Raw genomic sequence first — 72,089 nt, 5'->3', positions numbered from 1 at the left:
AGCATACAGCAAGTAAATAAGCCTTCCTGTGAGCAGTGCATTGAACCTAGAGATGATACCTGGCTTAATCGTATACAAGGCCTGTGTAAGAATGCTCCAATTTCAATACTTATCTGGAATGAAATATCTAGTCTGGAGCAGGCAAACAGAGATTTGAAACCGCACTTCTAAGTCAGTGTCCAAGGGGTGTAAACATAAGACTGCTCTGGACACACTTTTGAGTCCAAGTTTTTCCTCAAAACATTTTCTCAGTCTCTGGCAGATGTCTTGGCACAGAGTGGAAAGAGATCTGAAACCTCAGAATTGCAAAGAATAAATATGGTCTCACTCAGGAAAAGCACACAATGAATTTAGCATTTTGACATTCTGGTGCTTGTGTTATGCACAACATGACACCCATCACATCCTCATTCATCAGTCACCTGCAGCAAGACAAACATCCTTCAGCAGACAGGGCAGGAACTGGGATGTAGCAGCAGGCTGCAGCCATCCTGTCCCAGTTAACCAGTAACTGAGTAAATGGTGGGTATTTGCAATGGCTGCCTCAGATAAGATTCTGTTGAGATCCAGGTGTGCTGTCCCCCAGACAGCACCCTGTACACAGAAAGACCTGGATCGCCTGGAAGTGAAGCCTGGGAAGTTGTGAGGAGCGCAGAGATGATTCAGGTAGCAAAAGAAATGTTGACTCTCCTTGCCGAATCGCAAAGCATCCTCTGCATGGGTGCTTGTGGCAGGAAAGAGGTTCTTCCATTTCCTCATTTCTTAGACTAAACTAAGTAGGAAAGTATTCTTAATAGCGAAGACGACCATTTGCACATGGGAAAATTCAAACTAGCTATTGTGATTTATATCTGTGTCTTCATCAGTCAAATTAGCTTTCATGGATAGACAAGCCTGTGATGGAGCCACGGATAGTATCACATCAAATAGTTTTACGAAGTCATTAATTACTAAAGGTCAGAACAATATTACATAAATCTTAAAGTGTCCTTTAATGGAACACCCTCTGTTTTGCCTATTACAGGCAGACTATGAGCAGCTTTCTATGGATTTCTTGCCTTTCCCTACTCCACTCTTGCTACGTATTCAGGGATCTTCCAACACAATAGTTAACACACATTAAAAAAAGAATTTAAAAAAAAAGGCAACAGTAACTTGGTGGCTATTTTATTATCTAAATGAATAGTCTCAGATGACCATCTTGTTAATGCATGCTATAAAATATATTGTCCCTGCTTGGTGGATGTAAAACAAACACAGAGATTTGTGGGTTCTGGCAGTTGCTGCTTGCTCAGTAATGCTTGTGCATCTTGTCACAAATATAAAATGTAGATTTTTTAACATATAAATATTTCCAGCTTGGCAAAGTGATTAAAGACAGAAGATATCCATCTTCAACTATCCAAAGGTATAAAAATGAAAAAAGGAAACTATTAGCAATAATTCACAAGGGGATGGGTCAGAAGACCCAGACATGATTATGGTTTTTAGCCTTTGAAAAAAAAAAGGGGTTAACTTGACAAGAACTGTTCACCCATTCAGGAACATGTATTAAGGACCCTGTCCTCTTCTGGCAGTGAACCCCCCTGCTTTAAGGGCACTCGCAGCGACCCGTGGAACAGGCTGTGCCACAGCACAGCCAGGTCCCACCGACCAAGGAGGTCCATACTGAGGTCCAGCAAACCAGTGCTCTCAAGACCACTACTGTCTGCATAGACATCCAGACTCAGAGAGCTCGTAAAAAGCCCAAAGAGCAGCAGAAGTGCTAGGGCCAGAGACGGCTCCCCAGTGCCCTCCAGGATGCTGTATTGCAGAACTTACCAAGCCACTGGCGCCTGATGGAGGAGAGTGAGCAACCCATGGAAGCTGGGGGGAAACAACACGCACATCCAGGAGCTGGCTGCTGCTCCAGGCTGGGTGAAAGTGTTGCTGCAAGGTGTGTACCACAGTATACTCCCTTAAATTAGTCCTAGAGAGAGAGCGAAGATAATTAGACAAAGCATTAATAAGTTTTGAAGTCCTTTTGGTAATAACCAGCGAAGTCAACACAACGACAGCTGACACAAGCATCAGTGCAGAGTTGCTGAGCAAAAGTTCAGGGCATGAAGCATGGATCCTCAGACACAAAATGAGCCACTGAAAACTGACTCACTGACACTACCCAGCCTGCTGCGTGCATTTATTGCAACACATGTGCTTGCAGCAGGCGACACTGGCGTTAGCGGTGGGTGGGAAATAGTATCCACGAACAACTCCTTGTAGAGTCACTGTTAAATGCCTGCGATCCCTGCTTGTCCTATTGCTTCCCTTTCAGTGAATGAGTGTAACTGCGCTGTCATTCCGTGCTCTCCAGGGATGTTTATTAGACAATGGCCAGCAAATCACCTTCATTATAGCAACCGAATGCAAGCCTCGATGCAAGGATCTTTCAAATTTGCCAGCAGTGCTTCCAGAGAAAGAGAAAGCGAGTGTGAATTTAGTTTTGTTCTTTGCATCTTGTCATCGCTCAACATCCAAGGGCTTCAGCGTGCTGCAGCCGGACTGTTGAGGAATCCTACAGATTAACACGAAGCCAGAAGACGGTAAGAGATGATCAGACGGCAATCACAGAAGCAGACACTTAAAGGATCTTTTCATTTCACCAGGTGATGGACTTGATATGCTAATTGAAACAATATCTGTGTCTGCTCGTGCGATTTCAAGCCACTAAAGCTCTGTTTTTGACACAGGCACGATAAAAATAAAGTCCGCTTCAAAAAAGTAGTACTGACCTCATTCAGACATGTTCGTTTTCATGAAAGGTAAATATGGCAGACAAAGTAGTGATGTTAGCAGTTTGTTCCTGGGAAGTAAAGCTGGGGCTGGGTGGAGGGGGGGGGCGAAGAACAATCGTCACATAGTTTGTCTTTCCACCAGGCTGATTTCCTTTAGCAGCCTGAATAAGTAACTGGCTACTAGCCAGCTGCGGTGAATTTGTCCCATGTTTGCAAGATCAGTCAGTGAGCAAAGCTGTTTTCAGTTAATAAATATTTGATTTACAAGGTACAGTAAGCAATAAAAAGGAAAGGGAGTTTAGCTGCTGGGAGATTTGTTTAGCACTTTAGTGGGGATAACTAACAAACAGCTTTGGTTGTTTTTTCTCCTTCACATGGCCAATGGGCAACCAACTTTGTCAGTCTTGTTGCATTACACCTCGTAGTGAGCAGAACTAACACACTGAGCAAAACAGAGGTGGACTGGGACATACACTGTGCCTTGACAGAAACACAGCTGAAGGGAACACTCTTAGATTCTCCTTTCTTCTTCTCTGTGAGTAACCTGTGATAAATATTGCATTTCTCAGTATCATTGGGAAAAATCAAAACTGTTTGATCCTTTCCATATGATATAGGTAGCTATATATGAGAGGGGGAAGGATATAAAGTAGCAGGTACAGAACAGCCAGCAGCATTTTATCAAAGCAGAAAAGACCCCAGAAGACACTAATCAGCCAACTACATAGTCCTGGGTATTTTGGATAGAGCCGGAAAACAAAGTGAGCGCACACACAAAAAAAAAGAAAAAAAAAAGAAAAGAAAGAAAAAAGAAAAAAGAAAGAAAGAAGAAAGAAAAAGACAAAAAAGAAAACAGAAAAAAAAGAAAAAGAAAAAAAAAGGCCTGTGTTTCAAAAACGCCAAACTAGCTATGATATAAAAGGTAGCATTTTTTTTTACATTTTAATTTCTTCCTAGAGTACTGAGCCTCTAGGTGGGGATGTGGTAATGTGGGCAAGGCAGAGAACAGAGCATCAGGAGACCCGAAGTGCAATGCTAGCACAGGTGAGCACGCTCTGCATGCTGAAGGAGCCGACAATTCTGTTCTCAGTCTCTGGTGCACAACAGACCTCCCGTGTGACCATGGGCACATCACCTAGTCTTTCAGATCTCCGGTTCCCCTGCTTGTAAAAAGACTGACTATCCTACCCACTGCTCAGGCACATCAGGTTGTTTCATGCAGGCTCTGTAAAGAAGAGTTTTGAGTTGGCACTAAAAAAAGCTCAGAATATTATTGTTGGAGTTGTGGCTGTTCATTGCAGATCAAGGACTCCACCAGAAGAGTAACAGGCTCTTTCTAGAGGCTCAGAACAGCAGTAAGGATGTCCATACAGCCTCACCAGAAATACTGTGCGTACACAGAGTTACTGATTTCTAGGACGCTGTCAGTAGTTGCTTCCCAGTAACTACCAGCAGAACAGAACAAAGTACTCTGTCAAGTACAAACTAATTCTTCTGAGTTCTAGCTCTTCAGTCTGTGCAGCTTTACAGTGTTTTATACTGCTTTGCGTTTGTCCCCAAAGTCATTCCAGGTATTCACTTAGCGAGAGCACAAAGCAAGCCCTGGACTGCCTGCAGGTGAGGGACAGACGCCAGGTCTTACAAAGCAGACTCTGGAGAATTGGCCCCTTCCCCACTCCCTGCAGCACAGAGAGGTCTCAAACCACAGCACCTGGAGAGGACAGCAAAAGGCAGCCCCGGATAACACCACACCTACAGCTGCTGAGGCTGGTTTCCCTGCTGGAGTGAGCAGCGAACCCTTGTAAGGGCGGCTGTTGCATCGCTGGTGTCTGCAGCCAGGAGCCAGCCTCGCTCAGCACTGCTGCTCGAGCAGGAGACAAACGGCCCAGCCGGGTGACCCAGGCCCCCACACAGCAATGGAGGAAGGTCCACGTTCACTTTTCTACCAGCGCAGAAATTCTGTCTTTAAATTCTCTTCCAGACTTCAGGAAAACTTCATGCCAGGAGTTTCATCAAAGCATATGCTTCTGCAAAAGGGCTTTAATGAACCAGTGTTTCCTGACAAAAAATAGTTTTTGCCAGAAATCCTGTCCAGCTCCCCTATTCAGTTATCTATCTCTATAGACTGCAGTCCTCCAGCCGCAAAACAAGGATAAGAATTTTACCTTAATTTTATGAAGCGCATTAGGATCCACGAGTGAACAGCTCGCAAAATAAAGAGCTGTTAAAAACTGGTGCTTTCACAAATGGATCTGACAGCTGCCACACTAATATTAGTCAATAGTATTCAAATAGGCCAGACAAAGTACTAATTTTGGCTTGAATGATCCTGCATTATATTATTTTAAGATATCCAGTCATTCCCCTGGAACTGGAGTCCAAGGGTGATGTCAAGTGCTTTGGGGAAAGGAAGGAGCAGGAGGAGGGTGTATTTCTTTCATATATGCTTTACTTTTTAATAGCTATTGGGATATCTGTTAAACTAAACTGCAGTAGTTGGACCACAAATATTTATTGTAATAGCAGCAACATTATAAAACTGATCAGCCTCATCCTTCAGAAACAGGCTGTGCCTCTGTTTGTTTTTCTGTTAAGGGGACGTGTCCCAGAGGATCTCCCTTCGGGAACCCTTGTCTCGGCATGAAATGAGTAACACGATTTATGTAGACACTGCCAGCTTCTTTCCCTTCTCAGACAGAAAATGGCTTTATCTAGTCAGGTAATGTCACAATAAAGTAGTACAGTAGAAATTTCATCACTGAATGGTCTAAAAGAGACAGATCGCCCAATCTATATTTTCACAGGCTTTTTAAACAATGTCCTGTGCTCAAATGGCAGCAAGCCATAAAGAGAGGGGAGGAAAAACACGGACAACCACAAAACCAAACAACTGGTGCTACACTACAGATATTAAGCCAAATATTTTCATGAGGGACTGATGACAGCATTATCAAAGCTGGATAAACAGGGAGAGGACAATGCAATGCGCTGATCAGATTTAGTGAACCTATTAGACTTGTTTTTGGTGAGCTTTTCAAAACAACTCTTGATTTATCATCTGTTTAACTAGGCTGGATTTGAGAGCAGAGGACGGGCTCTGACAGGGCTGACAACCCCTTGCTAACCATGTTCGATACGATGCTCACACCTCCCCAGCACACCTGCACCCGTCCCCTGCCTTTCCTCTCCTGCCCTCGCCCCTGCTCCTGGGTCAGACTGGGGCTGTGTCTGGCTGTGTTTGCACATGTATAGATGGGGATTATTGATAGCTAATTTTTAAAGAAAGGGGGAAATGCAGTAAATGTTTCTTTTGCTACACTATTTCAAGCTTCTTGCTGTAATCACATTTGTCTCAAATCAGAGCCTGGTGGTGGCTACAAAGTGCTCTGCCCAGGTAATCCAGTACATTACAGCAGGGCTAGCAACAGTTAACGCTTAACTGTGTGGCTTGCATGGTTGTCTGAACACAGGCAAATCTGTATTTCCTGTACTCCCTTCATTCTTCCATTTTCAAAAAAAAAAAAAAAAAGAAATAAATGAAATAAAAAGAATGGGGGGGAAAAATGGAAAAAAAAAAAAAAAAAGGAGGCAGCCATAGGGAATACCACAGGAAGTTTCATAGGAAAATTTGGGATACAAACAAGAGGGATTTTGAACCTAAAACGTTCAGCAGTGTCACTAATACTCACCACTTGCATCTAACTTGGCATACCTCTGTCAGCTGCATGATTAAATAAAATACTACTGTGTCATTTTGATGTTTTCTTGTTTTCAAGTACCTGAATACAAAGCCTTAAAAAACAACCAACAGCCACATTAAGTACATAACACTACTGTCACATTAATGTCCAGAAGCTCCACTCATGGTTTCAGCATAACAAGGTTTGTCAGTCTATGAAAAGCCTTGGTGGATGTTGCTTGGTTTTAAGGAAAAGAACACCATGTACAATGGAGTTGGTTTGAGCCACTTTTGCTCTGTCAAGGCAAGACCAATTAGTGTCTCAGAATTAGTTCCTTCCAAAAAAATCCAGACTTCTCTTGCAGCTTATATTGGTAACTCCATATCACACCATCAGTGCCAAAGAGGGATGGGAACACGGGAATTGGTGATGGGATTTAGTAAGCGAAGAGAAAGGAGGTGTGTCACCACCTACAGAGATTTTTACTTATTTTCAAAGGTGTGAGTGTTTACAAGCTCCCTTCCCTCAAAAGTAAAAGCAGATCTAAAACAAAACTATGTAAGTCACTGCTGTCTCAACTGATTTAGGCAGCTGTTGTTGCTGATGGTATCTTTGCATCTCAACATTCATGAATAAATTCCTTCATTTTAAACCTTATAAACATATAAGTTCATGAAAGGACCCACATGACTCCTTTTATTTTTAGGAGACTGAATAAAATATTTATATGCCTCTGTGTCCCAAATATCAATTACTTCCTTCACCAAAAAAGTACATATGCAATGTGATTAAAAATTTACCCTACTACAAAACAATATACAATTAACTTGTACATTTCCAACTGTCCTTGTCAGTCATATACTGTATGCATCCACATCCATCCCTTTTAAACCATGCACACCATCAATACATCCTTTCAAATTTGACAGGTAAGTAAAAAATACAGCTATTATCAGACAACTCATCCACATGATCTCCTGACAGCTACAAGCACACACAGCAGTTACCACTGGAAGAAGTCAGCATTTACTAATGTGTGTTGGATGCTCATCTAATTTTCCTAGATTATAAGATTCCTAAAGTACTTTGGCTTCAGAATGGATTTTTAGAGAAATTTAGACAAACACATATTCTGATCATTTTCAGCATAACCTACAAAGTTCTATTTTAACATTTTTTTTATTTTATACAATTATATCTGCATCTATTTTCTTCTTTCTCATGACAACTTCCCCCTCCCAAAAAAGAATATCCAGTAAATACCCTTAAAACTTTATTCCAGTAAAGCTTTCATTTTTTTCTCTTCTTCTGGAATAGAGAACATGAAATTCAATAGCAACATTTGCTTTCATCACTGCATTTTACATGGGAGATAAGAAGAATTTAAAATTTTACTTAGATTTAAGCAATAGTTTTTAAATGCCTAGAGAAATACATCCTCTGAAATAGTCTTACAATAACATAGCATGAAAATCAGTGGTATTAAAAAAATTGCACAATTAATTATCTAGTTTTTTAAAAAAAAAAATCAAATCAAGAAATCCAACCAGGAAATCAATGCTCACAAAGCAGAAGCAGCACCGCAAAGCTGCATTGGTTTTTTTGATCTCTACATCATCCTCAAAATGTTTGATTTTAGAAAGTCTTCTGAATCTCTCTAAAAACTAACTTTAGTGATATGTTAATATTCAGACCGCAGGAGTAGAGAAAGACTGAGAAAATAATACGTGAAATATGTAGTGTAATGCTGTTTATGAATACCAGACCCTATGCTAAAATAAAACAGCCAAAATTTGTTCTCTAATACAGAAAGTTAAGGGGTGTTTTTAATTTTTTTTTTAAATGAAGTAGCTACAATACAATCAAACATCAACTGTTCACAATTAAATTGGCATAAATTGATGTAGATTTTCTTCCAATCTTGCAAGAGTTTCTTGCAAAACTCTCTATACCAGCAGAAGTTATCTTTATACCTATGAGGAAAGGGATCCTGCTGCTTTAATATCAGTCATGTTGAAAGAGCTACACAGTTTGTGTCCTTTTATGAACTTGGAGGGTTTTTTGAAAAGTTTTTTTTCAGATACTTAGTGACATCACCTCGCTAAGCAGTGCCTTGAGGAAAGCCCCCATATTGCTTCTGTTGCTTCTGCTGCCCCCTCAGATGTAATTTTTGCAGTTAGTAAGGGCTGAGACCAACCCTATAGGAACCACATGGTTCTCAAGCAGAGGGAAGCAGAAAGAACGAGGGGAAAGGAGGAAAGCACTTTTGAGAAAAAAAACTCCTCCAAATCTGTCTATCTGCATTTCTACAACCACACACACAAACCATGTGTCATTTCTCAGTTGTGGATCTGAAGTGGCCACCATTTCCAAGGTGAGAGGAAGGTAACTGCCTGACCTGTTTTATACTCCCCGCTACAACAGAGAAGATAAGCATCAAGGAGTTGTGTGGATCAGGGACAAGGCTTGCAGTAGTATGACTATACAGATACCTGAGCTCCTACTGAAGTCAGACAGAAGTAAAACTCCTCAAGTGCTCATGTGAGGTTGATCACATGCCTCTTGTATTCAATTTTGGAAGCTTGCAGAGTTGTCTCCACTTCCCTATTTCTGGCTTCCTACAGCCTCTGCTAACATAAAATAGAAGGACTTCCCATCTGGATGGGTCTTCTGACAAGCAGTAACAACATACGACTCGATGATTTCCAGCAGGAGTACAGAAGAATGCACAGTGGGAAAATGTATCTTCGAATTCATAATTTTTGAACTTATTTTCATTCTCATTCTATGAAAAATTCATTTGTGCTATTAAAAACTGCTGTGGCGGAAACCCAAAAATCCAAGCCAATTTCATAATGGAAGGCAATTAAGCTGATTGCTGAATGATAAACACCACATCTTTCTTCAATGGGGATACTGTTCTTGAGTAAGCAAACTGTTTTTCTGTTCATGAATATAGAAGAATGTATCACAAACCTCTCTCAAAAGTTCAATGGAAAGCAAATATTCATTACCGAGTTCTTCTTGAAAGTCTCAGCCATTTAAACAGCTTATATACTAATAATGGGGTCAGAAAAAAGCAAACTGACTCTTACACAAAAATATTAGGATTAGAAAAAATACCTCTACAAATCCTGACCTACATTTTTGCTTTGCAGCTGTCTATTCATTTTCAGGAATGAACATCTTCCTCTGGAATCTGTAGGTTGATTTAAGTCTGGGATGAGAGAGTTATTGCCCTGCATGTAGTTAAATGGCAAAGTTTATTTCTTAAGTAGGACAAGCAAAGAATGTGCAACAAATTTATTGATTTATTCCCTTGGTCCAGGCTATATGAACTATATAGGTTAAGATCCTTCATTCTGTAAGCCAAACCAAACCAAATCTACCCCATCAAGAATTGACTATCCCAGTCTAGGAACACATACTGAACACAGATAAAGAAAATTAGTGCTAGGCAGACCTTGAAAAGGCTTTAAGTAGTAGAAAAATACATCGTTAAATCTGCAGTAGAGATCAGTTTTGAAAGTAAAATCAGGTAAGGGTCTGGGGCAATAATTATAATTTGCAGATTCCTGGACTTTAGTATTTTTCTGCAGCACTAAAGTAATGAATGACAAAATGCCACACCTTACTATGGTATGATCATCAAAATCTAAATGTAGTTTTAGCTTCGGTAAACCATATAGATTACAGATAAAATGTAGGAAGTGTCAACTAACCCAATAAAAATAAATGAAACCCTTATGGCAATTTTAGGACTTTATGGCTGAAAAATCCCATAGATCACACCAGACATTCATGCAAACAATACCGGGCACACTCAGACCCTCACAAAAGACTTCAAGTCAAGCCAGGCAGCAAAATGAAACCAGGTATTAAACTCTGAACAAGAGTCCACTGCAGTCATGATTCTCATGATCTAGAACTGATACTATTCACCAACAGCTGAGATGAAACCCAAATCACATGAAATAAAGTTATCAGAAGACATTAGCTGAAAAATTTAATTGCTTGGAATATGTGATATTTCTCTCATTTCTCAGTATTCTTTTCTTCATTGTTTCAAAAGGCACCAACAAGTTCCTGGGGTTAGAGACACTCCATCTGTTGTATTTGAACAATACACAGAGAAGTGAACCCCAAACATAATCTGAATCTTTGGACACACTAAGGAAGTTAACAGCAACACTAAAAAAAAGTGAATATTTTCAGCAAGCTGCTCCTCCCTTCAAGTCTCTTCTGTACAGGTCAGGCTAAGATTTGACTAAAGATAATACAGTATTTAACAAAAAAAAAAAAGGATTTTATTTTTTCAGTGGGAAAACTCAATGTTTTTGATGCTTCATAGTGTCAACAGGCAGGAGAAGGTCTTTGACATATCTTTAGAAACAGATTAAATAAGAAATATTTTGTAAAGCCGTAAATGTGAAATGGAATGGTTATGTGGGAAGTAGTGAACAGTGCAAGCTACAGTAGCCACTATCAGAAAGGCTATAATGTGCAGAAATACTGGATGATTAAGCACAGCAGATTACTAGGAAGGTACTCCAACTCAGGAGCCCCAAAGCTAACGTGATGATATGATCATTTTTCATGCCAAACAATCTCAAAATGTTTTGTGGGAAATACTTGCTTGTAGATTGCTGACAAACAGGATCTGGGTGCTCAAGATGATGTTTCACCCAAACTCTATTTTCACAGGGTGCTCATGACTCTTGTAGATCACACCTCTCAAAGGGCAGCCAAAATGGGCATTTTAACTGGCAGGTACTGCCAGAGTCGTAGAAGTGACCCTTGGCCTGTCCCCCTCCTTCCTTCCTTCCTTGGTTAACTGGCTGCAGTGCACTTGAGGGAGATCAGCACCTTCAGCAGTTCTGCACAGAACTCAGTCTTTGAGATCTCCCATTCAAGAGACATGCTTCAATTATATTTATTATAACCAGCTACAATCCCCTGCAAGCTGCAGTTCCCTCACCAGGTTTCTATTTGAGCAGAGACTAGGTTAAGCGATTTGGGAGGCTCTTAAGACAGGTACACTGCCAGATAATTAAAAAAAAAATTAATGTGGCTGCCTGGCATGACTCAGCAGTCAAATATTTTCATTCAGAGATATTTAGCATTAAAATTCAAACAGACTCAGGTGTCATTAACTATTTATGAGGCAAAGAATCTCAATTAAGTATTCTTGATTTGTTAACAATTCAAGTTACAATGGAGCTTTTATTTCTTTTTAATTGTAAGCAAACAATGTTGTTAGTACTCAAGGCAGACAAAACAGCGGTATTATCATTATTCATTTACCATTATTACTAAAAAATACAAGAAAAAGCAACAAAAACCTCCAACCTCAATCTCTTCCTCCACCTCTCAAGATATCCTTTCTAATCCTATAAAATCATCTGTCTTTGATTTCAAGTGCAGTACCTGCTGTGCAGCATGCAATGCCAATACAATTTGTGTGCAACAAAACCAAATGGGTTGAAATGAACTCTGCATTTTAAAGATGTTTTTGTTTAATCATTACCGTCACTCCTCTCTAATGAATGCATTAATCAAGAAAAACTTCAGGCAAAAACGGAAAGGCTCATCTCAAGAAATGAAAAAACAAACAAAAAAAGCCCCTATCTTCACAATATCCGCTACTGTCAAACACTGTTACGCTTTCCTCTGGCAGAACTTCAAATGCATATTACTGTAGGTTGTTTGGAGACATTAAGCAGAAGCAGCAACTCCCTCCAGAAAGAAGTGGAGGAGGAAACAGGTGAGCTGCCGTGTAGTCTCAGCTCCACTACTGAGCTGATTAATGACCTGCTACACAGGATGTGCAGCCCTGAGTTTTCCTGAGTACCCCCTCAAATGTCCTAGAATTCCATTTTATTTTGAGGAAATAACAAGAACGGTCAATACTGTATTATCAGCAACACGTAAAAACCATGTACATAACATCTTTTCAGCCCTTCAAAATTAGATTGTTTCAAAGCTTGGTATCAGTAAGAACAATTCAATATTTGGAAGATTTCCACCAGACAATAAAAGGCACACTGCTGGCCTAAAAAGAAACTTGTTTTTAGAAATGAGGGTGTGTAAATTCTCACTTCTGACATAATTTCAGTCACACACAGTATTTACTTATGATGTTTATCCAAATTTTTGAAGCATGGATTGAAGATGAATTTGCATGGGAAAATACCAGCAAAGAAGAACAGAAAATGAGAGAACACCACAGCTTTTCCAGTCTGGAATTCCCACCATCTCCATCATCCAGGCAAACTTAGTGATTTCTTGAAAAGTAACCATCATGATACACTGGAACAAGCCAGTTATATTGAATTATTTCCACTTTATTTATGAAATGATAACTTGCTCAGATGACAAATGCATTTTATATAAATGTTTTTCCTTTATAAGCATTTTTCTTGTTGAAATTGTCATACTCTTTCATCAATGTAATGTTTAAAATCCATTACTTCTCTCTTGCTTCATTTGTGCATCATACTTTTTCCAAATGTTTAAGGCATTTCTACTGGTCACTGCCACCAAGGTACCACATGCAAACCTGGGGAAAAGAGTTGCTGAAAGCTGTACCAGAGTTGCAATGTTCCTTCAAAAGGCTTTATTACAGAGCTAGATCCTTTCCAGGAGGAATTATCCAATAGCACTCCATTAAAGGATCATAAAAATTTTAAAGACATTTTATGATTAGGCCAGTGACCTTTACTAGAATTTCTCCCATGGCTTCCACAAATTTTCTCTCAATGTGGAAACAAAAAACAGCAGAGGAACAATCATATTGTTTAAATTAATTTCTAGGTTGAGAACAAAAAGAGTCAGTGTTTCCAGTATCAGATGGACTAAGAGGAATATAGTAATATTACATAAAATTATCATACATTAATTTTTTTCTAAAAAAAAAAAAAGAAATTAAGTTAGATTTTTATGTGCTCCCTCGATCCCTGAAGGGTTCTTATTCTTTTTTTTTATATTATTTTTTCATATTTCTGAACAAAACTAGGGAGCAAAGTTGGCTATACTGATGCACAGCAGATGATAGACATTTTGCTGTTCTGATGTTACTAACTGGAAGATCAGCTACTGCCAATTCTGGAATTACTAAGTGGACAAAGGAGAGCTGACTCCTCTGCACCATCATACAACAAGCAGTCTTTAGGGCAGGGCAAGAAACATCTTCCATCCTCTGATGTAAAGGTCTGGAATTCACTGATGTTGTTATTCTATATTATGACAACCACAGAACATGTCTTCTTTTATTCATTCACTTTAAAATCTGTCCCATTCAGAATTATTCCAGAAAAGCCGATTCAGTCACAAAAATGGGAGACACTGCTCCCCTGATGAGCAGTGACTGAACCTGATCACCACCAGATTCAGAAAAGGGAAGGAGACGGCTCCTCGGTCTCATTACAGACCCCAGATGAGCCAAGGTACACGTGAGTTATGCATGAGGTAATTTGAAAAAGTTGTATAAAAAGTTTAGGTCGTGATTATTTGTCATCAATTAAAAAAAAAATCGGTCACCTCTAGCAATAACATTTATTTACCAGTTATTCCAGTGTTATGGATTCAAAATAATAGCTAATATTTTCCTTACACTCTTCCAAATTCTCCATTTGAAAAGCAATTAAAAGATATCCCCAGATATTCTTCTGAGAGAGACTCAATTTCCTGATTTCAGTTGTTGATAGATATGAAGCAACATCACATAGGGGGGAAGAAAAAAGAAGTCATCCCAACCTTCTGTCAGGCACTTTACAGCATAATGAGCTATGATGAAAAACAAGTCAAACGCTGAGAAAACAGGAAAGCTTGAAAATTTGATCTTACTGACAGGATTGGGAGTAATTAATTATAACCCATGTGACCACTGGATGTCCCCACTGTTCCTCAAATGCAGCACAGACACCATCTACCCGGCACTTACAAAACCAGCAGATTTGACAAAGAGTGGAGGGTGTTCGAGAGGACAAGTAGCGATGATTCCCACCGTAATCAAATCCCCAACGCACGCAGACACACATGCTGAGAGAGAAACGCTCTTTGAATACAGTTTCATGGCGGCGGGGGGGTTGGAAATAGATGATCTTTAAGGTCCCTTCCAACCCAAACTCTTCTATGGTTCTATGATTCTAAGTTCACGTGGTGTCTACTTGATGCTTAATAATGCAACACCGAGCGAGGCTGGGTGACAGATCCTCAGAGGGAGCCGGGAAAGCAGAGTTACTTCTGAGGAGATGTGCAGGAAGCCTGAATTAGAGCGTGGCATGCAGTGGGGAAAATGGAAAAGACCCTCATGCCATAACAGGCAAGAGGAAAGGTGAGCAGGAGCAGGGATGCCAGCATAAAACCAATGAGCAGCTGCCAGTCAAAAGCATCCAAAAGAGCCCAAATAACAAGCGAACATCTATAACGCCGTGGGGTGCTCTTCATATCAAAGCTTTGAGGGCACTGGTGGGATGAAATCTGGACAAGGCAAAGGAAAACAAAAACAAACCCCAAAGTACACCGGGAACACTACTCCTACACATCCTTCTTTTGAGCTCAGGTCATAGGAGAGGTTTAAGTTCACATTAAGGTGTATGAAGCTGAGGTGTTAGCATCAACTCATTTTTATTTATTTAGTCACGTGACAAAAAGCCAGACCCAATTCTGCCATCAAGGAAGGACCAAGTGCCTTGCTTACTATGATGAAAAGGAAAGAGATCATCCTATTTTGTAATGGAAGTAATCTCTTACTAATAGATTCAAAAGCAAATTTCAAATCAACGTGTCTGTTTTGCAGACTAAGAAAGCTCAAGTTCTGATAGCTCATGACTTATTTCATGCTTGTAATGAGAGGTTACACCACAAAAAACACAAGATCCCTCCTCCACCCCCACGTCCTTTTATTAGCACAGCTCACTGATGTTAGATGTTGAGCTACAAAACTATAGGAAGGGTAGCAGTTGCTCATACAAAATAATATTTGAAGAGTTTGCACTCCGTGAAGGTGATTTGTGAGTTTATTCTCTCTCCTCCACCCTTTCTCCCCTTCCTACCACTTGTAGACGCCTGATCAGTGAAGGGTCTGGGCCACAGGTAACTTTACCTTGGACTTCAAAAAGCAAGCCATAAAAAAACCTGCAAGAGCACAAGCACTAGCAGAGGGATATTTAAAACAAATATAAACTGAAAACAAGTACCTAAATCGCACATTTCACTAGAACATGCTAAACTGGCAGTTAGTATTACATTTAGTTATTATTAGTATTCCGATTAGTTACAGAAGCTATTGGGACGAGCAGAAACACAGAACTAAGGATAACTCCTTCAGCCTGGATGCCTGGAAGGGTTTATCAGAAGGATTTCATGTTTTGCTCTGTTTCCCCCCCCCTCACACACTGTTAGAAGGATGACTGGTCTGACACACTGTGGATATTCTTTTGTTCGGATTTCAGATGTTCACAAAACAGAGCTGCACTGAAAAGTCAGGGTTATTTTCGGGGGAGAGTCCTGGGGGAGGGAAGTGCATGAATATATTTGAATAATAAATTAACTTGAGAATTTCATCGTTTGCAATTAAATTAATTAGGTACTCTGAATTACTGGCCAGTGACTCTTCAAGCTTGTTCTACTCGATTTGAAGTGATGTATACACATAAATGTGCCAGAAAACCTAGATAGCTTTTGTTCCCTCTCCTGGATCTCATCTATACTTTCAGATCAGCAACTGACCGTAACACATATGCTTTGTATGAAGAAAAAAGTGGATAAAGTGATTTGCTGAGATTTCACAATAATAATAAAAAATTGTTACCTGTTAGGCTGACTTCTCGTAGTCAACACTCTATTTTGCAGCATGTTGTCTGACAGAGAGAATTCATTGTGTATGTTTCAGCCTTCCAAAAATAAGAGTTACTATCATGACTCTTAATCCAAAGATCTGAGATTGCTTAAAAATGTCAGGGATGCTTTATGACAGCTGTTCAAATTCTCAGCAGTTTCTTTATAGCGTTTGGCTTTAAAGGACGATAAGTAACATATCTAATCCCAAGACCTGATTACTTTCCCAGGTTTAAAATGGAGACTGTGCACTCTCATTTTCAGACTCATCGTTGGAAAGCTAGTTCTCTGGCACCTCCTCCTCTCTCAAGATGTTACATCTCCACTTGACTGCAAGCTGAAGTCAAGTACGGGTGCTCTGTACTCTCCAGCACTCAGTTTTTTGCATCTTAATCAGGTGCTACAATTAGAAGTTAGCCATAATTAAGGCCTATGTAAGTTCAGGAAAAAATAATAGAAAAAAATATCAAGAAACAGTTAAAATCCATTGAGCCAAACATTTTGGGGCCCAAAAGTTCAAGATCCCATTCACTCTCTTTGCCCTAGAACCCAGAGAAGGAAGAGTTTAACCTATAGTCTTATGGCTGTGATAGTAAGATAGACCCTTCAGAATCACTCTGATTCCTCTAATTTTAATGTTATCACGGTTTGAAAGTTGTAAGGCCCACTACAGAGTAATTTAAGTTAAATCTTTAGCTACTAGAGATACAACTAAGCCCCATTAGTGTTTACAAAGAATTACCAGACTCATAGGAATTATACTTAGGTAAACGAAACAAAAACCATTGAGCCAGTGCTAGGGTCCTCCCCAATGCCTCCACAGAAAAGGTTTTGCCCATACAAGCTGGAAGACAATTGAATGGAGAAGTATTAAAAGCTGTCCACAAAAGGGGGGGAAAAAAAAAAAAAAAAAAAAAGGCTTCGGCCAAGTTTACTCATACCTTTATTCTATGGCATTTGTTCCTTATCAGCCATTAACTTAGCAGAGGAGAATTTGGCCCAGAGTTGCTACAGTTATCACTGATTAAGTTTTAGCTAATCTTGTGTGATAGAAAATGCATGCATGAAATCGCTGTGTAGTCCAGCCTGAAACACTCATAATGCCGTGATAGAGCCCTTTAAGCATGATAAACTAGAACAAGACAGCATAGTAAATCCTGTCTTGCACTAAGGACTCTCACAAATTCAGCTTTCATTTTTATAAACAGATTGCTTCTTGGGTTGTTATTATTAGTGTGAGCTGGACAGCTTGAATTAGAGAATAATTTATTCCCTGTGCATTTCTAATTACAGAAAAGAGGTTCACTCACTGACACACTTGTCCGTCTTGTTCTTTCCTGTCTTTCAGGCATGGCTGATTGCAGTTAAATAGACAGACCAGCACAAACTGCATAAGAAACACAACTCTGTCAAAAAAGGACTGAAGTGTTACCATTAATTATTCTGGACCATGTGCTCATTTACAACAGATCTAACATGAGAAATATTCTCAGAGGTGTCAAACAGGCTCAGTTTCATAGGTGCATGGGGGTAGCACTGACTAAATGTTTGAGTGACTGGTAGGATGTGACCTGCCAGAGACCCCTGAAGCTTGGGGATTTCATGTGCAATTTGTGTTTCAGCATTCAATAGATAATTTAAATTGGGCCACTCTCTCTGAGCATTTCTGAAGGATCTACATGCCTGAGCCTGTGTCGGAACTGCACAAGTATCTAAAAAAAAGGCATTTATGAGCATCTGTGCAAGTGATTATTTGGAACTCACTGCATCTTAAAAAGGCTCGAAGAAAGTGAAAATGTTGCTTTCTAAAGAATGTCAAAAGGTAGGCGTAACAATCACTGAATGATTGTTTGAAGAAGATAGCTTGAAAATGCTAACTGGGGCAAAGAACAAAAACAAAATCACCGTGATTTAGTTAACCCTTGCTACAACAAGGGCTGTTATTTTAAGTAACTGAACAGAGAACAATCCACTTCAGCCATTAATCAGATGAACAAACTTTGCAAAGGCAAGAATCGATTGACTGGTAAGTCACACTGGAACTGAAAAGAAGCACTGGATTTACTAAGTAAGTTATACCCTTCAACTATTTCAGCCAGAACTACAAGTGCACCCTCTTTTTGGTCAATTTTTTAAAAATACAAGAAATATGTACTTTAGGTATGCCCTCACTGCCACTGTATTTAGTCTTTTTAACATCTATGCAACCTAACAGATGAGACCTTCATCCACTCTCGCGTATTCTCATAAAACATGAATTTCCTACCCTAAGCAAGGAGCAGCAAACGAAAGCTCCTCCATAATGAAGCAACACCATTTTCAAATAGGTAATAATCACCTTCCTCCCCTCTTGGTACAGTTTGCTGCTCTCTCTGTTGTTGAAACTATTTTCTTATTTCTGCAAGACCTGCATAATTTCTGTACTTGGATCTCTGCAATGAAGTTTCTCCCTTAAAGTCACAGACGTTCCCCAGCTCTTTTTCACAGAATACATAAGGCAGAACTTTTTCCTGCTTAAGGTTTTACACAATATTCTCACCATTAAAGTTTAGTTTACAAACAGCTTAAGCTTAAAGAGCGTTTCCACTAAATGACAGTTCTTTACAGTGACAAAGCTTGTTGAGGGGGTTATCATCTGTCAGCATGATATTAAAATCTCTCAGGTTTTTCACCTGAATATTTTTAAAAGGAACAATTTCAAGACAATAGGAACACTCTATGAGCCAAGGTAAAGAAATTCAGAATTGCATGTAATGCTGGATTTATTTTCAAGCAGCATCCTCTTGCAACCTTTGGTTTACTATTTAATATTTGTTTTGAATTTATGATTTTGCTTGGTATCAAAGATTGCCTCTTTCTGCCAGCTAAATAGACAGTATCTTCATATCATATTCATTGACCATCTGAAAAACAAAGCTGAGATAACTTGCTGTGCCTTTTTTTCTAAGTGCTACTATAACTACTATCCCCAACCTCATCAGCGATCTTGCTTCTGAAGTTCACATGATGTGACAATGAAAGCATTCAGGATCTGGTTTCAAAAGATGCTTTTTACCAGGCTACAAAGCAGGTAGGACAAACGTTGACTGCTTTAAGGTTTTTTTTTTTTTGTTGGTTGCCCACCCTCCCCGCCCCAGTTGTTGGGTTTTTTAGTTTGTTAAGTGTTTCAGATTTCAAAACATTTCTTATGATCTGAAGATAAACAGAAAAAATATACATATATTTAAATAATAAAAGGACCATCCATAAAATATGCACACCCACATTCAGTCTCCATCCAGTCAGCATGCTCTGCTGGGTATACAAGACTCAGTTTCAAAACCTCTGTTCTAAGCTAAGCTGTTCCAGATGTGATGGAGCAAGCACTTTAACAGGAATTTCTCATATTAACAGGAAAGAAGCCTAACCCTTAAAACATAAAGTTAATATCTGCAATATTGTCTAGACATGTGCTTTTTCTCAGAAATTAACTAGATAATTGGAATGAGCATATTTTGGCTCTACACAAAATCCTGGTGTTTGGAAAGGTGGTGGATTAACCCCACAGCCAAACTATAGATATACCTACTCCACAATTTTTATTTAATCTGTGAAAAAAAAATAAAAAAAAGGAAAACCAACCTCAAAACAAAACAAACCAACCAACCCTCACCACCAGAAAAACCCTCCAAAACAAAAAGAAAAAAAACAAACAAACCCCACCAAAGTAGGAAAAGATGCTGTTCATACAATATTTTTTAAAAAGTTTCTGCTAATTTTCTTTTTGAAAGCATGTATCCCCCAACAAAACGTGTAGACTGTATCTACAATTTGGTAGTCTTAGGGTGCATTATTCAGTACTCTGCAGAGATGAAGTATCTTCAAAACACTGAAAGATCATTGTCAGTTCATTTCAGTCTTACTACTACTGAGTATTAGAACTGATTAACTAACTTTAAAGAGTCAGCACCAGTACTAGTAGATTGCATAAGATTCATACATCAGCCTTCTCTGAATCAAGGAAATCCATATCTACGGTTACAGACAGAGACTGAAACTATAATAATTTAAAGTCCTACACCAACAGAATATTACTTCTATGGTGAAACTTCCTAGAGACCAGGTAGACAGAAAGGAAAAGGTCATTTTTATTCTATTCAGAACAGAGACATGACGAGGAGACTTGTGAATTTTTGATATTTTTTTTTTTTAAGATTAAATAAAAGCAGACTTTTAAAACATCCTCTGGAAGGTAGCTGTATTTGCCCTTGCCAAACAAATCTAGTACGTTATAGCAAACAGACACCAAGCTGAAGTCTAAAAGCTTTATTTCTGCTCTGCAGCTCTGCTGTAGGGTCACAAGGAAGGTGTTCTACTTCATCTTTCCAACTCATCATTCCCACAAAAGCTGAACAAGACTGATTTTCATATCAAGTGGGTCATGCACCTCTTTCTTCCATGACTGGCAGAAAGCAAGTGATTCTAGAAAACTTGCAAGGACTTTCAAAATGCAATAGTAGCTCCAACTAAAAGAAGGGAAAAGAAATCCAGCACAGACCCAGGCAGCTCATTTTAATGCTGTAAAATTACCTCCAAGGTATTTTAATCAGACACACTCAGGGTTCTTTACCAAAAAAAGACTTCTGAATGTTATTCTTCCATTCATACCTAGGGAACCGGACTGAAACAGATTAAAAGGCTTGCACAAGGACACTCAAAGCCTATGTAATGTCTGATCTGGGTTCTACTTTCTGACTACTACTGCTGAGTCTTAACAACTCCCTCTTCCCTCTGCAAAGCTGCAGGCTTCAGCAAACAAAGCATTCCTTATAGCTAATTGGTATTACATTGAAACTCAACTGCTCTTATTTACAAAACTACAGATTTATGTCAAGTAAAGCCAATTATGCTTAATGTTTAAACTATTGCAGGTGCTCAATGACATTGTTGCTAGGCAGTAGAAGTGAAATTGCTCTTTTAATGCATCTTGTTCCAACTGGGAGCATGTGTTTTATCATCAGTGCAAACTTAACAGATGGAGATCTTAATCCTCTCCAGCGAGGTTTCTTCACCCTCCCTCACTCAAAACGGTGTCCCATGCATTGAGACTTAACTGAGGTGCTCAATGAACTGTCTGGGACATAACTTGTATTTTTTGCATGCACTTACATGAATACAGTATAAAACACACATTTAACCCTTAAAAAAACCTCAAAATTGTAACAGCAGTAATCAGCAATACATATGGCTATTCAAGGTTAGTAATGACCTCCACTGAGCACAGCACCTACTCAAACAGTTATAACCAGAGCTGGTAGACAGCACAAAAGCAGCTTCTTTCAAAGGCAAGACTGAATCTACAGAGTCCTTTACACTAATTTCACTATGTCCTGGGACAAGATTTAGAAAATTTAGGCAGTACTCAAACTACAAAACTGAACTGGGATGTTTCCAGTCACTCCTAACCTCACTTAGGAGGCAACTTTTTCCACAATCAATTTCAAAACTATGATCGTTTATGGTGAGGATTAAAACATGCATATCTTAAGATCTACTTTGTGCAAAGCAACATCAACAGGTGACCTCAAATACAGGCAAACAGATCTGAATGTTTTATCTCCTATGAAAACTGCTATAGACCAACAAAATGCTGAACAAAAGAAGGCTATTCTAGCATTTTCCAGCTGCTTATTGCATTACTTCATATGCACACACATGTCCTTATTTTTTTCTGTCCTCTCATTTTTTCTAGTGTATTAAACCAGATATGAAAAGCAGCTTCTTTCGAAGTTAAGACCAAACCTATAGAGTCCTTTATACTAATTTCACTGTGTGCTGGTACAAGATTTATAAAATTTAGGTAGTGCTCTGAAAGTACAAAGGATTCCATCAGCTTTGTATGGAGTCCCAGATGCTGCAGTTCAAGAAGCATCCCCATCTGTTGAGTATAACTGCTAAATTGCTCTGTCATAACAGTGAGCATGATTGATAGACTTTTGCATATAGCTTCCTCTGCACCACCAGCTGAAATATGTCAAAATCCAGCAATCAGTACCCCTTTTCTTTTGCCATCCATCTAAAAGGCCAAATTCTTAACCAAATCTGATAGAAAAAGCCTTTCTCTAGTCCATGTAAAGAGGGTAGAGAGTTTTCAGTAGTCAGCTATTCATCCCAAAGCCCATTCTAATCCATATCTTCCAGAGTACTTCTTTATGAAGGCTGCCCAACTGCTTCCTTCTCCATTGCTGAAAGCCTTTCTTGCATGATTGCATGACAGAGAGGTCCTGTCCAGGGAGTTAACTAATCCTCTTTTTCTTGCAGAACGATCTTCAACAGACAATTAAACTGCAATAGCTGCAGTCTGTTCTCTGCTGTCATCTATTCTCACATTTTGATTTCTGAGGGGAAAAAAAAAAAAGTGTCTTAGGAAGTTTGAGGTCATTCAGTCTGAGCATGCATGAGAGGAAACACTTTATCTTAAAAGAAAGTTAAGTTTCTTGTTCTCCTGTTCCTGATGTAAATGGTTCCAAACCGCTGTTATTTTTTCAGCTTAAAAAAAAAATTACATAATTATCATTAGGTGTTAAAAGCATCTCCAGCCCAATTATATTCACTAGCTCAAATCTTAGATTTTGCCCTTTTATTACATAGTTGTTCTTCTTTTGTGTATAACTCTCAAATGCATCGACAGCAACCACATACCTCTTGTCAGCAGACTCCATCCTTGCAGCTTTTCTGTGCCAAGGGTCAAGTCAAGTATCCAGGAATTTCTCGCTTTTCTTTACGAAAAGAAACTAGGAGTTTCCATGGCTTAAAGCTGGGTTTATTGCAATACAAATACCATTTAGAAAACAATAACTTACACACAAATAAGTGTCAGATGAGATAGACAGATTTACTCAAATATGCAAAATTAGTCTGCTCCCACTCTAGTGCCCTTGGTGAATGGTCCTTCAGCCTTTTGCTGCCTCTCCCTCTCACAGCCCCAGCACCAGCCCAGCTTATGTAGTCACTTTTGGAGAAAGAGGCTGTGTCTTGCTGGCAGGGCAAGAGCTAGGGCAAGGCAAGCAGGCAGCCTTTTTGACCCCCACACCACTTCTTACAGGGCAAACAGGGAGTAGTACACTCAGCTCCACCATCAAGGCATGACATCCCATGCACATCTAAAGCACATCCCATCCAAAGCACATCTTTGACAGGGATGACCATTTCAGATAAACTTGCATGAAGATATACTTACTTCTTCCATCTCCACCAGTGCATCCTAGGATCACATTCTCTTTTACCATGAAGGAAGATACTAAAAAGTTCCACAAAAACCTCTCTTCCAGATGGGTACCTCCCCTTTCTACCATACCTGTTGCCATCTGGGCTTTAACAGGTCCCTCAGCCACCTTGTAGCTCTTCCGCTGACCCTCATCTCCATCTTCACAAGTTATTTCCCATGGGACATATGTCAAATGCTCTACTGAAATCAAGGCAGATCATCTCTACTACGTTTTGTTTAGAAAATGATTTCTCATTACACACAGACATTAAGGTAGTCTGGCAAACCTACCTTTGATACATCTGTGTTGGATTTTATTAAATTTTCCTTTTATCTTATGACTTTAAATATTCTCTTTTAATTTTAAAAATAAAAACCTTAAACACAAGTGAGATCAAACTAACAGCTCCTGACTGCCTTCCTTTATACCTCTTAGATTTATTTACTACGTTTTGCTCCCCCTCCTGCATTGCCTAACCCAAAGTTACAGCATTAAATATGGTTAACAGTGTAGACATGATTTCCTTTAGCAGCTCTTTCATAGTTTCAGCTCACAAACTACTCTCTGTGTCACCTCAGTGCATTATATTCCTTCAATGTAGTTGCTCCTGTGCTAGAGCATTCCTCATATCTAGCAAGCATTCTGGCTTGACTACCACTTCCGATATGAACATCTTGATATCAAAGTGCTCCTTTAGTTTTTGGGTTCAATATGTTTCCTTATCACATAAAGACCCCACTTCTATCCTCACTCTTTTTAGTAATATGACTTTACAAAAAGAAAAAGTTAAGTGCTAGATTAGCATAGCTCATAATACCCAAGTCAGCCAGTCTGGGGAGTGTTTAACACTGTTTAGATCTTTAAAGTGGAATGCATTTTACCAATAGTTTTTTCCCCCATTTCCAACTGCATCTACCCTTTCCCAGTCTTCTTTTCCCAATCCCCTTCACCCCCTTCAACCAGGCTACAATTACTAATTTTGATGTAAATGAATTTTAGTCTCCAGTTCTCCTACCATCAATTTTCTGTATATCATTCTTTAGGAATGACAAATCTCACAGTGCTTTTGCCAAATAAAAGACTAGATGCCTCAGCATCAATGTTTCATGACATACTTTATGGACTTATTACTGGTATATACTTTCTAGCATGTTTTTGGTTGATCTCAAAGCAATTTGCAAAGAAGGTTAGTACAATTGTGTCCATTTTACTGACGGGAAAACTAAGGTAAAGAAGCAACTTGCTGAAGGTTGGGTAGCAGATAAGTAGCAGAGCCAAGAATAGCACACAAGTCTCCCCCCTTTACAAGTATCAACCAGCCAATACCAGACTCCAAAATTATTTGTAAATGATACTGTCACAAAGTAATTTGCTAAACAAATGTATACATGATTTTATTAATTTTGAACCATTACTAAGTACAAATACATGTGGATACCTATCTATTTCCCTGTAGAGATTAAAAGTCTGTCTCCATCAACGGTGCCAAGCAGTGAGCTCTCATTGTCCTTGACGTGCATTACGACAGTGCAGCATCCTACAAGGCCAAATCCTATGACGACTATTTTGTGAACTTATAAATAACATTATTATTCCTAAGATAATTCATAAATACATTGGCAGTTCCACTTAGGTACTCTAGGTAATTTATCATTAGAAAGCTGGTTGGTAACACAATCAAAATTTAGTCAAACAAGGGTGAAATTTTATCATGTTTTCTCCATAGGAGACAAAATGGGAGAACTTTCCAGGACACTATCATAATGCTTGATGGCTTTTTCATGCTTCAAAAGTTTTTCTTCAGGAAGACTTCCTCTGAATTCATTGGTGTATTCCTGAATCAGATTGTTGTATCTGGGAGGGAGGACATGAAAGGAAAATACTTAAATAAACATCCTTTCTCAGATTAGCTTCACTTATTTTTTTATTAGGTAATATTTTGAAAGTTACAGTGCCTTCTGAGTCCTGGACTTCTAAGCAGCCACAAAAAAAAGGAGAGTGATATGTATTTTCCTAGAACCTTTCAGAACTTCAGGATGAGAAGTGCCAATGGGATGCAGGTGTTAATAATAGCTGTACTGTGTCATTTTAACAAGAAACACTTTTTTTTTTCTCAGAGAAATTTTAGTATATTTTTTCTAATTCAGAGTTTTAAAGCCTGATTTCCCCCCACCCCTAAATCAGTGTTTATCTGAATAGTGCTCAACCTTTTTTCTCCTCTCTGAGAGAATCCTTATTCAGCACAAAATGAAAAAATTACATTTGACCTCAAAAAAATATATATCATGTAGGTTTTGGTTGTCTTATTGAAAAATGAGGTACCTTGATTTTGAAGTGAAATACCAATTTGAAATTAAATTTAAAAACCTCCCTCCATCTCCCCGTCACCCCCCCCAAGAAGACTGGAGGTCAACAGATTTCCTCATAAAAAGATGTTAATTTGTGGCAAAATTATTTGTTGAGTTCCTCACAATTTTACTGGCACTTTTGACAATGAAAACCTTTTAGTTTTCAGCAGTAAATGTCACAAATGAAAATTTCATTTTACAGAATAAAAAAAATCCCATTTTATAAAAGGAAGACAAAGTATATGCAGGAGAAACATTTCTAATCATGACTCAGGTCACATTTAAAAGAACAGAATCAAGAACTAGTCACTGGAAAAAATGGACACTTGTGTCTCAGGTTGCATTGAAATGATTGACAAGATGCTATGGTAATCTTTGGTGCTGCAAATTTAGCGCTATATGTAACAGGAAAAGCAGTATTTTTCTCAAGTTCTAGAATTACACCGCCTTTGGAAGTTTTCTGTTATTGTCATTATCAAACCACTACTTCATCAAGGTTTCTGAAGGATTTCCACAGAACTGCTGCTCAATGTCTAAGGTAGAATGCCACTCGCACATGACCCTTCCCACTCATGGCGACACAGGTTGCTTCCATCCCTGTTCTTGACTACGAGTATTTCATATAACACTGACAACAGAAAGTTAACTGTGATTAAATGTTCCAGAATACAGGAGGCGGGCCAACTTTCAAACCGCTCTGGATGTAAAAAGGGATTGCAGTTGTGAGTTCCTTGCATTTCACAGGCAATATACTGGCATTAAACCTAGGCTCTATAGGTGGCATAAAATTGCTTCCTGTGTGGGGGCTAATTGAGCAATCCTATTGTCTCCAGCAGAAAGTTGCTTTTATCTCGCTGCCCAGTAGAGTATCAGAAAATATTTCAGGGTTATTCTGTTGAAACCACTGCATACAGCATTAACCAGTAGTGGTCTGCTGTTTTCCTGCAACCCCTTCGACTACTGTCCTATACTAAAGATGTAAGCTCATTGAGACAACAGCGAACTTTTCTACATGTTGGTACAAAGTCAAGTGTAGTGGAGGTTAAATATTTAAGGCTAATTACATCAGTCTTTTTTTTTTTTTTTAATTTAACTTACCACATAATTTTTACTGTGAAACCTCTTTCCTCAAGGCAGATGAAAAATACTCAAGTCTGAACCCTGAACGATAATATATGATCTATCACTACCAATTCTTTATTACATACTAGTTTACAGGTTTTGCAAGAATTTCTACCTGTATCTACAAAACATCAAGCTTTAATTTTTCTTACACATACTTGTGTGCAATGGTCCAGAACCCCAGGGTGTTCACCATCATTAAGGAAGCCAAGAAGAAGAAGAATCTCTCCAATTTACCTTCATGTAGCAAGTGTGGAAACCAGCTGCCTGGCAAAGCAGACATTTGAAGCAGAATTAGTTTACCTTGCAGGATGAGACATGGCTCATATGAAAGACACGAAGATAACTTTATGTAAGACACAATCACAGCAGGTGCTTTGAACCGCCCTCATAGCTATTTATGCAGACTTCATTCTCACAGCATCTATGGTTTTTTTGAGTCTACAGTGTACTTTGCTCCTGCTTTGCAGACAGGCAATAGAGATCTAGAGAAACTAAAGAACTTTCCTAACAAATAGGAAGTGTACTGGAAAACCTAACTCTGCACAGCTACTACTGTAATGATTGGGCCATCTTCCCTCTATATTATCCTGTGCATATAGCTAAATGAATGTCAAATGTGAAAATTTTAGGAAGGACTAGAGTTAAGGTGGTCTGTAGAAATCCTTATTCACATCTCTCACATGCTTTTAATAGGTCCTTCTTAAGAAAAAAAAAAAAAGCATAAAAAGCATTTGTTCAGTGCCTTGGATGGTGCTCCATTACCAAGATGTTACCTGACATTTTACTTTACCTTTCTTTATAGCTGCCTTTAGCCATGAGTCTGCAATGAGTCCTTGTCTTGTACACAGCATTTATTTGCATGAATCAGACCTTTTTCTACCAAGGCTTTTGGCAATAGTGTCTGTTGGCAGCTTAAATCCCATTCATCAGAGGACAGCACCACCTATATACACCCAGAGCCTTCCCTGCCTGTATTCTTGTTTACTTTAGTTTGCAGGTGTATTGCTTTCAATGTTGTCCATCACAACCAGTCTGCAAACAAGCTCAGGTGGTAAATAACTATGGAAATCAATGTGCTTAAAAAGAAAGCCAGATCCAGCCAGTCTGCATTTGAAGAGAATCAGTACATGAAGTACCGTAATCAACTACAGCAAAAACATAAAACCAAGATGAAAAAGAAGTTACAGTAGATACAGTATATCAGAGAGAGCTCTACAGTGTTGTAATGACCTCTTACATTATTTGGGAATATAGGATATTAATTGCCTTTGAAGAAGAAAGACAGACTGTCTTCATCAGCAAGTAGTGAAGTGCAAATACAGAACGTGAAACGGCTGGTGCTGAGACCGTGATGTCCTCACTATACGCAGCTCAGGGACGTTCACATCAGACCAGTTCCCACTAATGGCTGTAACACATCAGGCACGAGCATTTTTTTGGTTAAGTTCCATCCAAAAGGAAAGCAGTTTTTTTGTGCTCCAAGATCACTCTGTGACACAAATCAGAGATGATCAGGAGATTCAGATCAAAAGCACACTCCTGACCCAACTAAAACACTACCATCAATGTGCCCAAAGTTGCCTTTCCTTGCTCCCTCAAAGCCTGGCATCAAATTCTACCCATCTAAATAGAGTGGCTATTCACCACTTGAATGACCTAAAAGGGAGAGGAGGAAAAACAGCCACCTTTGTACAAACCTGATAGCCTTAACCAATCTTTTGGCCACTAATGCCACCTTTAGCCTTCCAGTGCCATTCTTAGCTTGTCAAAATTTTCTGATTAGAGAGAAAGAGCAGTTCCACAGCCCAGGAGAGCCAGCAGTCAAAGGATTACACTCCACCCCCTCCATACATATATTTACATTTTTCTCTTTCCTCCACATCTTAGAGTTGTAAACACATTTCTTTTCAAAGCAGTTACCTTTAGCTCCCCTGGGATTAACAGAGAACAACTGCCATCGGTGCAGTAGTTTTCCCTAACTCCTCCGCACTTTGCTCCGTGCCACATTACCTTTCTGCCTGTCACAGAGCAGCACCACCTCACCTCTGCATGCACGGTTCCTTTTGTAGCAATATCTCAGAGAGAGTTTTAAAACGTATCATTTAACATTGTCAGTTGACTGAGCTCCTAGGTGCTATAACTTCATTTTAGTAGCTTATAAACTTTTACTGTCATAATTCACAATCAGGTAGTTTTTCATTTCACATCCCCCAGTGTCCAATAGAAGTCACGGAGAGAGCGCGTGCATCTGATGAAAGGGAAAGCACGCATGGGGTTTGGTGCTACAGCTTGTCAAACCAGAGTTCACACTGTCTGCTAGGTTATTTACATCGGCTAGGCTAACTATATGAGCAGCAGGAGCTTCCTAATGGAACAGCGTTTACAATGGAACCTGAACAGAAAATATGTACTTAAAAATAGAGCTGAGTGATGAAAAAAAAGAAAAAAGAGGACTTTAGCAGCTTCTAAGAGAACAGAGTAAAATGGACCTTTGAAACTGTCTTAACACTAGCAAAGGCACCATATTGAAGCATTGAAAGTGGGAAAGTTTGGTTTTATCAGGGTGGGAGGGCAGCCTGGCAAGCAGGAGATCTGGGTTCTGCTCCCACTTCACCACCGGTCTCCTCCACGGCCTGGGTCAAAGATCATTGCTCTGTCTCCTCTCTGCTTCTTCTAGTAATTGTCAGTGTTTAAACAGTGAGGCCAGGATAATGACACAAAGCCTTTGGAAAATCCTGTATTATAAATGAGTAACACCATAGGCAGGGCCAAAATTAGATTGGGCACGGTAAGACTCCAGCTCCCATAGTGCGTATGCTCTCTATCTCTAGTTTGCTGCTCTATCCAAAGCAAGAGGTAGGAGCAAGTCTTTCTTTTCCTTTCAGTGAGGGGCAACAAGGTTTATCAGAGGTGCCTTTCTCTACAGAGAAACAGGGGTGGCAGCAGTCTTAGAGTTATCCAGACTGTTATCCTACTGCCAATACACATTTTCATCAGCGGATACAGCAAAGATTGTAACCATTTCTTATTTTCTGCCAAAAATATTTACTTCTCAGGGTAAGAGAGGTTTCTTCTTTTTTCCTTTTTAAATGGAAGCTGGTTTTCTATGAAAGAGAGGATAAGCCTGGACTACATTTACTTCTACTTACACTCGCTGCACAGAGAATCCTCTACTGGCAGGAAGCCTTGGGAGAACAGCCATTGGTGTTAAAACATCAACCATATGTTTCAGGCAGTGAAACTCCCTTTAGATGCTTTCACCCCTTACCCCACTAACACCTTCCGCAAGATGTCTTCAGACTCAGCACCCTCCACCAGCTGACTTTGAGGTTCATACTTTCAAGATTTTACTCTCAGCCATGAATGTGAGAACTTATTGGGCCAGGTTTTTTTGGTTTTGCTGGAGTAAGACGCCATGGGCACTACTGTGTTTGAAGAGTTCATCAATTTCTCATCCTTGAATCAGCATGCAATATGCTAACAATTCACTTTCCCCCAAAAGACACTGCCTTTGCGTTCTGTCAATCCTTTACTTTTCTATGGAGATTGCCAACAGAAGTGCCAATTACAAGGTTGGTTTGTCACATAGATAATTGCTCACTGGGAATTAACTTTCTACAACAAGCTCCTGATTTCCATTTTTATTCCAACAATGGAAATACTTTGTAGCATGAATCACCACAGAGAATCAGAAGTTTCCTTCAGCTATGTATATTTTACAGTCTTTTCTTATCGGTTAACAGTGAAACGGTTATGCATTTCATGGCAAATTTAGAACCAATTAGAAGATTAAGTCTAGGCAGAGTCAGTTCTTCAAGCCTGCTATACCATACATTGTTGAAATAAAGTGCCTGGTAAACTTTCACTGACATTTTGCAGTCCTATCGATTTTGCATCAAAAATGCACAGGTAGTACAAGAAGGAGGAATATTATACAACACCAAAAGAAAACACCTCATCCTACCAACACAGGCAGAAAAGTAGGTGACGCAGGGATTAGGACATGGACAAAACCACTTTCCTGTGGTAGATGACTGACAGTGACAAACTGCTGGCAATACCAGCCATGAAAGAATATGTGGAAAGGGCTGTAAGCCAGACTTTGACATATACTAGTGCACACAAGGTATCTGTTGCTATGATGGCACCCTTGGAGCTCTCAAGTGATTCACAACAAAGCCCCAAGTTGCATAGGAAGGTATTCAGTTTGTTTACTGAATACTACCATCATATCTCAGTATTGTGAAAACACAGAAGACAAAGCAAAACAGTCACATGCCAGAAGTTAGTCTATTCTGTATGATTCCTGCATTTTTACAGCCATCCTGCAACCTAGACTATGATTATAGAAACATTTAATTCATATCTTAGGAAAGGATTGTATTGCCTCCCATCATTTCAAGTTAGTGGGCATATATTTAGTGTTTAATCATATCCAAATTAAAGTCTCAGTCTGCCTCTAATCCTTATTAGCTAAGTAGGCACCAGTGGACACCACCATCTGGACTGCAAGAAATATCCTTTAGCTTTGTCATCTTTGGTATTCAGAATCACGCAAGGCTCCAAAATGAAAAAAACAAAAAAAAAAACCACAAAAAAAACCAAACCACAAACCCACAAAAAAATCCCGGTTCTCTAAATAAAAGCAGGAAAACTGTGTCTGGGGCAGTTTCCTTCCTCTGACCTATTTTTTTTTTTTCCTTACATATTTACATTAATATTTTTAGAGAAATGTATCCTGAGATGATTGGCATAGGAGGACAGGTTTAGTCTTGCATCTTCTTCTGTTAAAATGTTAGGAGAGGTAAGAGATCCAAAAGAAAGCAGTTTCCCAGCTTGTACTGAAAATATCACTGTCACCCGTCATCTGTTTGCACTCGTCAGATTTTTTTAAAAAGTCTTATTTTATCATATTCACACCATCCTCCATAGATGCGTTAAAAATGATTAATGCAGCTTTGACTGTGACTGATATCTGATCAACTTTGCCAATAAAAACCCAAATAAAATTCTAAACTAGTGACATGAAATAGGATATAAAAGTGTTTAAATTTTGTCAACACCCTCTATGCTTCAGCACTTCAAAATACACACTGGAGGATCTGCTTCACTGTATCCTGAATTGCTTCATGGAAAACATGGTCTCATTGCTTAGAGATGGGAGAACCAGAAATAGTCTTGGCTCAGGTTTTAGTGAAACAAGAATCACGGGACAAGACAAAAGCACCCATAGCCCAAAAGTCACACACTAAGCCTTGTTAAATCTTACAAAACCATTTCGCAAACATTATAATCTTTCAGCAAAAGTTAAAGAAATTTGGTCTTGCAATATAAATAAATTAGTTTAAGTTTTTAGAAAAAAAAAAAATTCAGGTTGGTTTGCTTTACCCCATTCCACAAATTGTCCAGCTACTGAATGTCTTACAAACTCTTTAAACAGAGCTGAAAAAAAGTACCAAATGTGAGTAATGACAGTTTAATTTGTGTCATTTGACCTTAATTTGACCTAAGAGAGGACATAATTGTATTCTCGGAAGAGCTGTCATCTTTAGAAGGTTCAATAGGTAGCCATTAGGATTTATAAATTAAAAAATTATTATTTTGCTTATTTTAACTTTTCATCACAAGCACCAAAGAACACTGTAAGAAGCACAAGGGAAGAGTTTAGAAAACATACAGATGGAACAAGAGAATTTTGTATATAACTTTTCCTATCAAACTAGGAGGAAAAACAAACAAACAAACAAACAAGTCTAAATGCCTCTTTGGTTTTGTTATAGACTACCCACCTCCAGAAGTCTGATCTCAAGCTTACTTTGATTTATGAGTCAGCAGGACAAAAGTCCAGCTGGGATGAGTACAGCAATATTCTGTCTTCAGCCTGAATCACTATAACACAAACTAAGATACAGGAATATCTCTGTTATTTACAAGCTGTGAATTGCATGAATTGTGGTAACTTGGAATAATTAATCTCATTCAAGCAGGGAACAGTGGGAAAAGACACCCAGTGAAATTCCACTTATTTTTAGAAATAAAAAGTGAGAGTCCAATAATATGTTGTTTACATACTAACAGGGAAAGTAATATTTAATGCTTCTAACCAGAGCAACAGAACAAACATCAAACGTTTTTCACTATATTTTCTCTAAAGCTTTTCAAGTTTTGCAAAGTCTTTCTCTGTTTACGGGCTTATTCAGTCCCATTACAGCACCTTAATCTGAATACAGACTGTTGCTGAATCCCTTGGAAATTGTAAGAGTGACTTTTGCTCAGAATAACAGTGTGGCCAATTCCATCTACATGAACGGCAGGTCTGACAGCGTAAGTAGAGACATAGTTACACCTTTTTTTCCAAAGCTAAGTAGAGAAGTTTGCCACCCAGCTTCATAAAAGTGAGGAGTATTTTAGCCAGAAACCTTTTTCAGTTTGCTCAAAAATCTTGAGCAAAAAGAGTTAGAACATGGCAACTGCAGTCTGTGGAGAGCTTGGAGAGTTCAGGCTTTTTGGTCCCAGCCAGGAAAAGAATTTGAAGGCTCTCATAAAACAGTATTTCTGGCAAGAAACGAACATTTTCTTTTTTTGAATCAACTAAATGTTTTCATACAGACTTACAGAAAAAAAATATCACCTTGACATAAAATGTGACAAAAATCTACTGAATTGCAAGCCAAATGCAAAAATTTATTTCCTCTGTTGCTTTGTATAACAATATTCTATAAAGGAATAAATTGCATATATAGCGGCACAACATAGTCAAAATGTTTTGATGCTGACATTATGCTTAATTATTTTATAAATATTTAATTATACCCAAAGTCAAATTGCAGTAAAATATGCCAATTTTACTGAAACACAATATTTCAACTTTATCAAAATTAATAATTTCCATACTTTTAGGGGGAGGGGAAGAAAAAAAGTCAGCAAAACAGTCTTTCTTGAAGTGTTAGTTTCATTGAACCCATATTACCCAATGAAAAAAAACCAAAACTATTCCACTGGGGGAAATTCAGGGAGCTCTGCTTTCCACCCTGGATGCTTTGGTACTTAATAGTTCTTTGCCCGATTCATTTTGATAAGCATTCTTGGTTTTTATCTATGTCTAGGTGATGCTTTTATACCTTGTAAAAAATTTTTAATTGAATTGTTAACTTAAAAACAGCAGTGCACATCAAGGAACCATTTGTTTGTTCAGCTCTTGCAAGTAGGAATTAAAATTTCTTGTCATACTTTCGAAAAAAAAAACAAACCAAAACCCAACCACTTCCCCTTGTTTTTAAGTTACATGGTTCTTTATGTAGGAAAAAGAAGAACCTGAAACATAACCATGAGCAGCTACAGAATTCTGCAGCCGTGGTAACTGCAATGGTGTCATGCTTGAGGGCCAGCAGTTGTGCTCTATAAGAGAATAGTTCTCTGTAGCACAGTAACAAGGACGATTATCAGTGGAAAGCATCTGTAGAAGTACTGCTTCAGCAAGGGGAACTATTTCAGATATAAGAACAAAGGGATCCCTGTCCTTCAGTTGAAGAACTCAAGTGCTTTACTTTTTAAATTTACTTATGAAACAAGTCTTTTATGTATTGAACAAAGACCCATCAGCAAAGGAAAAAAGACTCTAAGAAACACTTGGCCTATCTTGAAAGTCAGCAACCCAGAAAAATCTCCAGTTCAGGGCTTACACTAAATACTCCTCAACAGGCTGAGTCCAAAATAACTCCTTTTGAAACAGTAAGTTCTCTGGGAATTGCAGTATTCATCTGCAAAAGGGTAAAACCACAGTGAGACCATATTGTCACAGAATCTGAATCTTCCAGTAGCTGGGCAAAGGGAGAGGCATAAAGAAGGCAAGGGAGAAGTAGTGGGTCTAGGGGAACAAATTCCCTAGACAGTTTCAAAACACCCAACCCAACCTCCTCTCCCTTACAACACTGTGGAAAGGAAGGAAATGCATGTTCTTCATTCTTTGAAGCACTAATCTTGCTCTCGCAGCCAGAGGCTTCCATGTAAGCGTGGCTAACATGAGCGTACTTCTTCATGAACATAAAAAGGTGCTTCCTAGACAATTTATTTTCTTGTCTTCCAGAACAGAAGTATAGAGATTGGAGGTGAGCGCTTCCTGCAAGATGCCATCCTCTAATTACTCCACCTATCAAAACTAAGATGACTCATTAAAATTGGATGAATACAGCTGGAAGGCTATTTCCTATCTTAATTCCATCTTAATTGTGAGAGCAAATCAATAAAACTTTGGCATCCCCTTTAATTCTGCTGCCTAATTCTCCAAATCAATAGTATTAGAAAACTGCTCAGGAACACTGGTCATGAGCATGTTCTTACCTTGTGTGCCTGCGTGGGCTGTCTGCACAAAGAAAGCTCCCATAAAGCAGCCAGCTCCATTAAAGAGAGTTAAAAAATGCATGGAAATCCCTCTCATTCTTTCTGGCACAAGCCAGAATGAAAGTAAGGAACCTGAGAAAGGAAGCAGATAGATACAGTTACAGGTTAGAAAAAAAAAAAAAAGTAAATTATGGTAGAAGATAGATAAGACAAAAAAACAATCCAAAGTGTCTGTAATAGGGACTTTCCATATTTTACACAGAAAATGTACTTGCTGCAGAAGGCCAGTCAGACGTGTTAGTACGTACTCTATTAACAAAGGATTATCTAAACTGTTTAAATGGATCTCCATAACAAACCATCCCATATACAACTATCGATGTTTCACAAGTATGTAAAGATTTTTCATCCAGGCTGTTGCTTTAACCTTTTAAAACCTCAGGCATAGCAAAACAAAAGAAATACCACCACAGACATCAAGCATGAAGACAGCAGACGTGATATTTAACTGCAGGACAGCAGGACCTCCTATGCCAGAGCCAATGCAGCACGGCCACTAGTAAATACTTACAAATTCCAGAGCTCTACCTGAAGCTGGACAGTCACCTTCCTTTAACTTAAGGCTGGACAATGCTCCTCTTCCCCAGAGAGCAACCCCCAGAGTCACTGGCTAATTTTTAAGACTTTTTTCTTCACTTTCTTGCTAGAAGACTAAACCAGAAGCAGCAAAAGCTTTGGTGGCGAGGGGGAGATGTAGCATGCTGTTGTAGTGACTATAAATAATCCCACCAGTTGTAATTTGGCTAAACTAGGTTACAGTAACAGTAAGTCTTTATGATAGTTGTTCTTTTTGAGTAATTTTCCCTGATTATCAAAACCTCTTGTTTCCTAATTTCAAACCTCAAGCCCTCATTTACGCTTGTTCTCCAAGCCCCAGTGTCTCCCAACCTGCTTTATTAGTTGAGTTTGAATGACCTCCAGCTTGAGAAACTTGTCAGCAGAGGATCCTATTTCGATGCTGAGTTGCCTGAAGCATCTCTGAATACAAATGAAACTGCAATCACCATCTTCCACCCTTTTTAATTTGGATGTCCAAATGAGACCTTTGGAAACATATTAAAGAGAAGAAAAAAAACCACCATGGGCAGTGTTTTTTTCCTCATTCACAATAAGAACCGAAAGCCTGAGGGCAAGACAAAGCAGGTGAGCCTGGGATACCATCTGTAGATACAACAGTACAGTCTGAAACATTGTATAGTCTGTGTCCTAGCTAATTTGAATCATTGAGAGCCTAAAAAGCTTTTGGTTATTCCACCCTTTTAAAAGCAGGGGTGCAAAACATGCGTCTTGGCCAAATTCAGCTTGGGTAATTGCATTCTACTTACCTAAATTACCCCTGCTGTTTCAATTGCATACTCTGTTCCTCGCTTCTCCCACGGTGCTGCGGTGAACTATTAAACAGCTGCTGCATCTCACCTTGGGGACTATTGCGTTGCATCAGTGGGTGAAGTGATCCCCAATATATCCTTTAACTAACAGAGCTGTTTGTTACAAGGCTTCCCATTTCCAAGTGCTTTGAGACATGTTGATGGGCAGATGATATTCTTGCAGCACTGTAGCAAACACTGCAGATCTGCTAACTCTTTGTAGGGCAAAGCAGTGACAGTGCACCAGACCGCTTGGACACTGGCAGCGTAACACAGCTGCTGTGGCTAGGAGGCTGGCTTCCCATCACCAGCAATCCCATACACTGCAGGGGCAAATGTCTGCTAATATCCTGCCACAGGATGGAGTTATTTTGGTAGGTTTTTTGTTTGTTTGTTTCTTTTTAAATCATTGGGCTTTAAAAGAGTAATTTCCTACTTTAAACCAAGCTAGGGTTGCAAATTCAAGCTGTCAGAAGCCTGTGAGATCTTACATTCTAACATTGTGCAGGACAGCAATTATTTTATCATCATTATTTTATTTTTTAAAGACTCCCCTCAGTGCCAGGGAAACATTAAATGCTGATATTATTTATTCTAAGAGATGCTCATGCCACCCGAAGCAGATGATTATATAAAACTCCTATCAACAAGATAATGAAATATATCGTATAAACACAACTGTAAGTATCAGGGCTCAAATGCAAAGAGAGTTCAATATGCCAAATCTAGCTCCTCTAACCAAACACTTCAGAAATGAGATATCTCTTCTCTTCCCTCTGATTACAAGTGTGAACATTTCTGTCTTCAACTTGGATCGTGTACTTTCAGGTCAAGTAAATTATTATGATAATTGGATTTGACCTTCTGCATAACAAAGGCAGTAAAATGTCAGGGAAGGTGAAACAACTATTTAAGTGTCTAGGCTGTCATTACCATTCATGGAGATCCATTGAACGGTTCCTGAACAGCAACTCAGTTCAAACTGAAGTAGGAACCTAGAGCTCAGTTCAGTAGCCTGAATACAGCTACCCAGTGCTGCCTGAAATGCTCCAGTGCACCTTAACCATCTGCACAGGGATGTCCGATAAGGTGCAGGACCTATGGAAAAACCATGTTCTTCTCCAGCAGCAGCTGGAGGCTACATAGGTACCATAAAGAGCCTCCTTGCTCCATGTGTGTAGCTTAGATACTCCATCACAAATGGTGCCAGACCACCTACGTGTGGGTGAGTGAATGGAGGCCTGCATCCCTGTCGACTACAGTAGTAACCTACTATTTTAGGCACCGACCTTTAGTTTTCTGCACGCAAGTCTCAATTTCAGACTTAGTCCCATTTCCCTGGGTTCTTGAATCACACCTGTAACTGCAGCTCTTAGCAAGATACTTAATCTTTATTTAAATGAGGAAGACAGCTTTTCTTCCTAAGACATTCTAACAACAATCCTTTAAAAGGGAAAAGAAAAAAACCCCAAGACGGAGCTTTATTTCTTTTATAAAAGCTAATGTCATCTTCCAGTCATTGGACTTCTGTTGTGTCCCAGCATCCTAGACTAAAGAGCCTTGTTCTACCAGCAATGAGAATACTGTAAGTAAGCCACCTCTTAACCTTTTTTTTGTTAAGCTGAACAGAGAAGGTGACAGTTTTCAGTTACACTTAGCCTGTAACCTAGAAACCACATCACCTGCCTAGAAACGTGTCTCAGTTAAGTACTTGAGAGCTATGGGATGAAGAGGCATTATGAAAGTCCTAAGTATTTAAAACTAGGGAAAATTACCTTTTTAATGACAGGCCTTAGTAGTCTTAGAGTGTAAGAATGAAGCTGAGACAGTGAAGTTATTTCTTGCTCTTAAATAAAAATCTGAACATTTCTGGGGTTGTACTGGAAAAACAGACACTCAACCTGTAGAATTAAATGCCTGCAGAGATCACTTAGTCAATTACTTTACCTGTGTCTCTTTAAATGAATGTTGATTAGATTATTTTTGTAAAGCTAACATTTTTTTAAGCTCTGAAAGGTAAAACACTAGTAAGCATTCTGTGTGCTCCTCACAAGAAAACCGGAATGTCAGTGTAGATATGGAAAGGTAAATTATGGAAGGGAGAGAAGGTCCAGACTCACAATCAAGAGTGTGTCTCCATAATTTATGGATGGCAGGTGTGAGCTAAGCTCTGCCTGTGCTCTGCAAAACAGGAGTGTTTATCTCTGGCGCCATGCCACTAGCTAAGGCATGATGCTCTGTGCAGGCACGTTCTCATGACTCTTTATTGGAGCACAAACAAAAATCTTGCATCTGTCTACAATATTCTCCATGTTAGCCTGCCAGCTGAATTGTGTTACCTGCCTGCATATGCTCTGTGTCAGTGAAAAACACTTAACGATTTTATTAGCTGGGTCCACAAATGAAAAGGGTTAAGCTAAATTGCTTCACCTTGTTTTGTCTGTGGCCTAAAAAGTGCTCATAGATCGTAACCACAACTCAGCTGTCATGTGCATATTTGTTCTGTCTCAAGAAAATCACCACAGAAGAGTTCAGGTCAGAAGGGACCTCAGGAGCTCATCCAGTCCAGCCCCCACCTGAAGCAGGTTCAGCTTCAAGGCCAGTCACGCATCCGAGCCCAGAGTCCCACCGCTCTGATCATCCCTCCGCCGAACAGTGGATTACGCACCCCAGGGACCTGACCAGGCTGTGCCGCCTTCCAGTTAATCTGGAACAACGTCATTGCTCACTCTGAGTTACAGCCAGCAAGACAAATTATGCTACTCTGAGGCAGGTAAAGCACAGATCTGCTCATTAAGTCCGTGGAAGAGAGCCAGGGATAAAATATCAGATGACGGTAATTATTTTTAGGAAGCTGATATCATTCTCTGCCAATCAGGACACTCTCACTTTCGCTTATTAGATTTTTACTTACAGGAGGGAGTTACCAAGGCTTCAGCCACTCCAAGTAGGATATACTGAGGAGCTAAGTGGAAGCAAGGCATGGAGGAGACCAGGAGAACCTCCTCGGAAAGCGTCTGCTGCACCTGAGGGAAATGCTTTCGGTGTATTTCAGAGAAGCCAGCAACCATCACAGAAAGAGCAGCAGATAACTGACCTACAACTGGGTAAAGAGCACAAAGAGTATTCACCAAGCTTGTAGTTACAGCATTATCATGTATTTAACTGAAGCAGAATCCCAGGAGATGCAAAAGAAGCTTCTCCTCCCTCCCCCCCCACAATACCTCCTCTCTGGACACATAAACATGGACAAAGAGTACTTGCTACACCACAAGCCTACCTCTAAATATATGGCTAAGGGACACCAGCTCAACACAGGAAGATTTTAGGGATGCAGAATAAAGGAGAGAGGGAAAACTTTTCTGAAGAGTAAAGTCACAAAGAAGAACTTTTTTTGAGGATTGTGGGAGGTAAGAAAGGAGGAGAGAAAGAAAAAGTGGCAGCCCTTCCAGATGTCACAAGAAATTGGGTGGGAATAAGACTACCAAGCAGGGAAAATTCTCCTATTCAAGTATCAATAACATTCTGAAATATACATGTACACCGTATGCTTTACCCATTTGTTTTCTATACAAAAAGAAGTAATGCAAGCAGTTGAAGTACAGTATTCTAAGGCTGCAGGCCATGATAAATGAGAAAGATCACCACTGCAGATCACACCTCAGGAGATCAAGCATTCATACATTTTCCCCTTTCCCTCCACTATAGAGTTCTTCTAAACTACTTTTGAAAGTTTGTTGGATAATACATTTGCTGGACTGTTTAACATTTTAGAATGAGATGAGCTGCATTACTGGAAGGGATCATCTTCTGTTTGCTAAGTACTTACACATAAGCCATTGGACTACAGTTGCCTCCTGCCTTCAGTTGTCCTGAAGAAGTGTCACTGCACAATCCATAATACGCTGGACCCATAATACAGTTCAATATATTACTGCACATGCAATGTGTGGAGTCTTACCACCTGCTTCAGTGGTAAGGCACAAGTACCGCACGAGCTCACGGGCAAGAAAAAAACCTATACATTTAGCCTCATGATGCAAGAAAAGGCTTCTAATAAACTCAGATGTATTTTAAGTACCACAGACTTCACCACACATTGCATAGAGCATACTATTTAAATGTATTATTTTATATTTCTTGATGTTGATAGTATGGAATGATTGTAGCCTCTCAGAAAAGAAAAAGGTTGCCCAGAGAAGCTGTGGATGTCCCCTCCCTGGCAGTGTTCAAGGCCAGGCTGGATGGGGCTTTGAGCAACCTGGTCTAGTGGAAAGGTGTCCCTGCCCATGGCAGGGGGGTTGGAACTAGATGATCTCTAAGGCCCCTTCCAACCCAAACCATTCTGTGATTCTATGATAAAAACACGAGGAATGCGAAGTTTTTAAGTAAGTCTCCTGAACTGGAAACATTTATACTTCTGCTGTTTTGAGGTCCCATTGATTTTGACTAAGTTTATGATACCTCAGCATTTCTAAGCTATTATGTAGGTACAAGTGTGAGAATTTGGTTTCTTTTAACAGCCTTGGCTCAAATACCTGGACCATGTTTTTCCACTCCTCTTACAAAGCCTCATCGCACTTCATAACTGGAAATTGTTACACTTACTAGATTTGACATGAACAGTCAAAGGCTTTTGTTTCATACTTCATTTATAACATAGATAAAGTTTGTCTCTTGGGGTGTCAGGACAGAAGAGGCAGAAAACTCACATAGCTAAGTAGCCTTAGCCTTGTTATGTTTTTGCATGCATCTGTGTTTCTTCTCTCAGCAGCAAACTCTCACAGCCTTCCACCAGCACAGTTTCCCTGCATTTTCACAACTTTAAATACCCTCCCCCCACCTAACCTGAGGCCTGGAAGCTGTTTTGCTCTTAAGGCCCCTCTAGTGCTTAATAAGAAGATCAATGAATTATTGCTTGAAAATTGATGACGGGAGGGAATTCAACAACATTTCCTAGCCAATGCACCTTATCAAGGCCAGGTATAAAGCCCTCAAGGAGCTGCTTGTAATCTACCAAAGCAAGAGTACTCTTAGTGAAAAATTATGCTAGTACTAAAGAAATCTCAAGCAGTTCAATGTTACTACACAGTGCTATATTTTAAGCATTTTCCTTACTAAAAACCAAAACATTTCAGAAAAATTAACCTCTGGATGCCAAATAATTGTAATATTTCTTTTAAGACATTATGTGGCAGAGGAAGAAACTGAGAGCCTTAGAGACCTGGTTTTCCTCTTACTTCTCCCTTCAGTCCTCTTTAAAACAAGCAGTTTGGAATGACCATCTGGGGCTTTGGTTTTACACGAGAACAGGCTGTTTTAGGAACACTTGGGGCTGATTCTAGGACAAGGTTGTTTTTATTATCTAGAGACTAAGGTTGTATTGGACCTTTGTGCTTTCCTAATCTCATATCCTGAGTAAAACGGGTCAAAAAGCTTTCCCAAAATTAATGCTTGTTCAAACCAGAACATCTTTTAGGGAGAAAGGGTCATCGTCATCTCCTAAATCACCTGAAATAGACATTGGACTGGAGTCTTGCTTTTGTGTACTGTATGGAGAGCTATTCCCCACATCACTCTTGGACGGAGTAAATCCAAGACTTAAGACATTTCAGTATAATCAGGCATAAAGAATATTAGAGCAAGAACTTCTGTGGCCCAGGTACTTCAGCTAGAGCCTCTTGCTGAATCTTCTGTACTATTGACTAAATCAAGTAGCATAAAATATATTAAAAACCACAAAAAACAAGTATGAACCTGAAAAAACTCTAAGTTTACCAAATACTCATGTTTTTCATAAAGAGGTTCAGACATTCAATATATTTTGGGGACAATCTAAATTCACTTTAAGATTGTAATGTTTTTTAGATCATACCTAATTTATAAGTAAACCAACAACTATAGAGAAAGTAACATAAATTACAGTTTTCACGTAGATCCTTATTACAGAGCAATCAAATATTTCAGTTCAACATCGTCTATATGGTTCGTCCTTGAAAACTGTTTTTCTTAACATACTGAAAATTTCCAGAAAACTATTTAAATTTCTTCCTCTTACAAGACTTCAATTAAAATATAGTTATAGGCTGGCTTAACACCAACAGTCTATTTATGATTTCAATTTTGTTCCCAAAAAATAATTGTGAACCTAATTAACTGTTGGCAAACATATTGGCACTTAGAGGTCTACCATATTTGCAGGTGCAGTCATATACTTGGAGATCTAAAGCCACTGCCTGTACTCACAGGTATTTTTATGCCTCAGGTAATTTATCAACCCTAACAGGAGGCTATTTTAATAAATGAAGCTATTAAGAATAAACCACTGTATATATTCTACTGCTGTTCAACATAACAGGATAGAATATTAATACTAACTTGAAATTTCCACGGTTTTAAGGAAAATTATCTGAATGTGCTTTTTGTGTTTTAATGCAGATGTTATTTTAAAAACTAGGGTAATTGCAACCTGCTGTGTTATATGCATCTGGTTTGTATAAAACTTAATAACACTCTTAATTAGGCTAATTTAGTCAGATTAATACCTCTGTATGTGTCAGTACTCACTGTGCTGCTTGCCATGGGGCACTGAATTAATAGTAGCACACTGAGAAAATAGTCTTTTATAAATATTTTTGTCTGAGGTTTGTAATGCAGGCTGGAAGATAAAAAAATGTAGGAAGTTTAATGATAGTATCTACGAAAGGGAATAGTTTTAAGTGAATACAGAATGAAAGCTGTTTTTCTGATGGTACTAGATATAGCTGGTATCAGAAGAGGGTTGCAGAGGATCCCTCCAGATCCTGGAGCATAAGAGGTTTGGGGGTAGGGGGGTAATTAAAAAAATAAATAAATAATAAAATGGAAGGAGGTCCAACCCCTAAAGACATCATTACTTCTAGGCTATGAATTTCTCTGAAATAAGCACCAATCTGCAAGCCTGAGTTTACAATGTTTACTGTTGAAAACATCAGGACTCACAACAGAGAAGACATCTTTGTACCGCTTCTACAAGAATGAGATCACCTCTGTAGATCCCTCTTTGCTTTACTTTAAGTGAATGTACAATGAGGTATGCTTCAGTTTAGGATATTAATAAATAAAATTACTAAACACCTGGACAATTATCCCATACTAGATATTCAAATGGAAATTCTAGTACTAGAGAGGAAAGCTGTACCTCTCCAAGTAACCTCCACCTGTGCAATGTTCAGCCTGCTCAACAGGAACAGCAGTCCAGTGATGCACATCCATTTGTTTTACATAGCTGTCTGCATGTTTTCTTTTGCTCTGCAGTTCACCTACTGCAGACACAGAATTAGACTAGATACTTTTATTTCACTTGGGATGAAACTGGAATAAATTGTACTACTGATAATACAATTTCACTCCTACAAGCTGCAATCCTAATGTTGATGCAGTTATAGCATAAAAATGTAAGAAAAAGAAAGCCTTTATTCATAAAAAAATTATTTAAATCCAATTATCACTGAGCAACAGAACATTTCTCTAGGATCAGAGAGCAACTGAAGGACTCTCCCATCCCCCAAAAAAAGACTTCCAAAGTAAATTAACTTTCCGAAAGTTAATGGATAAACAAACATATAGAAGAGAATCAAGTCAGAGTAAGTCTCAAGCCTAAATGGTTAGTACTGTTTCTCTCACTAGTTCCTTAGGATGACTTCTAGTTATTTGTGAGTGTGTCAAAATTTTTTATTTGTCAAAAGAGTCTCAATCTCTGCCCTAAACAAAAGCTATCCTTTTTTTCTTTATATCTAATATGTTTTTTCAGGGCTGTCTTTTCAACAATTCCTTTGAAACATATTCACCTCTGAGAGTCATCCCAAAACAAGTTCATCTTAATACTTGCAGTCAGAAATAATTGTATAGGATCATCCATCATCTAGCACAGTTTCAAAACCAGAATACATATAAAAACTGCATAAACACATGTACTTTATACGTACCAATGTAAACTGTTGGAGAATGTCCAGTGTCCTCAGAACTAAAGAGACACGAGTTAATGCATTCCAAAATAGGAACAAGAATCAGTAGTGGCACGATGCTTATCACATTCATCGCTGCAACTGGCAAGACAAATCCACTGAAGTGCAAATTGGAATTCATGGTTTGGAGATAATATCCTGAAGGAATCTGTATTGAAGAATAAAACCCTATTCCATTAATATACCAGATACCTTTCATGGATAAGATTTTTACTATATTTGGAAACTTCTCCATCTCTTTTCCTTCTGAAGAAGTAAAAGTAAACCAAATACCTGCTGGCCAAAAGGAAAGACCACTCATGACGAAAGCCTTTCAGGCAGCGACATTCTCATTCTCTGCCAGAATGAAACATTTTCCTTCAATTTCATTTGCTCCCGAGTTTAACATATCTAAGCAGCAGTGCATGAGTTCGTTTAATCATCCCTAGTTAGAGCTATGAGCCAATATACTGAACAGTTTTGCCTAATACTTTAGTCACTTCTCATAGATAGTGTTTTACAGAACAATTTTAGAATAGCAAGATGCAGAGTTATTTTGAACTTCTGATTGTGTGCTCAAGGTAGGAGTAATTTTTAAGACATTCTTGTCAGCACATGGCTTTAAAAGCTACAGGGAATGAAGATTTGGCCACAGTCTTAGAACCAGCTTAATGTAACTGACAGCCATGGCAGATATATATAGGACTTCCTTTTACTTCTGGGAACTGAAAACAGAAGAAAATAATAATCAGATGAAGAACCCACCAATGGCACTCATCAGGGTACGAAATTAAGGAGATTTGTAAGACTGTCTCTCACTTAAAGAGCAAATAATTCTTCCTGCTTGTGTGAGGCTCTACAGGAGATCTGTTGAGTTTATTTAAAAAAAAAAAAAAAATCACAATGGCTTCTACCAACAGATTTTTCAGTTTGTTTTTTTTTTTGTTGTTTTTTTTTTTTGAGGAAGCTTGATTAACTAAGTATTGCAATTTCATGTGCAGCAGGGAGTTATAATCCACTCCATTTTACAGACTGATGGGAAAAAGAAAGAGGGGTAACTTGGGGAATTCACAGAGTATAGTCACAACAGAGCTGGATGTAGAACTGGTTTCTTTACCCTGTTTCTGGTTTTAGACAGTTCTGAATTCCTGCAGCATTCTACATGGCTCTTCAACATGACTGGTAATGCCAAATCCAGGTAGAATATTACTGCTTTATAGCTGTTTGAAAATTAATGTAACTGAGTTCATGTAGGGTTTCTCATCAATGGTTATAGTCAACCCTACTCAGTGGGATCTGTTCAGTGCTAAAGAATTACTCAAATGCTAGCTCTTAATAAAAATATTTTTCATCTACATTCCACCTCCAAAAGAAGTTATAAATTGTAAAAGGGTGACTAAATGGCAACAGAACTATGAAAGATCATAACTGAGCCAAATTTTGTTGATTCCTTCTTTCCACTGCCTGTTGCAAATCAGAATTGACTTATTAATAGGAATAAAAATATCATCAACATGAATCACAGGCACTGAAAGCTGTTAATAATATGGAGAAAGTACTATTAATCTTTACAAAAAATATACTGATCTATTGCCTAGTCTAAGAAAAAGCCTTAAATTTATTGGAAATTCTGACAAAGGAATAAAAGTCCTCTCTTTCAGCAATGCAAATAATTTTATCTTTTCTAGATATATACTGGATTATTACAACTCTGATTAATGATATCCGGTTCATTTCCATCTGGCCATTAATGCACAACATCAGCCATATGTGTGCGTTTGTTGGTTTAGGGTTTTTTTGTTGTTGTTGTTTGCTTGGGATTTTTTGTGCTTTTTGGGGGGAGGTGGGGAGGAAAAAGGAGAAAGAATGAGGCAGATGGATGGGAATGTAGGATGACGGCAAGAGGGAGTGTCAATAAAGCAGTATATGCTAGATATTTATAAGAATTTCCTTAAGCAGCATTTTAACACCAATAAGCAAAAATGAATTTCCGAGCCAGCTCATAAATTTGTTATGCCAGTTGCCAAAGGATAAGCTAACTCAAACTCCTGCTTAGCCAGGATCATCCAGACAGAAATGAATCGGAAGAAATCATGTCAGCTTAAGTAGCTTCTTGACACATTTACATTTATATAACATGCATGCACTCAGAAGTGGAAAAGACCACATAGCCTGATAGAAAGGCAGTGAAAGGACTGCTTCTTTCCACAGACGGAAACACACCCATTTCCAGTGTAGGCACACCAGCCACATAATCCTGTCAAAACAGTAGGAGAAATATGCAACCAAATGAGCAAATAAAGTTTTCTACCTCTCCCAAAAAGTGAGTGAACATTTAAACTGGAAAACTACATTTTTTCAGAAGAATGCTGAGCCTGAGTCTCTGATAACTGTAACACAGCAGCGTGAGGTGCACAGGACTCTAGCACTAGATGTTTCAGCCAGTAAGGGTGCAGAGAAATGAGTAGCAACCAGTCACACAAGCTCGTTATAAGTCTTGACCAAGCCAATTTTACTTATTTGATGAGATAGAGGATATAGCAAGATATATTCTCAGGTAATTAAAACTACTCTGCAAGGTTGCTCCGCTGGTAAAGCAACAGTTAAAAAAACCACACTTCTAGAGACATAGTAGTAAACACGTGTCACAGTATATTTCAAGATTTTTGTTTAAAAGCTGTGTACCCACCTGCATAATACATGTTCTGTATAGAATTTGGAAAGCAAACAACGGGAAGAGCCTGGCAAGCGACTTTGTGCTTTCCACTTGAGTCTCACTGTACTGACCACCATAGTTTTCCTTGGCATGATCTAGCCAGTTTGTCACGCCTCCACTAAAGTAGCGATATCGCACGCAGCAAGTTTTCAGTGCACTAGCAATTACCCCAAAAGTTGTCAGCAGGGAACTGTCTGCAAACAATCAGAGACATTAGACATTGGTATGATTTTCCTGCTGCCAAAATAAACAAGACAAGACAAAACACTTTGGGAGGGAAAGCACAACCTGATATATTCACATTTACATCTTTTTGGGGAGGGGGAAGGCAATAACAGTCTGGATTTGTTCCAAAACATCCTTTTTTGGAAGCCAGTTGGTTCACAACCTAATTGTTACAGAAGCAGTCCAGGCCAACATCCACAGAGAAAAGTGCCTTTTGCTACCAGTTATTTAACACACCACAACAATTTGTTGCTGTGGTTGAGCAGGTAAAATATTACTTTCCTTTGCTTTTGCTTTCTATTGATTAAATGAAGTTAGTTTTCAGTTCAAGACAGTACTGAAACATTGTCTATATGCTGAAGTACAGCAGCAAGGGAAGGGTAGTAGTGAAGTGAGAATGAAAAGCAGCTCAAAAGAGGGCTGATGAGATAAAAGCATTTTCATGGATGCATTTCAAAGCCAGAAATAGTATCTCAGGACTTCCAAGTAGCATGTTGTGGCACAGGAGATGTTTCCAGTCTAGTATTTCGCATATTAAAACTTGCTCACTCGTTACTGGGTTCAGGAATTGCTAACTCGGTTCTCAGACTCAGAGGAAGTGGAAGTAAAACGAGGACAAAACTGTGGGCATCAGGTTTGGGAATGCAGATTCATTTACCTTTGGTAAGTTGCCATCCATGCAAACAGGTGTTATAGCACTTCTTTGCTTTTCTGAGAGTGTTGAAGCACTACAATAACTCGAGTATCTGTAAATAAATACTTTCCAAAAACTAAGGTGAGCTAAGATTGCAGAGGGAAAACGTACCCCCCACTATGTCTGGTATGGAAATTATTTTCTAGAAAGATCCATTGACACCTATTGGAAGCACTTGCTCTAGAGTACTAAGAAAGAGTATTTTATTAGATAACTAACATTTAAAACCCTCTGGCTGTTTATTGTTAAACTGTAGACTGTTGGCACTATTGAATATAAAATCTGAAATAACATATCAAAGCTTGCAAACACAGAGAGTTGGTACGGTTTTTACTGTTCTGTATGACTGGTAGGCAACTATTCTTATCACTCATTATAAGTGATGTTTAAATTTAGGATCTAGACAATTTCAAGACCAAATCTGAGGACTAAAAGAAAAATCTGCAGATTTCCGGAGTGATTTGACTAAGAAGCTAACCAGAGAACAAGTGGCACTTGGGGCTTTTGTCAAAGCAGAGTTATTTTCATCAATAAAAAAAAAAAAAAGGTAACATGAAACACAGTATCAGCTCAACTCATTGGCAGAGCTAGTAATTAAATGTTTTAGGTCAGAGAAGTGATAACCTTTTGCTTCACCCTACACTAGAGGTGGGACATTCACAGAGAAGGAATGAAAAGCAGTAATGTGGTGTTACTGCTCTACAAGGGTTTGAATCCAGTCAGTGTTGAAATCAAAAGATGCACAGAGTACCCCATGACAAAACTAGCAGACAGCTCAACAAAGCAACAACATGGCTGTGTGCTAGTTTATCTGACCTAGTCTCAAAGATGGTCATGGCCATCTCCTTTACTTTGGAATGGAAGATGTTGGACAGATTCTTCTTTCTTACTCTCACTGAAAAAAAAAAAAACAAAAAACCCCTACAATAGACAACAAGTCCTGACATTTCCCTGCCTTTCCTAATGGATTAGCTGAGGTCCTCTTTAATGTAATTTCGGTCAACCACCTAGGAAACATTATTTTGTATGAGGCAAAACAGACAAACACATTATTTAGCTGCGTTTCTTGGCATGGAATTCCAACAGATTATAAGACAAGGAAGACAGAGCTGCCTGAAGTTGTAGTTCAAAAAGCAACTTGAATGATAGACAGACCTAATCGATATCAAGAGGATTTTGCCAATGATGTAGTTAGAATAAGTATCTCACCCCTTCTTTAAAAGAAAAGAAGTAAACCCCACAGAAATCCATAGTGGTGAATTCTTCAGATTATAAATCTAATCAGCTAGTTAGAGACATGTTTAAAAGCATAAATATTTATATCAGTGCACATTCTGTAGATCAACATCATATACTCTATACTTGTATTTCTAATGTTTTCTTAAAAAAAAAAAGTCTATCTGTATAGATAATAAATTGCAACTTTCAGAAAGTGATTTTCCTTCTCCTTTATACTTCAGCCCTTGGCTGTAATGTTCTACTACTTTGACCTTGATCTAATCATGAATAGCTATGCTACTTAATTACAATAAAAAGACTACATTGCACCCTAGATGGTAGATACACTTTTTTCCCTCATCTCTGGTCACCTGCCAGTCCTCAAAATTATAGCAGTGGGAAAAAATGCAAATGAAGTCCATGCTTGACAGCTAAACATAATTGAATGCATGATCCATATTTGAAGAGTTACCTTAAAATAAAAAAGGTAGCATATATAAAAATCATTTAAGGTCACCTGCAGATTTGAATTACAGTTCTGAAGAATTTCCAATTTTATCATCTCACTGGAAGGTACAAACTATGCTATCTTTTATTTTGACTGAGATAAAAAACTTTGCAGATATTAGTGTAAAGATTGCATTCTGTAAAGACTTGGACACTCAGGGAAAAACACTTGATACAAAAAAAATTCTGCTAGTTTTGTTGATGGCCAAGATAGACATAATCTACAAATTTATGTTATTCCACTTAGCAGAATTAAACTAGTCAGATGAAAAACTACAGATGTAGTCCATATGAAATAGCCAAGCTCAGGGGTGAATACTAAAGAATCTTTTTACCTTCTCAGATTGTAAAAAGTGTAGTGAGCCCTAGAGACCAGACAGACAGCATTGTCTCCATAAGAAGCTAGCTAATTCAATGCTAGTCTTCGCAGACCTCAGTTGCATATTATCATGACATTTTTGGGGCGTTGTGGAGGGGAAACATTTATTTGGCTATATTGGTTTTGAAGAAACCTCTCTAGTGATGTCTTGGCTATGATATTCCCAGGCACTTGATTTATGCATTTGTTCCCTTGCTACTAATACATTTTTGCTTAGATTATATTTACAACAAAAAGACTGAAATAACCACTTGCTTTCAGTTTCTGGGTTCCGTTGGAAAAAGATTATCAAGGTTTGGGCACTTACGGCCTTATTCAAGTCACCTGGGCTCCACTTACATTTCTGTGCTTGGTCAATGGAGAGGGGTAGTTGCCATCAAAGGATTTTTAAGAGCTCAGGTACTAACCAGTGAGGCCACAGAATTTTAAGAACTTCTTCTCTTTTAAAGTGTCTCCACAGTCTGCACAGGAACTATTTAGAGCTATTCAGTATTTCTAGTTATTTTCAAATGGGTAAAAACACTTGATGTTGTATAAGCAAGCACGTTGAAATTACAATAAGCATCAGACATTCTGCAAGATAAAGGCATTATAGAACAACTTTGCTACTAATGCATATTCCTGTTTAGCTGACTATCCATACTGCTTGGCTGCTCAGGTACAAGTTCAGGTGAAGCAATGGAGAGCACGTGAATCAGAAAACACAAGTGTGCTGGTGCCTTAGCACAGGCATAAACTCTATTTCAAATGACCAGAACACACTAGGCATAGGTTGAACCAAACATGGCAAGATAAAGTCCACCAGCAGCATGCATATGATACCTCTACCTGCACAGGAAAATGCTTTGACACACATCTTGACATGACAGAAAACATACATAACTTTACCAGAGACTGCTTTCCATTTTTTCAGCCTATCCAAAATCTCCAGGTCTACCTTTACAGAGAATGGTTTTTGTCTCTTACATACAGACCTTGTAGAGATAAAACCTAAGTATCTACAACGAAACAGGGCAGTGCTGTGGACGAACTCATTTAGATATGCAAGTTGATCTCTTCCATGAAAATAATCTCTAAAGATATTTCCCAAGATATAGTTGCCTCTTACCTGGTTTGGGTTTGTAAATCATTTCACCACGCACCATGTGAATTGTGATCATAGCCATAAGCACGGACACAAATGGGATAAGAAAACCAAGGTTCCTAGCCACAGACTGCTGGATGTAAGAAATGCTGACAAAGACAACTGCCGAATTTAAGTTAATCAGCCAATAAAACCTAGTACACACAGACAAAAGAGAAAAGAGTGGAGAGGCTGAATAATATAAGGCCTTTACAGAAGATTAAAACATTAAATACATGTTAAGTATGGTAAGCATGGACAGCATCAGTACCATGCACACATTGACTCAGCAATTAACATCAAATTTCACTTGGATGTCTCAGATCCAAGAGGTATATGATTAAAGTAACTGTACTAAGGCAGTATAGCTGTACAAATTATCAATCTAGTAATGGAAATATTCTTGTGGATCAGACTAATTAAATACATCAACATTTACCATTTACACATTTAATATCTGATAACATAAGTTTTGTATATGTAATATCATCAAATCACATACTTTAAGCTTAAGAAAGAAGTGTCTTAATGCCACCATCCCTTGTTTAAGAAATATTAGAATTTGATTTATCAGAAGGGATAGCTTTTCCATTAGTTGCAAGGCTCAGCTTGAATTTTTGTTGGCTTCTGGAAATATCTTGATAAGGAGGTTCCCCAACAAAGTTTCTCTGAGATTGCCTTTTGCAGTAGAGGTGCTTCCCAAGTAAGTGCTGAGCCCCTCCTATGCACAGAAGGTAGTCAAATGAAAATCACATACTCTTGGAAGCAGGTGGCATATCACTAGTGATAGGCCTACCACAGCTTGGAAACTCTGACAATAGCACATTAAATATGCTTTAAGGAATTATAAAGATAGCAAAAAGCAACTCCAAAAAAAAAAAAAAAGCCAAAACACCACATTTCCCTGGTAGGATGCAAAATGATAACTACTTATTTTCTTTATCCTAGTAAATGAGTTTATATCTGCACAATTAGGCGTATATTGTTGCCACACTTTTTTCCTTGGATTCTGACTCCTTACATAAAACATGACAGTAGTTCTTCTAAAATCCAGCTTTTTTGAGAAGTAGTTAACTGTATAAGTATTCATGAAAGTGAAACATGTAACGTACTTCATATTCTTCTATTGCATAGCCCTCTTCTCACAATATGACTGACCAATTTTTACTCTCCCATTCATAATTACACGTGTTTCAGTTATAACCCCCTCTAACTCCTGTTAAATTCTGAGGTGCTCCCCTTACATAAAATGAGGGTTTGAGGCTACAGAGCAGACTTGAATATTCTACATCTCAGTGTAAAGAGATCAGATTTAGGGAGGACCTGCTTTGGTGAAGTCACAGTTTGCAAAAATACTAACTATCAGGATCAGTATGATACTTTATTTGAAGTCTCAGAGTCAGTCATTCAGCAATTTTTGCTTCAGATTTGATTCTGGTTTGCAGACAGCCTTTGAAATTTTAAGTTAGGAATTTTAAGTTTGACTAAACCTTCAAGTTCCAAGTTGGCTTTAAAGACAACAACTGTACTTTAAACAAAGGAGGAGGATCAATAATGTAGTAGTACTACCCCAGTATATCACAGATTACATTTTGTAAGCAATGGCAAGAGGAGATTCCTTCACCTTTACAGCTTAACATATTGCTTGAGGAAGCAAAGCTTGCTTTATTGTGTGTCACTTCTGCCTCATGTATGCTATTGAACTCGAGTATTTACTTCTCCTAATTAGTCTAGAATTACCTTCTCAACATTAAAATAAAAATCTTAAAATGTTGTAGAAGACCAGTTACTCTCTAACAACCCAGCTCCCAAGCTTTCCAGCTTGATCCCTCCTCAGCTGCAAATGACTGGGCAGAACAGGAGTGAGGTATCAGCCTACCACTGCAGCTCCCTGTATCAGCAATCACAGCAAAATGCTTAGAGCTGAAAATCCTAAAATGGGGATTGCGAGTCTCTCTTGACACCTAGAAGACTACTTCAACCCAATTTCATTCATTTGAAATGACTTCTAGGCAGCCTGCCATAATTGCCAAGACAAACCATAGTCATATTGCAAGTTACAGTACTGAAGTGCCTGCTTCCACTTGTTCTGATATTGCCCATTACATCTCATCTAACTAGTGCCAAGAAGCAAAACCTTTATCGTGTCAGAAGTACGGACCTTGGTAATGCTACTCAGGTCTGTTCAGTTACAAAGACAACACTCTCTCCCCCTGCTAAGGGATGGGAGATGACCACAGGGCTGTGCAGCGATAGGCATGGGAACATGCTTATGCAGATTGCCCCACATGATCCAGGGCAACTGGCAGAAGAAAAATTACATACTCCACCAGGGCAAACTCAGTGCTGCCGAGAGCCACGCAGCAGCAGCTCTCCTGGAACCAGCAAGGACATGCACAACAGTGAGCTCTCCTGCTTCATGCATTTCTCTGAAGTCACACCAAAACATGTCTGAAGTTTGAAACTAATTACTGTTCTCCTCTACTGAAAGCAGTCCCTAGGTACTTTGGAATAATGTTATTCTGTGATGACAGTATAGTTGGAGGGATTTTGTACATACACATGTTGACCTCTGTTCAAGCTTTTTAAAAAAAATACAGTTACACAACTGCTTCAGCTAGAACTTGTGAAGTTTTGAAATGATTCTTAGCTGACACTTTTTAAGTTTCAGTGGCTGTTTTCCAAACTTTCTAAAGACACGTGCCTGAGCTACCTGAAGTCCTGACACTCTTTGTGACTCTACAACTGTTTCACTGGAAGTAGGAATCTCCGAAGAAAACCCTTGAGTACAGGAGAGTGCTTTTGTTTTTCACCACTGTATAGCAAAGTACTGTAAGATTAAAATGTAAAGCTCCTGTCCTCTCACAGAAATGAGAAGGAAAAAACCTCAACATGTTTTAGCAATCCCTATAGACCAAACAAGATAGATAAATTAACCTCAATGCACACATCAAAATCTTGGGATTTGCATATATCATACTGACAGCAACAGATCAGAACCTACACAAACAGAAGCACATCTTGCTGGCTCTCATATACCACAGCTATCTGATATTGCAATATTTGGACTTGCATTACGTAAAGTGCCTCAGAGATCCCAGCAGTGCATAGCTGAATTAAATACATCAAACCGAATATCATGTCCAACTTTGCAGGGAACGCTCCTTCCTGGAGCTTCAGCACTCTGAGTTCTCCTCACAGTGAGAGCCAAATGCCAACTTGGGAGGCCTATTTAAAGAACGCAGTCCAGATACAAACCTAAATGTAATTCTGACATGCCCATAAAAACCTAATAATCTTATTCTAACATTTTACAGAAATGTATTCATTGTGATAACTTTAAAGAAGTAACATCCAGGTGACTTCCTATTTAAAAGTATTGTTTATGTTTATACAGTATTCAAAAAGTTTTTACTTAATGTAACAATTGAGATGAACCTGTTGAATGAAACATTCTGAGATCAAGTAAAATATATGAAAATATTATAAAATTGACCTTTTGCCATTTTTTGGATTAATTTTGAAGACTCGGTAGATTTCCTGTAATTTGAAATATTATTTGCTTTGATTTTTTTAAGGGTGCCTAGCTCTTGCAATTTAAGTTTTGATTTATCCAAACTCAGACCTAGATATTTCACGTATGGACCAGTATCCAAGCTATATATTATTCTATACTACAGCTTCGTAGGAGGAGGTAATTTTTTTCAGAATCACTATGGAGTTCTCTGCAAAGACAAGGTGGGGAAGAAAATCCCAAAGGGGTAGAAAAATATTTAAAAAGTCAAAGTAAAGTGTGTCCAGGATAACAGCAGAAACTAATCTACAGTATATGGAAAGAAAAAATATCTAGAAGAGATATAAGATAGGAGAGAAGATAAATGCTACTGGTCCCACGTTCTCTGCGTTTTTTTTAGAGCAGATCAGTAAGACAAGGCCAACACTGCTAACTCTCATCACTAGTCTGGATTGTACCTTTTGCTCTTATTCTCCGCTCCCATAGACAGAATTTACTCCTCCTGCTGCAAAAATAGCGCCAGTCCATAACCTTAACCTTAGAAAGGCAGAAGTCCTTGAGTAAACTTAGTCCAGCAAAATTCAAGTCCCTTCTTTGCTTAGCATTGGTATATTCTGTTTATTTAAAAGGTCGGAGTCATAGTTCATGCTAGGGGTTAGAAGCAGGCCCTAGATGTGCAAAGCAATCCTCTTCAAGGACTGAATTAGACAACAGATAATTAGAGGGTCTTTTAACCCAATCTTTAACCCAGTAATTCTGATTGTTTAAACAGAACTTGGCTAAGAGCACAGACTCAGACTCACCACGAGTATGCAACCATCTCATTTTACATTATTTTAAAATTCAGTCCTGTGACAAGCACCTACCAAAAGCAAATAGCCTACCAAGAAAAAGTGATTATATTCTGAGAAGACTTAATGACATTAAGAATGCTAAGAATGAAACCCTCATTTTTTAAATCTTCAGATTGCAATTAAACAGCCCCTCCTTGGATGCCACTGCAAAAATTATTACATTTTTTTTAATTGCACATGTGCCTTTCTCGATATTTCCAGAGTTCCAAGAACTGACCCATTTGGATTCCCCCAAGGAACTTTTTATTCTTATTATATCTCCTTTGTAATCAACACTGAGAAATGTCACTTTGATTAAACACAATTCTGAATGGCTAAGACCACAGTACAATAAATTCTCCAGAGCTATCCTTCAGAACAACTGATTGCTCTGCAGTCTTAATCCCCCAGAGTCTTATTTAATCAAAATGATGTTGCTAATTAAGGATTAAAACTCAGAATAGAGTAAAAAGGAAGGATTTTTTTTTTTCTTCTCTCCTATGGGCAGGTCAAGGAGGCAGAATCTGCTCTAAGGAACTAAACAGTCTCATCCACCTTTGGTAAAGCTGCCTTATTCACTGAAGTTTGGATTTAATTCAAACCTCTGATATTAACATAATTGGAGGAAAAAAAGAATAGCCAGGAAAGCCATCCCCAAAGGAGGGGAGATCTGATTCACCAAGATCTTCATTGATTCTTCAGCATTGCATTGTTAATATGCAAATGTGCTCAGTTTTGATTTTAATAACTGTGCATGTATAGGGAAAGGAGAGAAAAGGGGGCAGTTTAGGGTTTATGTCACCCTGCCTTGAAGGAGGAATCTGGAAGTTCCCACTGCGATTTCTTTGATCCTCACTCCACAGTTTAACCAGAAAGTACAGGTGGATGCATATAGCACTCTGTATAGTGCTACAAAAGTGGTAAATAACGGCAAACATATCATCAAAAATGACCTCTCTGACACACCGAGAGGGACAAATCATTAATATGAAAAAAAAAGAATTTTAAGAGCCATTTTAGGAGCATATTTTCTCAAAGTTTTCTTAAAAAAATTAAAACATTCAAATCAAAACACAAACATCATGTGGTTTATCTGATGCCAAAGCTTCACAGCAACAGCGCTGAAACAATACAGCAGATCTCTACCACTGAGCTTAGCGGTCAGAGACTACTAGCAATCCCTAGTTCCAGCAAACCAGCAGACTCTACTGCTGCCTGTCATTGCTAAAAATTTACTCTGATGTCAATTCTAATATATCGTTGAATTTTGTCACTATTAGTTAGGGAGTAACAGCAAATCATCCTAAAGGGATAGCCAGATGAAAGGTAGAAAAACAAATAGAATATGTTGTTCTAACAGCAACTAGGTTGTCAAGTTTTTGAGCATTTGGGCAAATCAGTTCATCCTAATTCTGACTGAAGATTTCTGTAGGAAGCCAAAATAGATTATCACCTACTGGTCCTAGCAAAAGGAAAAAAAATAGGAAAAGTTTTTAAGAAGTTCTTGAAAACTATTTCAAAATCTAAATGTTTTGCAGTTAAAAACAAAACATGAAACCCAGCATCTGTAGAATTTGCCTTGTAAATCAGCAGTGAATTTCAAGGCAACGCTCTATCATCTCCAACAGATAATTAGCTGACATTAAGTTACCAACCAGTTGAAAAAAGAAAGAAGTTCCTTTGGTCCACAGTCCTCAAGGTTGTATGCACTTAATGGACAAACTATAGCTCTTATGCCTCCTATTCCCAGACTAGCTGTGAGTAGTGCAAAGTAGAATACTATTTTCTGCTCCCTTTTGGTTAGTGTTTGAAGAATATGTCTTCTGTCAATGTAAATATCTTCAAAGGGGAATGCCACAACAGGTAGTAGGGCTGTGCCTGGAATTGGAAAGAAAATTGTCATTTGAAATGGATTAGAATCACACTGATGAACAAGTTTTTTTTTTTTTAAGCATTTGTGTTGAAAAGACACATGAAAAATAAAAGACACACAACAGAGGAGTGCAAAGATGAAGAGTTTTGATTCTGTAGAGAGCCAGCAACTTTCTGGATGCCGCTACATAGAGTAAGGCAAGAAAGGCCTCCAAGAAAGCAATCTTCCTCTGAAATCCTTGTAAGGATTCAAGTTGTTCAATCAACTGAAGGGCTTACTCTGGAAACACAGCTTCTCTCCCTGGCTTTCCACATTACCTGTGCATAAAGGGCAATAGCTCTCCACTTGCCAGAGGGCACCAGTTAAAACATGTAACTTCACCTGATGAACCACCGATCAAACAAAAAAGCCACCCCATAGTGGAGTGTAGCCGGTTTTTGCACCTTCTTTAAACCCCAGAATTTTAATGACAACCATAATTTAACAAATAAATTCTCAAAACTTTTGTGGAAAATTATCTTTTCTTTCTGCTGCAGCTTCATGTAAAATACATGATGTTGAGAAACTTTACCTATAGAAGCACTGCCATGAATTGCATTTACCACCTCTAGTTCACAAAACAAGTCTCTTGGATTTAATCAGCTACAGATTCTCCCAAGTTGTAACTGGAGACTAAACTCAAAATATATTCATGCGTCAACAACACCAACATTAGCCATGACTAAGACGACAATTGTGCATCAGATCCTAATACGTCAAGAATGTTTAATGATCTGTCTCAAGAAAAAAAGGTTCTGGTTAAAGCAATACCTGAATACATCAAATTCTGTTTGTGTCACCAGTATTTTACTTTAAGATACGCATTGAAAGGACCAGTGGCAGAAGGAGATTCCAAACCAGAAGCCCATGGGAAAAACAGTGGAACATAATAGCGATCATTCTTCCAGGCTGCTTGCACAACGGTTTTGCAATCAGCTCAAGAACACTTCAGGAATTACTCCGATTTTTTTTTCCTTACTTTGTTGCATGTCTAAATAACAACATGGCTGGATATTGCAGAAACCAGACTTGCTTATGCTCAACAACTAGTCCAAGTGAAAAATATTTCTATCAGCTTGGTTTAAGTTGACAGAATAATGACCAGCTGTGAGATGCACTAATTGCTACAGAACAGTCATGCTCATTTCGAACAGTCATAAAAGATCTCCAGAGTAACAGGTGAGGAAGATTCAGAATGTGCTAAATGAAAGCAGGCTCTCAATACAGGTATTAGGATACACCCTCTATACTTAAGGCAAAGTTTGTTTAATACTGATAAGTGCTTAAATACATCTTTCCCTCTTGTCCAAATACAAGAGTCACATACCTTTACATACAATAAAATCTGTTTCCCAGCTGTTGGTATTAAGTTTCTAAACTCTCTCTCAAATTATCTCTCCGACTAAAGCCTCACATTTGCCCCAAACACTAATAACCTTAGATGCTTGTTAAAGGGACCAATTTTAAGAGTTGAGCACCCGTGTTATGAATACCTAAGCCACTTTGGAGGAGTGAAGTTTGTGCACCAACTATCCACAAGATACACATGCAAATGTTCCTTAGTCTTGTTCAAAGCACCGCCTCACAAGAGTACACAGGAAAAAATACTGCAGTGCATTTTGTGGAGGAAGAATTAAGTAATTAGCTGTTAGAGAAGGTGGCCACAAGGTTGGAGAAAATTGTTAGATTTCAAACACAATGCTCAAAAATGCATTTCTGCAACAGAATTACTAAAACATGAAATAGTCACCAGGGTGTCACCTACCTAGGAAGTGTAGAAACATGCAGATGCACACAAGCTTGATCCTCCCCACAAGGCACTCAGCAAGCCAGCCAACCAGTACTGGTGTCAACATGGAGGTGCCTACAAAGCACATGTTGACAATAGCTGCCTGGTAGTTGCGATAGCCAAGTTTGACAGTGCAGAAGAGGATCATGTTGCAGACAATGCCGAAGAACGTGAATCTCTCGCACAGCTCCACCAGCAGCACACAAATAGCCTCTTGGAGCTTCTTCTCAGACTGAGACAGGTTTCCAGCATGGTTGCTTCTCCCACGTAACGGTCTTTGCTCATTATCAGCAGTGTGCTTCAGAAGTTGCTTCTCTTGCATATCTCTTCTGTTTGCACCGGGCATGCTTGTCTTTTTTGAGTACGACTGAGTAGAGCAGCTTATGTTACAGGTATACTTCTGTCCTCCTCCACTGTAATTAGCAAACTGGTAAGATTCTTGCTTTGAATTCCACACTTCACTACTACAATTTCTTAGGGTACCTGTCACTTTTATGACATTACATATGGGATCAAAGAGTACAAAAAAAAAAAATCAAAGAGCTATATCAACATTTCAGTTTCTGAATTTAGCAACACTCAGGAACTCAATCTGTTTATTTAATTAGTCCATTTGAGGGTGAACAAGATTTTTCCCCAGAATTATATTACCTATTAAATTATGTGAATCCGATACAGTATGTGCAACTCTATCTGTATGTTAAAGATAAAGATTTAAATACACAGGAAAGCTAATATTTTCAGCAGAATTCAAATAATAGATCAAGAAAATTATTTGGTTAAAATAATCTGATAATTTAATTAGGCAACAAGTGAAAAACTGTAAGCAGAGATAAAGAGAAGGAATTTTTTTTTAAGGTTAACAATAGCTAATCATTAATACATTTGTTATTTTTGGTTGAAATTCAGATAAAGTTAATTATAAAAATAAATAAAGCTACTACATTTAAGTTAGAAAAACAAATTTTAAAAAGAAAGTTGAATGTATTAGCAAAGAAAAAAAAGCAATCCAAAAGCAACCTAAACCAGACCGGTTTCTCTAGCCAGATATTGTGCCATAGCTACAATGCATCAAAAGGGCCAGGGGCACAGATGATGTGTTCTCTCATATCAACCAAAAGCAATTACCAGTTTGAAAAGAAATTTGGAAGAGCCAAACTTATAGTGTTTTATAATGCTGCTGCTACCTTATCCACAGAGAAGTTTGCAGATTTCCCAGATCGGTTTCTCCATTTTGTGGAGCTCATTAAGATCACTAACACCTGTTCAAAATACTCCCAACTAAGAACGAGAAGCATTCTGCATTTATTTTGCACAAAGACAAACGCATACACATGTTACAAGGCAGTGGTAAATCAGGCATGCTTCTTTAAATAGAGTTCTCAACACTCCTGATGGCATTTTTTGAGACATAGGCTCTGCTGTTTGTTTCCATCTGTCCATATAACTACTCAAATTTTACCTCTTCAGATCTATTTAGTATATGAGAACTCCTACATCCCAAAACAGATGCACAACAGTATATAACCAGTATGGATAAACATAGAGTCCAAGATTATATCCAGGAAAAAAAAAAAAAAAGAAGAAAAAAAGAAAAATATCTGAATGTTGCTGTCAAGTCTTGGTTTACTTCCCTGGTTTGTTTCTAAAGCAACTGTGATTCACACACAAAGCCTAGAAGCTCTGAAGCTTAACTGTAAGTAGCAATTGACTGGTCCCTAAAATAATTCTGAAATCTATTTTTTTAAATCTAGTACAAGTCTAAAGCAAGAACTCAGACACCAAAGAACTTAAAGATTTCAGAATCATCCAGTTAGGGATGAAAACAGCTGTTACTTGTAACATACCAAGAACTGTTTGTCTTCTGATCTATGATAGCTAAAATGATCTTCATTTGGACAAACTAACCAAAAAAGTCCGAACTAGAAATCACTTGTAACTCAGCTTAGCTTCTCCATCAAAGCCTGATGAAGACAATCCTAAATGAAAACAGGAGAAACAATAGTATTTTGACTGAAAGGTATATATATCTTCTGTTGCATTAAGATACTCTTCTCTAACTGTTTATGAAGAAAATTGTTTTTTCTTTTTTTTAAGGAAATGTGACCCTATTTTACAATCAGATAGAAAACATCAGAATAAATACACTCTTGCTCCTATAGATATTTCAATATAAAATCATTTCTTTTCCTATAAATTATTTTTCTTTAAACCTGTTCTCATGGGTGCTAGCAATTCAAAGTGAATCATACCGTGGGAACTAGCATAGACAGCAGGGTTACTAGCTGGGATGGCTGTATGTTAGTCCTCATGTGGTTTCATTTACTCTAATTTTGGGCTACAAGCTAGGGAAAAGAAATAATTGACCGAGCCTTCTAAATGCCATAGGAAGCAGGAGGTGTGTGATTTTCATTGTTACTTTTGAATTGCCTTTGCATGTGACTAATATGGGTGTGGTGGTTATGATAGTCACAGATCACAATCAGCAAATGAGTTAACATGCTGGATGCTAAGAGAATATACAACTTCATACAACAATATGATCTTTATTGATTCATTTTTTAATCACTTCTGCAGCAATTATAGGTGGTCTAATTACTTGACATGGTTTCAGTTGAATTCTAGTTGAATCATCTGGCATTCACGTGGCTTATTCTTAATACACAGGGTAGTAGGACTGCATAATGCCTGATGAAAAACTCTGTTATTTGTTTTAATATATGTAGAGCTTTATATATACTGAAACAGCTAGAAACTAGCTGCACCAAATAACTGCTATTTCAAAATCCAGCCCTTCTGGCAGTACCTCTGTCTGCCAGTAAGGACTGTGTATTTTTTCTAAACAGATCTCTAAAGGATAGTTCTCAAAATGGGACAGTCAGATCTTGGAGAGAGGTTTATAAAAACACTTGCTCTCACATGACAGTGACAGCTCAATAGGGGTCTGGCCATTAATAAAAGAGTTGCTATTTGGTAGCCTATCAACCAAGGCAGGAGGTTACTTCTGCTCATACTGGAACCTATAAATTAGCATTAGGCAAGTGAATTAAGTCACACAGGTTGGAACAGAAATTTTCTCCTAATTTTCTCTGACAAGTGACGTTTGTCAGTGTTTTTGTTATAGGGGTAGTTTATTGAAATTGAAGAGGCAGAACTTCAGTGTCCAGCACAACAGTTCCTCTGGCTAAAAGGCAGTAGAGGCTCTAGACCTCTGTTTATGTTCTAGAAGGGTCAGTCTCTCTAATGTCTTAGCAAATTGAATTCACCTTTATCTTATTCTTTTAAAGAACATGTGAGAGGTGTTACCCTTCTTCATAGCAGCAGCTGTCGTTCTTGCTAAATATCTGGGGGGAAAACATAAATGACATGGACAGACTGCCAATGCAACACAACAATTTTGACACTGTTAATAAAATATTACATGGGTCGAATCTTTCTAGTCAGCACCACGATTCCCATTAACTTGCATGGGTTGAGAAGTTGGCTCAATGACTGCTGATCTGAGGACTGCAATTTCAAGTCTGAAGAAAGGTAGAGCAAAAGCTCTGGGTGAGAGCATTGCCAAATGGGCAAACATGCCTGGGGTTTGCTGCCTGATGGTGTAAACACAGGTCCAAGGTGGTAGGTTAAGCAGGCAGCCACAGTAAAGAAACACAGCTCAAAGCTGGATGACAGAAAGTGAGAAAACAGGAAAATGCTGCAAAGGCAAGTCTGGAGGAATGCTTCTGGCACCAAGTGTCTTGCTACAGCTCCAGGTAGCTAATTAGAAGAGTTAAAAGGTTAGTGACAGAAAAAAGAGATGCAGTAAAAGCACAGGCCAAGACTAGACTTCATGCTTTCCAAAATCACCACTTTAGTTTACTTCTCTTATGTGTATGAGAAATACTCAATTTAACACATAATAGCAGTTACCAGAGCACGTTTGATCCCTGCAGGATGCCCTTCAGCAAGGGCAGTTAACCATCGCTTTCTGCAGGTACTGCTCATGACTGCTTTTGTCTAGTGCAGTGTGTGACCTCAGAGAAAGCGTCAGACACGCTGATGTTAGGTATATCCTTCTCTCTTTTTTTTCATTCCCTGCAGTGACATCTATTGTAGGGGAAAAATCAACAAATGCAAATTACCAGTCTTTCGAGGCATAAAAAATAAGTACTAGAAGCTGTGGTCTTGTACAGGCTGGAGATGACCTATCACTTGTGAAAGTGCTTCACAGGACTTCGAAACAGCTGTAAGGACAGAATTTAATTGTAGAAGGGGTAAAGCAAAGGTTCATATTCAAAAAAACAGATTTAACTTCTAGAATGAACTTTCTTTGTCTTTTTCTGTCAACTTTTTTTGTTCTTTTTTGTGCCTTTTTTTTCATCTTTAGGTGTCACTTTGGACAATGTCTTCTTTCCAATGTCCTATATCCTATTTCATAGGTGAATAATGAACCTTCTATTTAAAATGTTACCTTGGACAACCATTTTAGTGATTTCTGCACTGCCTGTCACTGCAGTCTCAGAGAACTCTAGCTGCTGTGCAGAGAGCCTTGAATCAGACATGGGCCAGAATATGACTGTGCTTCTTTTGGAGTTCACAGCATTTGAAATCTGTATGTGATGCTTCCGAAGAACTTCATCAGCATCAGTAAAAATGCTGACTAATATTTGTCTGGCTACATACTAGAAGAACAAACACACATAAAACCCAAGTGCTCCTTGAATCATGTAAAAGGTCAATTAAGAAACTCAAATGTAGTCACCGGGAGGCTGAGAAAGCTTATTTGTGAAATCGTTAGATTAGCAAATCTACTCAAGTAAAATTGTTTTGTAATCTATAAAAAGCTATTAAATGTTACACTCTGAAGGCTGAAAAATAGTATCCATGAAATAACAAGTTCTTAAAATTACTGATTATATGAGAAATTCTCTGGGAAGTTCTGGAAATATGGTACCTCATCATTGAATAATTTTATTCTCCCTTTGGTAAGCATCCTTGCAAAACTTTCCACACTTTAGCCAGATGTAACCAGGATCCTTAGCCCAGTTCTGCCTTGCTGTGGGATAGATGTAATGTCTGTCTTGTTCCATGTATATATAAATAGTTTCTTGCCCAGTTGCTGTGAGTGAGAAAGGTTTGCTAATTTACTTTTATATTTTTTTTTCAGGGAGATGGTTTTAAGATTGCTGATCCTCAAACCTTTGCTATAAATGAGAATTATTTTGGCATGATTACCCTGGTCCTTCAAACCACACATTTTATTTTGGGTATTTTCTTGAAATATATATAACTATTTATGCTAAGCAGTTTTTCATATGTTCTAAGGCTTTTGCCTTATTGCACCTAGTTGACGGTTTTATAATTCAGGAGTAATTGAATTGCAATTATTTTTCATGATGCATGGTGAAGTTTTATATCATGTTGTTGGCAGATATTCTTTATGATGTCATTTGGTCTAATGGGAAAATTAGAAGTAGCTCTATCACATAGAAAGATGGCTTTTTTGTGTCATGTTATAGTTTGTAGATGGCACTCAGGATATTTTCTTTTGACATATAGATTTTTAGGTAGAGACTGAAATGAGATTCTAAAGCAGGGTTCATAGTTGAGACAATATTATCTGTACATCCAAGATGATTTCAACTATTCTCCCATAGTGACAGTTCATTTATATTCAAGTCCATTTAGTAGACTGTGGTTAGTATTCTAAAATACATATATAAGTACTATGTGATGGCAAAGTTTCTGCTCTAAATTCATCCCTGATCCAACGTAACTGGTTTCAGAGAATCCAGGAAAAGATGTCAGTATCTTTTTTAGAAGCAAATATTCATCAGAACAGAGGATTGACAGTAGATCTCCCACCTCACTGAAGAGCTTTCCAACCATTGCAGTGCCCAGATAGTCTCTTAATCTCTCCTGCTGGAGCTGTAACACATTCTGTAAAGGTTTATGAGCTGTAGGGAAACTGACTTTGTAACCCAGCATTTAGGGCTGCTCTCCTGGAATCTGGAGAGAGGTAAATTCAAAGCTCTGTGTTAATTAATAGTTAATTATGTCTACAAAATAGATAGTCCTCAACAGACAGGAGTGAGAAAGCACTATCTGAGAAAAGCACAGTTTGGCACATTGGATGTAGGAGAATGGTAGAAAATGAGAGCTGAATGCTACAGCCAGCAGAGAATCCTTTTACAAAGGGAAAAGAAATACTTTGAAGTTTTCAGTTTTGTCCACAAAATAATATTTGGAATCTCATAAATTTTCATGGAATGGGTCAATGGTCATATGAAACCCAGATCATCTGTCCATATAAAATTCTCATGAACAGATGATTGCATAAAAGTTTATAACAGAAAGTCTCAGATAGCCATCTTGAAACCTTTTTTATTTCCCTCATCTGTTTATACACATTTCTGCCTTGTAAAGTGTGACAGGAAAGAGTGTAACATAACTTTATTCAGCTGCAAACTTGAATGTCCATGAACAGAAAACTGTGAGTTACTACAGACCCTGTCTACAGCACCTTGTGTGACTTGACTGAGGGAGAAACTGGCAGAACTGAAAATGCTTCTCCTTGTAATGGCCAATATTTTCTCATTAAAATTGGTTTCAAATGGAGTTTTTAGTCTTTACGAAAGGTAAACATTGCCAGCAGGTCAAAGGAATGCTGGCATTCCTTTGCCAGCAGGTGCTTTCACTCTGCTCAGCGCCGATGAGGGGGCATCTGGAGTACTGGGTACAACGTCCTCTATTCTCAGCAATTTGCCTAAAATGAGTGAAAGTGAAGTTACACTCCTAATCTGGGGACATGTACAGTAGAACTGTTTCAAAATTAGCTCTCATTCTTGCAGTAAAGTAAAGACAGGCAGGTTGAAATTTTGTACACAGCATGATCAAAATACAGATTTTTTTTTTTTTTTTTTGCTAAGGGTTTTAGAATACATCTTCTAGACATGGTTCTGAACTAATACCATGACTCTGAACAGGTCTGGGCAAGTTTGACTCCTGATGTGATCGTGCAGGCATTTCTTTAAGCTTTCTCTTGTATTTGACATTTAATATGGAAGCCACATGTGTCTTCTGAAGTGAGAAGCCACATGTTGCTGCTTTTTTACTCTGGCACAGAACTACATTAGGGCCTCTATGTCACCTGCATTCAACTATTGTAATGACCTTTGGCTGATGTCCCAGCACACTGAATTAGCAAGCTATAAGAAGTACAAAATACTACTGCTAGGATCTAATCCAGCATATGGAAGGGTAAATATGTAGCTGCAGCTGCACTTTTAATTATGGAAATAAGAAACCAAAGGTCTCTTAAGATACTACAGACAATACAATCCAGGTTGAGCTCTTACTTTATTTAATCCGGTCTTTTGAAACCTTTGTGAAGAAAAATGAGCCTGAATAAGAATTCTAGATCTAAAACCCCTGGGAATGAGGCTCATCCCTGCTTTGAAATAGGCAAGTCATTAGGAGCTTCCCTACTTGCTAAGGAGGATTGCATCATGTTCCTCCCACGTGTTTAGATGTAAATGTATATGTATCCTAATAATCAGCCTTCTTTCTGCTTGTCTTCTCCATGTATGGCATAGTGAGACCATAAAAGTGATTAAAGGCCACCCTCATCATATGGCTGTTTGAAGCACACTGGTCTGCGACATACATGTACATATTTTGTAGCACTCAGCTCTTCTGAACTCTGATTTTCAAATGCACATGACAAACAGTCAATATTTTATTAATAATTCTGGGGAATTCCATGCACGGCTTCTGAAGCACAGGCTGTGTCCAGCAGCAGGTCACATAAAGTGCTTTATTTAGTTTCCAAGGAAGTCAGCTGGTGCTTGGGATAGCATATAATTTTCAGTCAGTGGTATGGGCCATAAACTCTCCATCTTCTCTTCCTTGTTGTTCCTTTTTCCAGTACCCTTGTACCAGAGTTTGAGAAAGGGGCTGCACATAGGCTTGATTTGCACCATATCTGCCTCTAGGATTTTCACAGCCTCCAAATGTTAGTCCAGTAGCACACAGAAACCTTAGCAAGGGGCAGAATCCTTGGTCCAGATATGAGTCTCAATGCAAGAATGGCTTGCCTTATCAGAAGTGCTGAGCACCACCTCCAGTCTTCACATCAATCCACAAAAGCTATGGCTGCTTGGTGCCCAAGGAAAGGCATGGGATGTACCCAGATACCAATCTTCTGGCACTGATACCAGATTTCAACACAACCCAACTCCTCAGCTGATTGTCTATGAGTTTCACTAATGCTGTACCAAAATGCTGTCACTGAATCCATCTAGTACTTTCTTCTTACAGTCCTTCAAAGAGATGCCACAGAGAGGTTAAGTACACTGTACATAGGCAAAAAGAGAAGGAAACCTTGGATTCACTCATTTTCTTCTGACTTTCATTAGTTAGCTGGAGTAAAACACAGTATTAAACCACTTATACAGCTTATAATAAAGTACACTGAGTTGTCTTTAAATATCCTAAGGCAGAATGTATGCTACTGATTTATTATTGGAGACAAGACAGACTAGTGCCTGTTACATGTTATAAGTGATTTGGCTATCATTTCAAACAAAGCATGCTTTTTTATTAAAAGCAGTTCAGTTCCTTGTTTTAAAACCATCAATACATTAAAAAAACAAAAGGGACACCAGATACCAACTTAGTAGATAGTGAAACCAGTATGTTGCTATAAAAAAAAAATATTTTTGAGAATATGGCTAAGGAATCATCATTGCAGAAGCATGGTTTTAAGGGCCACCTGACATGCTCAGTAGAGGGTGCTCAGCTCCATCAGGAAGGTGCTTTTGAAAATCATAGACATTACTGAGACTCAGAGGGTGTTCAATGGCTTGCACTGATGACGTGTGAGAGTAAGGAAATACATTTTGTTAACCTGTAAGTGTGGGCAGCACCTATATTTAATTTCTCTGGATGTCTTGCCATTGAACGTGGCAGGTGAAAAAAACCCTGGTAATTAACTGCAACTTAAACATAGTGGATTAACTTTTTTCAGCTTCAGGTACTGTTTAACCTGACTGATTTTGACTGAAACAGATTAAAGGATGCTCACAGAATCCTTTCCAGTGATGGAATTGGTGGGTGCTGTGATATCTGTCCCAGGGTAGTGAAGTCTTCAGCTGCAAAGGTTTATGAAGGGAATGTCTGCCCATGCCTCAAATGCTGAGATCAATACATCATGTAACTTCATAGCTGGCTGTACTTCTGGGCTTCTACTGTTTGATAACTTGAATACACTTTTTCCTGATTACTTATGGCAGTTTAAAGACATCACTGGATTTCCAAAAATACAGTTACTCCCACCTAAATTCTAGTCTATGAGATATGAATTTGTATTTGGAAGTATTGTTTTCAATTCCTGCTTGAAAAATGTACTACAACCATCAATGGCTGTTACACCTGCTATTCAGTGCTCACGCAGAATGCTTGTGATGTTCAGTACAAGAACCGCCTGCAATATCTGTCTGTGCAGTCTTCAAAGCACGGAAGCAATTTAAGAGAATGAAAACCAGAATAATTATTATTAACTTTTTAAATATTTGATACATTTTTAAGATTAGGAGTTGTTGGTTTTTAAACACTGGACTTTAAATTTCACTCTTGATTGCTGATGTGTGAATTTCAGGATAGAAATACAGTTTTTTGGACAGATTACACAGTATTCAAAAATAGATAATCCTCCCTCATTTTGATACATGCAATATACTACATTTTGAAAAATTCGTTTTTCAGAGAGGTGCACTTGAATGTGCGATTCCAAAACAATATAATCAGACAAAATAGCTTTATCAAAGATAGCAATTCAAAGCTTTTAGTGCAAATGCATCTCAATGCTTACACTTAGAAATTCTCTTTGTAAGATTGTGTTTACAGACTCTGCCACAATAGGCAAAAGAACAAAAATATCTTTGATGATTTAGCAGAGAAAAGGGTAGTACTGAAAAAGAGATGAGAAAGAACGGGATGCAAGACACTATTGAAAAATAATTGATACTGTTACAGGAAGAAAGGCTAAACTGAAAAAGAAAGACAGAGAGGGAATAATAATGACATAAATTTGGTATTAGGTGTTCACATTTTACAATTAGATACATAAGCGTTTGTACATCAGTAAAGTTTTGTCACATTCATACTACACATTGACCTTAACCCACATTTGAGTTCCGCAGCTTTCTTCCCTATTGCTTTCTCCTTGACAGACTTTTTGAAGATCTTAGATATGAAATCTCTTAGCGAGGTGTACAGCAAGTAATTATATTTGCGGCACAAGAGACAAAAGTGGATGAATGCAAACCAGGTTTTGGTTATCACACCAGGATCTGACAGAAAAAGAAAAGCAAAGGGACACCCTAATTTCCTCTCCCAGTTCCTCTGGCCGAGTTGGGATGGTGAAGGAGAAGCCTACATGCCAAGTGATGCACAAGGGGACCACACAGACTACACTGTTTAACAATGATACAGCCATATCACCAAAATGCTTCCTTTCTCCATATGTAACAGTGGGAACGAATTTTGCAGGGAAGACCTCAGGTTGTAACAGAAAAAAGTCTGGAAGTGGCCCAAGAAATCAGTCTGCACATATGTAAAAGTAACCAATACTTCAGCACCTTGCAGAGTTTTAGTAAAGATTATATTTAGTTTTTAGTACCATGATACCTCTCTATCTGCTATACACAATTCCCTTCAGTCCCCTTTCCCAAACAAAACACCACAAACATACTTGAGAGAACAGTAAGACTTTAAAACAAGTACTTTAAAAATAGTAAGTGTTAAACTTCAGATGACCTGTGCAAATCTGTTCAGTCTTTTTTTTTTTTTTTTCTCCTGGATTGTGAATGGTCTTTAATTAAAACATAAAATTTGTTAATAAACTCAAAGCACAAGACGGATTTACTCTGGGGATAATTGCCATGAAATGAGAGTCTCTGTAAAACTCAGCTTTACTTTTTGCAGCATGTGGAAAGCATGGAGCGGATGAAGTAGAGGTACAGACTACCACTAACCCCAAGTGCTAAGCTAAGGAAATCAGGTTGGCTTCCACCTTTTCCTTCCAGTCTTCTCCTTTTTTCTTTTGCTATAATTTCTGCCCCATCCTCTCCATTTCTCCACCCTGCTGCTATTTTTACTTATCGCCAATTTAACCTGCCTTTTATTTATTTTTTTTCTGCCCCTGCACACTCTTATTCCTCTGCAGACAGCGGCAGGAACTGAGATTTCTGTATCATTATTCCTTTTCAGCCTGTTCCCAGACTCCTTTTTGCTATCACTACCTTTTTCTTCATTCTCCCTTTGTATAGTTTTGCTGCCTTTTCTTTGAGGGGATTGGAGAGGCAAAGAAACATGTAAAAAAACCAGAAGCTGGTGAGAATTTATTTTCCTAGAATATGCCAGTTCTTTAAAAATTGAACAATTACACTACAAGGGTCCAGATTAGCAAAAATCCGGCAGATTCATGCTTGTCAGGCCAGATTTGTGCAAAACTTGCCTGCCTTGCTGTCCGCCACTCCCAGGCCTGCTGCCTGAACTGCCTTCAAGTCAGGAGTGACAGATGTTCCAGAGCCTACATCTCTTTAACCGTCTACCAGGGCTGGGATCCTGTGGCCAATAGCTGGAACACACCAGCATGAGTCTTTTCGTTGATGAGAACTTTAAAAAGTTTGGGTATTCTTCCAAAGCTGCCACAAACACAATTTTAAAAAACTAATTCCATGAAGTTGAATTATTATTTTTTTAGCCCTCTCCCCACTGCAGGCTGCATGGGGGCTAGCTGGGACAGTTGGGAAATGGCATTTTCCTCCTCCGTGTTCCAGCGCCCAGAGCCACAGCAGCTTCTGATGGCCAGAATCACTAAAACCAGCAAAAATGTACGTAGTTACTGTCTGCAGTCTGGTGCGTGCTTAGGACCAGGGAGGGGACGGAGCGTGCTTTCTGCAAAGGGAATCTTCTGAAGATGTTGGTGCTACAAATCCAACAATCCTTCCAAGGTATACAAACCAAGATTTCAGAGGAATATGCAGTTACTAAATACAGACAGCTATTTAGCATATTTGGCAAGTGTTTCAGGGGATGAGGAAGGTACCTTTGGTTCCAGTGGCTTTCCATAATTTCAAGTTCATGTTCCATGGAAGACTTGCAATGAGTTTATGCATCCAAGATTACCATACCTCACTAAATCAAAATAAACACTGAATTCAGATCAGATTTTACATTTACTTATTGTTGATAGAGAACATAACTTGGTCCGGCTCTTTCCAAGTGAAAAGAATCATGCTTCCTGCTGAAAAAAATGTCAGGGAGATGTTTAATATGATTGCAACTAACTGTTAATATTCAGGCAGCTGGCAGAAGAAAAATAGCATAGTTATATAGTCCCAGTGCAGAGATGTTACATTTGTAAA

The 72,089-nt window shown here is 38.5% G+C and overlaps 1 protein-coding gene across 1 annotated transcript; it reads right to left on the bottom strand.

Annotated features, from left to right (window-relative positions):
- Positions 1-25,250: 25,250 nt before the first annotated feature.
- SLC15A5 (solute carrier family 15 member 5) lies at positions 25,251-60,022 on the bottom strand. The gene is made up of 9 exons (XM_068402430.1): positions 59,653-60,022; positions 57,631-57,853; positions 51,614-51,783; positions 47,456-47,676; positions 44,749-44,935; positions 39,696-39,884; positions 35,355-35,486; positions 27,170-27,278; positions 25,251-25,395 (listed from the first exon to the last, which is right to left on the bottom strand). The coding sequence occupies exons 1-9, from the start codon at positions 60,020-60,022 to the stop codon at positions 25,251-25,253; spliced, it is 1,746 nt and encodes a 581-aa protein (XP_068258531.1).
- Between the last annotated feature and the right edge of the window lie 12,067 nt (positions 60,023-72,089).

The sequence above is a fragment of the Nyctibius grandis genome, chromosome 5 (genome assembly GCF_013368605.1).
Source record: "Nyctibius grandis isolate bNycGra1 chromosome 5, bNycGra1.pri, whole genome shotgun sequence".
Taxonomy (NCBI): domain Eukaryota; kingdom Metazoa; phylum Chordata; class Aves; order Nyctibiiformes; family Nyctibiidae; genus Nyctibius; species Nyctibius grandis.
The sequence above is the reverse complement of the archived record's forward strand: the minus strand, read 5'-3'. Positions and strand labels throughout refer to the sequence as shown.

Bases quoted from the DNA above. Each gene is read 5' to 3' on its own strand.
- SLC15A5 (XM_068402430.1), bottom strand. From the start codon at position 60,022: ATGCCCGGTGCAAACAGAAGAGATATGCAAGAGAAGCAACTTCTGAAG. The intron at 51,784-57,630 runs GTTGGTAACTTA...TGTGTGTACTAG, and splicing joins CTTCTTTCTTTTTTCAACTG to GTTTTATTGGCTGATTAACT. The intron at 25,396-27,169 runs GTATGTGTAAGA...CCTCCCTCCCAG, and splicing joins TTCTGGACCATTGCACACAA to ATACAACAATCTGATTCAGG.